Source organism: Ursus maritimus, unplaced genomic scaffold (genome assembly GCF_017311325.1).
Source record: "Ursus maritimus isolate PB19 unplaced genomic scaffold, ASM1731132v1 scaffold_1, whole genome shotgun sequence".
NCBI classification, from domain to species: Eukaryota; Metazoa; Chordata; class Mammalia; order Carnivora; family Ursidae; genus Ursus; species Ursus maritimus.
Genome location: NW_024423343.1, coordinates 98619020 through 98689825, shown reverse-complemented (window position 1 = coordinate 98689825; position 70806 = coordinate 98619020). Strand labels below are relative to the sequence as shown.

Genomic DNA, 70806 nt, shown 5'->3' with positions numbered 1-70806 from the left:
TACACAGCTGACCCTTGAACAACACGGGTTTGAACTGTGTGAGTCCACTTCTTTTTTTTTTTTAATAAAAATTTTATTTATTTGTTTGTTTGTTTATTTAGAGAGCATGAGAGCAGGGGGCAGGGCAGAGGGAGAGAAAGAAAGAGAATCCCAAGCCGACCCCACACTGAGTGCAGAGCCCAATGCAGGGCTCGATCCTAGGACTCTGAGATCATGACCTGAGCCAAAATCAAGACTTGGACACTTAACCGACTGAGCCACCCAGGTGCCCCTATGTGGGTCCAGTTCCACGTGAATTTTTTTTTTTTTTTTGATACAGTAAGAGTACTGTAAATGTATTTTCTCCTCCTTAGGAATTTCTTAATAACATTTTCTTTTCTCTGGCTTACCGTATTGTAAGAATGCGGTATAGAATACACAGAACATACAAAATATGTGTTAATCGACTGTTCATGTTACCGGTAAGGCTTCTGGCCTATAATAGGCTATTAGTAATTAAGTTTGGGAGGAGTTAAAAGTTATACAGGGATTTTGGACTGCATAAGGGGTTGGGGCCCCTAACCCCCACATTGTTCAAAGGTCAGCTACACTTCGCAGAACTTCAGCTACTCCCTGGCTCTGTGCAATGCTTTGTTCACTTGAGAACAGGCCTCAGGACATGGCAGTGGACTGTGGGAGGTGAGGTTTACCTGGATGGTTCCTCTGTACAAACAGGGAAGAGTGGGTGCATCTCAGGGGGACCATCTTGAGAACGAACCTGTGACCTCACAGAGACAAAAAGACTAGAGAAGTGTGGGATTTCATGTCTTAGATAATTAAACTAATACTGCAGCTCCCCATTGGGTAAGTCGGATTACCCTCAGATTTTGGACTCTTTCATCGTCTTTTCCCCTGGAAGAGAAAAGGTCCCTCTACCTCTGGTTCTGTCACTACCTCGGTGAGTGATGTTAAATAAGTCTTTTAACCTAACTAGGTACCAGTTTCCTTATCTATGAAATGAGGTGAAAAAATTAGATGATTTATTTTATTATCATTTTCTTAAGTAGACTCCAGACCCAGCGTGGAGCCCAACACAGGGCTCGAACTCATGACCCTGAGATTAAGACCTGAGCTGAGATCGAGAGTCAGAAGCTTAACCAACGAAGCCACCCAGGAGCCCCAAAAAGTTAGATGATTTTAATTAGGTCCTTTCTGGCTTCAAAATTCTGGGTTCCAGAATTATGACCATACCCAAACAATATAGGAATCTTTAAAACATTGCAACTGAATTCAGTTATTTGGGAAACAGGTGGTGGAATCCCATTACCCAGATTGTGCTTCCTATTTACATTGTTGTGTTCCTGACTCACACTTTTCTTTTCAAAACCTTTCTGTAAGTATGGAGATTTAGAGCATTTGACCTTGATGGCTCGAGCTTGCTTTCTTCCGGAATTGCCACCACTCTGTCACTTATTCCATGAGGATGTTGTCCAATTTAATGTGTTGTCATAATAATTATGTCTTCTATGCACATAAGCTTTCACCGTGCACTGCGAATGGTAATGTTGGAAAGCACATGGGTGTTTCTGGAAGAGACACCTGGGTTTGAATTCTGCTTGTGGCAGCCAGGGATTGGTTTGCAAATAGAAACTGTTTCTGCTTAACTTAAGCAGAAGAGAAATTTATTTGAGGAACATTGGTGAATTAATAGAATTACTGGGTGATGGGAGGCCCTGGCTGGGGCAGGACCCAAAGGAAGTGAGGCACAGTCGAGAGGCTGCCTGGGGAGACACCAGCCTGGTGAGGTGCGGGGAGCTCTTGTCACTGCACTTCAGGGCCACCTCAAATAATCCCAAACTGCCCTATGCCTTGGCTTGTCTTCCTCAAGAGTTAAGGTTTTGAGCAACTGGAGAATGGAAAAGAGGGAACACCTTCCCCTTTAGCTTGGTTTCCGTAGTGGCCAGCAGAACCCTCCTCCCACTTATCTTGACGTTCCTCCCAAATAAAAATGACTTCCTCAATTGGACGTCCATAAGCAAAAGAAAAGAACCTTGATTCTCACCTTTATGACATACAAAAATTAAGTCAAGTTGGACCATCGACCTAAATATAAGTTTCAAAATGACAAAACTTCTAGAAGAAAGCATAGAAGAAGGATATCCGGACGCTAAGCAGCCCAAATGACCAAGTTTCACCATTTGGCTCTACCACTTGCTACTACTCATTGATTGACCTGGGTGAAATGAGCAAGGGGACAGTGCCCACCTCTGGGGCAGCCATGTGGAGTCAATGGCAACTTGGCTCAGACCTCAGCACAGGGCCTGACGCTGTGCCCCCACCCCTCTGTGTAGTGGTGTTCTCCTGAGCCTACCCCGAAGCATGGGCATTCCTGGATTCCTGGGCATGTCTGGTGTGTTAGCTACACTGCCAGCCACCAGGTATCATTCTGACACGAAGAGGTTGCGAGGGGTCTAAGAGAGAACAAATCATTTTGACACCTCTTGGTTTTTGCAGCTTTGAGAGCCCTGAAATTCACCTTCCCTGGGGGTATGGGTCGGTGTAGGGAGGGCCTCTCGGGCACTTGAAAAGCTAATGTGGGATTCTCCTGAGACACCCCCAGGAGCTCCCAAAAATATCTCTGGTGAAACTTCTGTGGGGGAGTGCTGGATGCCCTGTGTCAGCAGGTGGGAGGCAGGAGCCGTGACATCTGTTCATGCAGATTCATCTGTCCTTCTGGCTCCTAGGGCCTGAGAGAATGTGGGATACACAAACACCCTCTCCTTGGAGTCTCATTACAACCTTTCGAGGTCATCAGAGCAAGTACTAGTAGGCTCAGTGTTTTCCCCGGAAGAATTCGAGGCTAACAAAGTAAAAGGTACTTGTTGAGGCCGCTCAGCTCGGGCCATGGGGCTTGTTTTCCTGATCCTGAGCTCAGCATCCTTTCTACCATTCGAAACTTTTTCCTGTGTTGGTACCTCCGTTATTAGAACACCTGGATATTCTTAGCTAACAATGGGTGACATAAATAAACGCTCGGCCATTTCCCCACATTTCCGCACAGATCCACGCAGATGGCAGAGCCCTTTCAATGAGCGCACTGCATGAAAAGGCATTTCACAGAGTCGAAAGAGAGCTACCGCATTAATCATCACGGAGCAGCGGAAACCGGCTTTGCGGGGGACGGAACGGACTTCAGGAAAGATGGGCATCCCGTGCTTGTGATGACAAGTCCGGGCTGCCATTTCAGGGCCTGGGTGGAGGGCTTCTGCGAGACCCGAGAACAGGCCTTTGCACTCAGTCCCCCAGGGAGAGCGCTGTCTGCTGCTGTCCCCTGCAGACCCTGGGCTGAAGCTCTGAGTGCTTCATTAGTAGACCAGGATCCTGCCCTGGCCCTGAGGCCAAGCACGGGGCTGGGGGGGTTAGGGGAGAGGCAGGAAAGGACTGCCTGGAATTCTCCATGCATTTACTGACCCAAGGAGGAGGATGAAAAATAAGACCCTGGAAGAAAGCAGAGGTCAGAGGCTGAGAGAGTCCCCTTTTTGTGTCGGGCTGGAAGGTTGTAGTAGAATTGGGGTACAGAGGGATGGTGTCAAGAGCCGCTAAAGCTGCAGATTAAAGTGAAGAGCCCCTCTTTCCTAGGACTCTTGTGTCTAGCACACACTGGATGATTGATGACTGTTGAAGTAATGACTTTCATGTTCAGCAACCAGAGTCTTTGGGGGTGAAGGCAGTTCCTAAAAGGGCTGCAGGAGACAGGATGGGGCAGGAATGTCTATGTGGCTGAGGCCCTTTGGGGCCCTTAAACTCCAGTGTGGAGGCCTCTCCGCCTCGCAGCCCCAGTGACCTCCCTGTCTACTGGTTTTCATTCTGCCGTAGGGGAAATCAGGCCTCCCCCATGCTGCATAACTGCGTGGATGAGGGGACCTGAGTAAGCCTTCGTTTGTCAGCCAAAAAGGGAAAGTAGGCCTTAATCCAATGCTGTGAAATTTTAACTCACAGCCTAGAAAGCATGTTTTAGATGGAGAGAGGAGAAAGACAGTTGCCTTTGCTCAATCGCTCAGGAAATTAGCAGCTTGACCTTAATTGATGTGTTTCGATATTAACCTTTAGAGAACAATCCGTACCCGCAGAAACGGTGTGTGCATGTAGTAACTCTGAACACGTGTTTGAGATCGTGGAAGTTGGTGGCTATTTTGGCAGAATAATGTGCGCTCAGTTTGAGGTCCAGGCGGCTCTGTTTATCTGGTGTGTGACCTTAGTCATCTGGTCCCTTTGCAGGTGTGTGTGTGTGTGTGTGTGTGTGTGTGTGTAATTCATCTGTCTGCAGACTGCAGGACCTGGCTGCTTGGCCCTCAGGCACCCATCTCAGACCCCTGATGGATACTGCGTGCTGATGGCTTTATTAGCCCTTAGGGACGCCCTCTTGGCTGACTGCGCCCAGTGTCCTTTAGCTCACGACTCCTGTTGTCCCCTTAATTCCACTGTCACACCAACCTTTGGAATCCTGTTGGCCAAGCCTCCTGGAAGACAGGTCCTCTGGCAGTTGACCCCAGCTTCCTTCTTTCCCTTCTTCCATGTAAAATGGCTTTAACCACCCCACGGGGCCAGGAAGGGGCCACTGAGATATCTGGGCAGGGCCCCTCTCGGAAGCCACTGAGGCAGGTGTGTGGTGCGGCCCCATGCTATGTCCATCCAGCTTTTCTCTAGAGTTGAGATGGCTTTCTGGATAAAGTCAGAACGCCAAATGAGCCAGCCAGGGAGCCATGGAAAAGAAAGGCAGGACAGAAGGCGAGTATTCAAGGACCAACTTGCCATCAGAAAGCATGCCCATCTGACTCGGGGCTGTTTGCAAAGCGGATTTGTCATCCTATTCTCTCAGGCTGACAAGTAACTCATTGTTCTCAGAAAACAGCAGCTGCTTCTGGGGAGCGCCCAGCATTTGGGTGTGACCACCTAGGGAGGCCAGCTTTCGGCATCGAGCTTCAGCCCTTCTTCTGACGAGGAAGGGGGAGCTCCTTCTTGGCAGGTTCTTTGTTTTCTGTTGCTGCTGTAACGAATCATTACAGATAGAGCAGCTTGAAACAATGCCATTTATTATCACCCAGTCCTGCAGGTCAAAAGTCCCACATGGGTCCCCCACACGGCTACAGGGTCATGTATCTCTCTGGAGACTCTGGGGGAGGAACCTTTTTCTTGTTCACATGGTTGGCAGAACTCCGTTCCGTGCAGCCTGGGACCAATGTCTCTATCTCCTTGCTGGCTGTTAGCTGAGGGGCTCTCTCTGGGCCGTGGACAGAGCCCCCCACATCTCTGAACCAGCAACAGGACTTCTCACGCTGCCATCTCTCTGACCTTTCTTCCACAGTCACATCGCTCCGTCTGACCACAGCCAGGAATGGTGGGTCCGTACTCATGTGGTTACCCAGATAACCCAGGATAATCTCCTCATCTCAGACTCCTTGACTTAATCCCATGGGCAAGGTCCCTTTTGCCATGTGAGGTCATATTCATAGACTCTGGGGATTAGGGTGTTGACATCTTTAGGGGCCATTATTCTGCCTCCCACGTTCCAGGTTAGGCTATGTGAGTTGCTGACCGTCAGCTCAGTGTCACACCGGGCCAACAGACCTTTATCATGTGACTCACACCTTTTATGCGTGTTGAGAGACAGAGTTGTGTGACCAGCAGCAAGGCAGTGCCAGCTGGGCACTGTGCAAAGTAAGACTTGAATGTATCCGTCCCAGGCACTTTGTGGTCAAGCCATCAGATTCACTCAGTAATTAACGTTCACAGGGCTTTGTGAAATGCAATTATATAGGCTGGCTCATAAAGTGTTTTTTTTACAAGATCTGACACAAATGCAGCCCACTCAGCCTGCTTTTCCTGTTCTTGCTTTGCAGTCATAGTCAGGACCCTTCTGGAACTTCTCCTGCCAACTCCCCATCCCCCTTCCACCAGCGTAGTTTGGTCCCTTTTAGCCTCTGACCTCCAGGCTGAAGCCACAAAGGCAGCGTTGACAGGACCCGAACTCCTCTGCGTTCACACTTGCTGCTCCCTTGCTTGCAAGGCCCAACCCTTCCCGTCTCCCCCAAGGGCCTTAGCAACTCCTCCTACGCGTCTTTTAGCCCCTCACTGTTCAAAGTGTATGTGAGGACATCATCTGAGAGCTGTGGGAAATGCAGAACCTCAGGCCCCACCCCAGACACGCGAAAGCCAAATCTGCTGTTTAATGCAATCCCAGGGGGTCGCGGGCGCTTTACAGTTTGAGCAGCACCGGCTGAGGGCAGGCTGGGCGGCTCCTCTTCCGTGCGGCCCTTTCGGACTGCCCCAGACCCTGCTAAGAAGGCTCTTGCCACAGCTCCCGTGGGGCCCCACTCGGACTTCTTTCATAAGAAAGGAGTGTGGATGGATGTTAAAAGGGACTTTTCCTATATCCAGAAATTTCAGCAGAGGCCTCAAAGGCAGGGAACAAAATAGTTGGTACCAAGAAACTCCCCATCTACACAAAGTACTGAGACCCCACATTGCACAAGCTCAGAGAATGTGAACCATCCGCTGTCAGCCTTATTAACGCTTCCCCATTTTCCGCCTATGAATGACAGGCAGGAGGGTTTCTATGGAGAAGGCTGACTGAGGGCTGTGTGTTCCCACCCCCCACCCAATGCCCTTCCGTGGGGCAGGGGAGACAGGCGCTGCCTTCTCACCTCAGGGTAAGTGAGAAGGGCATCAGGGGGAGCTTTCCTTATACTTTTAAGGGTTTGGGGGGTGAGGAAGACTGGTCCCAGAAGGCAGGATGGCACTGGACAGCGTTGCCCAGCTCCGGAGGGCAATGAGGCAAAGGTGCACAGTTGCCGTGGACTAGATGTGGCTCATGAAGTGGGGAGACTGCCTGGAACCTCCTTGGAAGGAACCTCACCCAGGGCACCTGGCTGGCTCAGTCGGTAGAGCATGTGACTCTTGAGCTCAGGGTTGTGAGTTTGAGCCCCACCTTGGGTGCAGAGATTATTTTTTAAAAATTTTTAAAAGATTTTATTTATTTATTTGAAAGAGAGAGAGAGAGCACAAGTAGGGAGCCGGGAAAGGGCAGAGGGAGAAGGAGAAGCAGACTCCCCACGGAGCAGGGAGCCCAACGCAGTGCTCGATCCCAGGACCCTGGGATCATGACCTGAGCTAAAGGCAGACACTTAACCTACTGAGCCACCCAGGTGGCCCTAAAAAAATTTTTTTTTAAATAAATGAAGCAGAAAGGGACCTCACCCAAGGGAGCTGCCTGGGGTGGGGGTGGGGACAAAAGGACCCAGCAGAGAGATAGACCACTGGAAAATCAGAGGCTGAAGGGTCACCACAATCTCTGTCCCCAACAGACACACACCCCAACCTCATAATGAAAGCTGTAGTTGGGATAGAGTTGCCAGATTTAACGAACGAAAATACAAGATGGCCATTTAAACTCAAATTTCAAATAAGCAAAGGATGAGTTTTTAGTATACCATGTGCAATATTGGATATATACTAAAAACTTACGTATTGTTTATCTGAGCTTCTAATTAGCTGGGCATTTTGTATTTTATCTGGCAACCCTAAGCTGGAAGCTTTGCTGCAGAAGTTCTTGTGGCTTCTCCAAGAAATCCACAGAAATGCCCTAAATAGATGTTAGTTATCAAACCCCTGACGTCAGGTCACTATTGACACCATCAAGTAAGAGCCTTTCTGCTCCTTTATCCTTGTTCCTTTCCCCTTCTCCCCCTCCCCCACCCCTCACCAATAACCCCGGTTAGTGAATGCGAGATAGAAGAAGGGAAGGGGCCTGGGGGAGGTGGCCACACTCACACCTTTCTTTCCACCACTGCCGGCTCCCCAGCTGGAAGAGAGAGACACTTGACGTTTGGGTGGAATTGAGCATTTTGGTTCTTACCTGAACCAGACTACTGAACAACTATCGTTCTTGTGACTTAAACGGACCTATGCACGATGCCTGCCTAAGACGTCATGCTGGGATGGAAGGAAGGAACCCGGGAGCCAGACTGAAAGACAGGGTGGAAATAGAGCTGCTTTACGACTGCACCCTGCTGAGTGTCCCTGGCTCACAAACTGACCTCTTGTTTGCGTATCCATCTCTCTCACTGGAGTCCGATTACTCATCATTATTCAGCACAGTGCCTGGTGTATGGAGTGGATGCTCAGTAAATGTCCGAGCGTTGAATGTCAAAAGCTGAGTGACCCTTTCGTACTCCTATAGAACCTTTGGAGACGTATTTCTGGCATTGTCCAGTCCTTCCCAGAGGCACTTTGGCTGTGGTAGGTCTTGTTACGAAACACGCCAGGTATGATGACCAAAGTAACGGAAACTGGATTTGGAATCTTCTCTACGTACTTGTGTGGGCCCTATGTTCACAGAGGGGCACAGCTAGGTTTTTGAGGACCTGAGACCTGGGACCCTTTCTAAGAAAAAGAAGGTCAAATGATGAAGATAAAATTAGGCATAAATGTGAATATTCAATTTAGGGGAAATCAAAACAAATTTTGAAAAGCTGACAAATACCACAAATACCATAAAATCCAGAAAAAATAGCATAATATTTGTAGTGGTTAACTATTGGACAAATCACTATAATACACTTTTCTACATTTTTTTTTGGCTGCATTTTTTCCTACATTTTTTATTCAGTGTCCTTGTAGTGGTGGCCTATTATGAGTCTCTGCTATCCTTGTTGATGTCAGTTTTTGTGGTCAAATCACTGAGAATGCCAATTTTTAAAATACATTCCTATGATTCACTCTTCTTCATTAAATTGGGTGATTCAAAGAATTTATGCTCAAAATGGATTTCTTGCTCTTAATGAAGTACTGCTTTTGGCATGTTCCAATTTTTTTTAAAGATTTTATTTATTTATTTATTTATTTATTTATTTATTTATTTATCTGGGGGGGACACGCACAAGAATGGGGGATGAGCAGAGGGAGAGGGAGGGGAAAGAATCTTCAGTAGACTCCCCGGTTGATCACAGAGCCAACCTGGGGCGCCATCTCACCTCCCTGAGATCATGACCTGAGCCAAAACCAAGAGTCCGAGGCTTAACTGACTGAGCCACCCAGGCACCCCCGGCATGTTATAATTCTTATCATCTTTCTCTCTTCTCTCATCATTTTCATTATTTGTTTTTATCTTGGTTGTGATTCTTTCATGTGATGCTTTTTCCCAACTTCATGCTTTTATCCGTCAGACTTTTTAGACTGCTATTAGGATAGAACAAGAGAGTGTTTGACATTTTGAAGTTTCTCTTGGTCTTTCATCTGTCAGTTTTTGTCTGAGGCTTCCACTGAGATGTTTCTTTCTTAATATGTTCGAATTTTGTATAATCTATAATTCTGAATAAAATATACAAAATTAATCAGAAATAAGATATTCTTAAGAACAATCATTCAAATGCACTTAGAAATCACCAGAATCCTGCACTGAGTTACATATTGCATAATCAAATTAACCCTCTGCCCTATAAACTGATCTATTGGTGAGTATGGATAGGGGGTTGGTAACTGTGGAATATTTTTCTCCTCTCTGTCTCTTTTTTAAAAAAGATTTTATTTTTAGGGCACCTGGGTGGCTCAGTCGGTTAAACGACTGCCTTTGGCTCAGGTCATGATCCCAGGGTCCTGGGATGGAGCCCCACATCGCATCGGGCTCTCCCGGCTCATCGGGGAGCCTGCTTCTCCCTCTCCCTCTGCCGCTCCCCCTGCTTGTACTCTCCTGCTCTCTCTCTGTCAAATAAATAAATAACATCCTAAAAAAAAAAAAAAAGACTTTATGTTTAAGTACTCTCTACACCCAACATGGGACTTGAACTCACAACCCCGCGATCAAGAGTCGTGTACTCACTCCACTGACTGAGCCAGCCAGGCGCCCCTCCCCACCTCTTTTTGTCCTGTATCTGTGGTAATTTGTGCAGTCTTACCTGGAACCAGCAGAGTTCATCATAATAGGAGGATAAGAGACTCTCAAAATGATCTGTTCATCTAGGACAGAAAACCTAGGAAAAATACCACATGAGAAGTAAGATCTCCTTTCTTTGCAGAGGAAAGTGGACAAGGGTAGACTCCAGACTGAGCCGTGGTGTGTATGGCTATAAACTTGTGGCAAAGTAGTATGTGCCGAAAGCCTTGAAAACATTTATATCCCCCTCAAACGTACACGTACACTTCTATACTTTGATGTAGTAATTTGACTTTTGGGCATTAATTTTAAGGAAATACTCCCCAAATGAAAAAATATATATATTATGTACAAAGATGTTAACGCTATATTCCTAGCAAAAGTGGCTCCTGGGTGGCACAGCGGTTAAGCGTCTGCCTTCGGCTCATGGCGTGATCCCGGCATTATGGGATTGAGCCCCACATCAGGCTCCTCCGCTATGAGCCTGTTTCTTCCTCTCCCACTCCCCCTGACTGTGTTCCCTCTCTCGCTGGCTGTCTCTATCTCTGTCAAATAAATAAATAAAATCTTTAAAAAAACCACTACATTCCTAGCAAAAAAACCCTTGGAATAACCTGTTCCAACAAAAATGATTGCTTATCTAAATCATGAAACATCAAGTTGATGGGTATTATTAGTACTGTAGTTTACAGAAGATTTATTGGGTGGTACAAAATAGTTCTTACATAATGTTAAGCAAAAAAGAAAAAAGCAAGATACAAAATTATACATATATATTTTTTGACTTCAACTAGATTGTAATAATCTCTATGCTCAGAAAAATCCTGGAATATACATGATTTTAAAATGTACACTTCCTCGGGGTGCCTGGGTGGCTCAGTCAGTTAAGCGTCTGCCTTCGGCTCAGGTCGTGATCCCAGTCCCATGTCCGGCTCCCTGCTCAGCATGAAGTCTGTTTCTCCCTTTCCCTCTGCCCCTCCCCCGCTTGTGCTCTCACATGATTTCCCTCTCTCTTTCAAATAAATAAATAAAATCTTGAAAAAATATATACTTTCTAAATATGTACACCATTCATAACACGAACAACCTCTCATCCCAACAAAGACAGATTTAAGATTTTGTTCTTAATTAGTTGCATGTTATTCCATTATATATATGAACCAAAATTTAACCAATTTCCTATTTTAAGATCTTTAGATTATTTCCTATTTTTTTCTGTTTTCAGGGTATTGCAATGAATAATCTTGCACACTAGCCGGTTCTCTAGTTATTTCCTCAGGACAAATTCCTAGAAGTGGAATTGCTGGGTCAAAGGCATCTTTAGGGCTTTTGAAACTTATTGCTAAATGACCTTCCAGAGAGACTATAAATTTACATTCCCACCAGCAGTGTATGAGTGTCTGACTTTTCCCTGGCGCCTTTGCAACACTGTCTCATTAATTTGCTTTAAAATTGAGAAAATAACTTGAGAAAATATGCCTGCAACAGATCTGAAACTTATTAACGTTTTTGTTACACCATCCCTGCTTGCTATACTCATGTTGATAGCAGCCAGCATTTCTTGTGCCCTTACTGGATGGCAGACACTGTTACATGCGTTAACTTTGACAATCCTTGGATAATTCTATGCAGTAGGTTCCATTATCAACCCATTTCACATGTGAAGACATTGAGGCACAGAGATGCTCAATAACACAGCCCCAGGTTATGAAAGGATGAGCCAAGATTTGATCCCAGGCCACGGCCTACACCACGATGCCCAGTTTCTCTCTTGAGGATCCCTGCTGAGATGTTCTTAACACCCAGGGGGACCACTGAGTTCGGGGTTCACCACGGCACTGGAAATTCCTCCAGTTCATATTTGAGGATGGGTTTCAGCTTAGACAGAGGTCTCAAAGAGAACTACTTAGGAGATGCCAGGAATCTACATCTTAGAGCCAGGTGGACCCTCTAAGCAGGACCTGCTAAGAAAGCATACAGCTGGTCTACCAGTTCTCTCCACTGTTCCAGGCTGAAGAGTCTCCAGAAAATTATTGCTTTGGAGGGAGCTAGGGAGTCCGATGTGCCTGGGTAAGGTGACCAACTCCTCCTGGTTTGCCTGGGGTTGCCCCAGTTTTAGCACTGAAAGCCCTGCATCCTGGAAAATCCCCCAGTTCCGGGCAAACTGGGACAGCTCCACTCTGGAGCCAGAGGCCTGGATAGAGGTAACTGTCGTGCGTCAGACACCCAGAGGACCCCATGCCAGGTCACGGGGCTCTGCTCTCCTTCATCCTCTCTCCCTATGAGTCTGACCTCAGACCTTCGAAGTCCAGCTAGTGAGCACAGGGGGCGTTGGAGCCAAGCTGGGAGAGAGAAGCACAGACCCCCACCCTTCCCCTCCACCGCTTCTAAGCCTGAAGTAGGCCTCAGCATGTGGGAGGAGGGAGCAGGAGCTTAAAATCTAACACAGTTTAGAGTTTGATTGTTACCCTGGCTTGGATATTTTAGTCACTGCAATGAGACTTGAAAGGGCCCAGAAGCATGATGGGAGGTTGGGGAGATGGTCCCCGGGGATGGGTAAAGATGATTGCAGCGGGCAGTCAGCTTCATGATTGCATGCTGCTGAGTCCGGCCCTTTCAATAACAGGGTTACATGGTGTAGCGCTGTGGGCCCCGCCCAGGGCCTCCCTCCAGTCCTCCAGGGGCAGAAGGAGAGCTGCTGCCACTTCTGCCTGAGGGCCAGGGGTGGGGGCCAAGAATCCAGGTCCCCTCACTCTCTCCTGTCCGTCAGGCCGGGCCAGGAGCCTTCCTCCTCCCCAGAGTCAGCCTTCCCAAACACAGCATCCCAGCTCTCTAAACTGCCAGAGCCCATCCTTCCACTCCCCGGAGCAGCAGCAGGAATAAGGGATAGCTTGTGACAGACGCAGGGCACTTTAACAGATCCTCCTAACGCATTGTCTTCTTTGGTCCTGATAACTTACCTGTGAGGTAGGGTAATCATCCTGACTTGTCAGAGGCTCTGAGAGGTTAAGGAACCAGCTCAGCTCCTCACTCGAAACTATTCCATCTGCATGCAAAGCCCATGGCCAGTTCAGGGTTCTGTTGGGACCCCCCCTAGCTCAGCCGGGAGGCCCAGCTTCCTGCTGGGGCTGTGGGGCACTAGCTGTTTCCACTCTCCCCTCCCGGAACTCGAAACATGCTCTTGCTGGGAAATGCTGGGATGAAGGGTTGCTCGACTCCGGTGTGGTTGCTTACTGGCTCAGTCGGCCTCTGTGACCTGGCCTGGGGTTCTACCCACACTTGATCATGTGACTTCCCGGGAAGAACACACATCCTGCGTTCTAAATAGCAAATCCCAAACACACTGTTAGAACGCAGCTTATCTGTGACTTAGGGAATGTCTGCCTCTAAACTATTTTGTTCAGGATGGCAAGATAAATAAGCCGGACTTTGGGTTTTACTATTTGGGTTGTTGGTCTAAAATAACACAGAAGCAGTGGGGCTTTTCCGCAGTTTGGCCTTCCTGCAAGGGCATTGTCTATCTGAATTATTGAATCTCTTACACGGCTTTGTGGAAGTGGTCTGGTGAAAAGGTCTATTGTGCAGTGAGCAAAGACTGAATTAGGATCCGGAGATGTGTGTCTGGTCCTGCCCTTGGCCCTCACCTAGTTGCGTGATCTTGGGGGAGTGAGTCCCTTTACCTCTCCAGGCCACTGCTTCCCAGTCTGTGAAACCTGGGGGTTTCCATTACAGTATTCCCGAGTTCCCTCTCTGCTCTCGGATTCCATGAGATACAGCCCCTCAGGTGCAGAATTACAAATGAGGGCTCTGCTCCCAAATCTTGTTTCTTTCTTTTATTTCCCTTTGTAATTTTTTTTAATCTCTTAGTGGTGGTGTTCTCCTCAAGCGACGGCAGAAGAGAAAAAGGGAAAGTCAGGTTCTTTTGTGTTAAATGGAGCATTTAATGATGGATAAGCAAAAAGATGCATGATGGGTCTTTTTCTCACGTTGGGTGTTTGGCTAAGAGATCAGAAGATCCTGGCATCCGAGTGACAACCTGCATTGAAAAGGGCAGAACTTGGCTCTCCTGCCCTTCCAGCTGTGAGAGCTTGAAAGGGAAGCTATAGGGGGAATGCCTTTCATTTCCCCCTGGAAGCTGAGAGACGCACAGCTTCGCATTGCCAACTGTGTAATGCGGGCTCGCCTCTAAATGAAGCCTTTTTCCTTGACCGTCTTTCGCGCCGTAGCATTCCCTTTGGCGCTCCCACCCCCTTGGAACAAAGCCTGGTATAAAGTCTGGGTGCTACTCAGACCAGCCTTGGACAGAATTCACTTAATAACAGCAGAAAGTCCTCGATGTCCTCAGTGGCTTTTTTTTCAAAGCTAGGATTTGGTCTGTCTGCTTGTTTGGTTTTGCCCTATCTCATGAGAATGGCTTAGGGCAAGGATGCTTACAACAAAATGCTTCTGGGAAAAGAAATAAAAACAGAGGGAAACATTCAAGCCCAAGGGAAATAGAAATAGAAACTCAAGATCAGGTCAAAGAGCTCAGATGTGTGGACTACGAGGGCCAACTAGTTGTTACAGCCGCAGTTCAAATTTAGCCAGCTGAAATTTCTTCCTGTCAAAGCAAGAATGGGCTCCACAGTTAGTTGCCAAATTCTTCATATTAGGGAAGAGAAGAAGGTTCCAGTTACTCAGAGGAATGTTCTTTTGTCCTTTCGTTTAGCAAACATCTATTAAATGCCTGCCTTGTGCCCGGCACTCTTCGAGGGAAGCAAAGATGGGAGGTTGCACTCAGCCCCCGGAGCCCAGTGGCTAAAACAGGCTGGAAGAAGGAAAGATATCCGTGCGCCTATAACAGGTCAGTTATTGCGCATGTAATTAGGCACGTACTACATGCCAGGTGCCATGCAATTAATTATGCACTACTCTGTGTTACACACTATGCATTTCTATTTAATGTAATGCTCATTTGCAAACACTCATTCAAGTAGATATTATGTTTCCTTTTTACAGATAAGAATACAGACTCTCAGGGCAGCTGAGTGGCTCAGTCAGTTAAGTGGTTAAGCTTCTGCCTTCGGCTCAGGTCAGGATCCCAGGGTCCTGGGATCGAGCCCCACATCCAGTTCCCCGCTCAGCGGGGAGCCTGCTTCTCCCTCTCCCATTCCCTCTGCTTGTGCTTGCTTGCTCTCTGTCAAAAAAATAAATAAAATCTTGAAAAGAAAGAAAGAAAGAAAGAAAGAAAAAAAGAAAGAAAGAAAGAAAGAAAGAAAGAAAGAAAGAAAGAAAAAAGAAAGAAAGAAAAAAGAAAGAAAGAAAGAAAGAAAGAAAGAAAAAAAAAAAAAAGAAAAAAGAAAAAAAGAAAGAAAGAAAGAAAGAAAGAAAGAAAAAAAGAAAGAAAGAAAGAAAAAAGAAAGAAAGAAAGAAAAAAAGAAAGAAAGAAAGAAAGAAAGACAGTCTCTCGAAGTCAGTTCCCAGAACTGGTAAAGATTGGAGTTGGGATTCAAACAAAGGTCATTCTCTTTTTTATATGGCACTATACTATTGGCGGTCTCCCTGACATCCATTATTCACTGCCTCCTCTCTTACCTAACAGAACCTCAACTTTGTTTAATTATCACTCCTGAAAAAATAGCTTATGTGGGCTAAGGGATGATGACCCCATTTCGATTCTTCTTTTTTCTTAAAGATTTTATTTTTACATAATCTCTACACCCAATGTGGGGCTTGAACCTACAATCCTGAAATCAAGAGTCACAGGCTCCACCAGCTGCGCCAGGCAGGTGTCCCACCCCATTTCTTTTTCTTTTCTTTTCTTTTCTTTTCTTTTCTTTTCTTTTCTTTTCTTTTTTCTTTTCTCTTCTCTTCTCTTCTTTTCCTTTTATTTCTTTCTTTCTTTCTTCTTTTTTTAGATTTTTATTTATTTATTTGAGGGAGAGGGTGAGAGAGCACACACAGGAGAATGGCAGAGGAAGAGGGAGAAGCAGACTCCCCACTGAGCAGGGAGCCCGATGTGGGGCTCAATTCCAGGACCCTGGTATCATGACCTGAGCCAAAGGCAAACACTTAACCGACTGAGCCACTCAGGTGCCCCACACACCATTTTCAATTCTTAGTGGCAGAGTGAGAAGATAGATTAATCTAAACCAATCCCAGCAAACCCCTATGCTTGCCAGTGATTGCTTTAAGAAGTTGGGCTTAGGGGCACCTGAGTGGCTCAGTTGGTTAACTGTGCGACTCAATTTAGGCTCAGGTCATGGTCTCGGGATCCTAGGATTGAGACCTGCCTTGGGCTCCATGATCAGCATGGGGTCTGCTTGAGATTCTCTCTCTCCCTCTGCCCTTTGTCCCCACTTTCGCTCTCTCTCAAAATAAATAAATAAAATCTTAAAAAAAAAAAAAAGAAGAAGAAGAAGTTGGACTTAGACCAATCCATCTGTGACATTTTCCTGGTGACTGTCTCCGGTCTAGTGTGATATAAGTGGGCACAGTAAGATTGAAGGAAAGATGATCTCTTCTATGTCTGGGGGATAAATTTTTCCCTCCTTGCTAGAAATAAACGAGTACGTATATTGCCATCGGCAGCTTGTTTGTGACTCTGCGGGGAGGCTGACTATCCTGATACTAAGTGCTCTGACGTCAGCTGGTGTACTGCAGTACAATCCCCCAGAGAGAAATATAAATCCCACCTGGAGTCAGTGTGGACCCCACAAGTTAAAAAGCACAGTTCCTGGCAAGACATTCCCCACTTCAGATGCCAGCTGCAACTGGGGTCCCAGCCACTTGCACCGCTGACCAATTGGCTATCAATCCGGGGGTTCCCATGACACCCCTCAGTTTTAATAATTTGCTAGAATGACTCAGAGAAGTTAGGAGAGCACTATCCTTATGATTACAGTTTTATTATATAAAGGATAAAAATCAGGAACATGGGGTAAGTTCTGGGAGGGTTCCGAATACAGAGGACCTGTTCCCCATCCCCCTGTGGAATCAGAGTGCATCACTCTCCCTGCATGTCAGTGTGTTCACCAACCGGGCAGTTCCACTGAACTTGAACTTCAGCATCTGGAGTTTTTACTGGAGTTTCATTCCATAGATAAGATTTATTAAACACTGGCCACATGCTTGAACTCAGTCTCCAACTCCCTTCCCCTCCTTGGAGGTGGGCTGATTCAAAACCCTAACTCTCTTATCACCAGGTGGTCTTCCTGGTGACCAGCCCCCATCTTGGGCCACCTTGTTAGCGTAAACCCAGGTGTGACCCCAGGGGCTTATGAAAGACACAGACAGTCCTATCACCCAAGAAATCACAAGAGTTTCAGAAGCTCTGGGCCAGGAACCTAGGACAAAGATCCGATACATTCTTCATTATATGATACTCACCTTCGGACAAACCTCTTGGAGGAGAGCATTGATAGGAGAACAGGAGAGACACAAAGCTGGAACTCTGGTTAAACTACATCTGGGGGTGGGGGGGGTGCCTGGGAGGCCCACTTGGTTAAGTGTCTGCCTTCGGCTCAGGTCATGATTCCAGGGTCCTGGGATTGAGCCCCACACCAGGCTCCCTGCTCAACGGGGATTCTACTTCTCCCCCTCCCTCCGCTCATGTTCTCTCTCTCACACACTCTCTCTTTTTCAAATAAATAAATAAAATCTTAAAAAAATAAAAAAATAAACGACATCTGGATTCCACCGTAATGTGGATTCTATGAAATATGAGACAGTGCCTTTCTCACTGTTTCAGGCAGGATCCGTTGTTTTTGTCACTTGCAGCTAATTGATCTTGTATTTGTCATTACACTCTGCGCTGCAGCAAACAGGAAACCCATCTAAAAATAACACCTGCAATACAACTTTTATTATTCCACGTAATGAAAAGTCTGCAGGTAAAACACTGTGAGAGTTTTCTTTTAAAGTTTATTTATTTATTTAAGTCATCTCTACACCCAACATGGGGCTCAAACTCACAACCCTGAGATCAAGAGTCCCGTGCTCTTCCAACTGAGCCAGCCAGAGGCCCTCAAGTTTTCATTTTAACTCTGGACTGCTATTAGGTGAGATGAGCAAGGTACTTGCCCTGGGTGTAAAATTTAAGGGGATGGGGAACATTCAGTAATAAAAATAAGTAGTATTTAATGCAATATTTTTAAAAATGAAAATTAACACACACATCCATGATGGACAAAATATCAAAACTTTTAAATAAAAGCAGGATCAGCATTACTGATTTTTCCTCTGCCTCAGGCTTCCCTGTTGCTTAGCATGGTATTGTTACTTTCCTGTCTGTTTCACATTTTGGTATTTTGTTCATTGTGAATTTTTTAAAAAGATTTTATTTATTTGAGAGAAAGAGACACAGAGAAAGACAGAGCACAAGCAGGAGAGAGGGGCAAGGGAGAAGCAGACTTCCTGCTGAGCTTGGAGCCCAACTCGGGACTGGATCCCAGGACCCGGAGACCATGACCTGAGCTGAAGGCAGATGCTTAACTGACTGAGCCATCCAGGTGCCCCCTCGTTGGGGATTTTTTGCATTAACTTTCATTTTCAAAATATTGCATTAAACATTGTTTATCTTGATTACTGAGATTTTTGACATCCCCTTAACTTTGCACCTCAGGTAAATGCTTCGCTCACCTCACCCTTGTCCCAGCCCTATTTTCACTATTTCAACCTTGAAAGTTGACTTTAGACCTCAGATATTCCCCTTCATTGTTATAAAGCCGCTGCTCCAATTCCAAGAACAGCAACATCAAACGGAAACAAAGGAATGTGTTTGTCTGTGCATCTTTTTCAGAAAAAAGATTTTCCCAGAAGCCCCCAGCAGTCTTTCCTTATTGACCAGGATGGTACCACATGTCCACGTCCAAACCAATCACTAACAGGGCTGTGGAAAGCCCGTGCCTGGCTTAGAGCAATGGCCGTCTGGGCCTGCGGGCAGAGCCATGGTCCCTGACCACACGGCCTTGTGGAGGTTGGATGCCTAATCAAGCTCAGAGCTTGACCTCAATGAATACATGCTGTGTCAGTTAGTCAGCTCGGGCTGCCAGAACAAAATCCCACAGACTGGCTGGCTTAAACAACAGAAGTTAATTTTCTCACAGTTCTGGAAACTGGAAGTCCAATATCAAGGTTCTGGCTGATTTGGTTTCTCGAGGAGACTCTGTAGCTTTCAGAAGGCCACCTTCTCTCTACAGCGTCACATGGTCTTTCCTAAGTATGCTGCTGGAGGGGGAGAGGGAAATCTCTCGAGTGTCTCCTTACAAGGACACTAATCCTATGGGACCAGAGCCCCACCCTTATGATGTCATCTAACCTTAATTACTTCCCTGGAGACTCCGTCTCCAAATACAGCCACACTGGGGGTTAGAGTTGCAACATACTAATTTGAGGGAGCCACGTTCCAGTCCATAACACATGCTATATAAAGTTCAAACACAAGCCTCACTAACCTATGGTGTTAGAAGTCAGGACGGGTGTCACCTTTGTTATTATCATGGGGGTGAGGACAGTATAGATCGGAAGGAGGCACAGGGCGGCTTCTGGGACACAAGTTACGTTCCATTTCTTAATCTGGGCTTTGGTTACACGGGCGTGCTCGCCATCAAGCTGTAGGCTGTGGTTTGTGCCTTTTTCTGCATGGAGATTACAGCCGTGCTGCTTGTGGTCCCCCGGCCAAGCAGCCTGCACATCACCTGGGAGCTCGTGAGAGCTACAGAATCTCAGGTTCCATTTATTGAATCAGAAACTGCATTTTAATATGACTGCTGGGTGATGCACTCTCATGCATTAAAGTTTGGGAGACATGATATTAAATGTCAGTTTTAAAAGTGTTTTACAGGGGCACCCGGATGGCTCAGTCGGTTGAGCATCTGACTCTTGGTTTCAGCTCAGGTCATGGTCTCGTGGGTTGTGGGATCAAGCCCCATGTCGTGCTCCTTGGTTAGTGGGGAGTCTGCATGAAAGATTCTCTCCCTCTGCCCGGCTCCCGCTCACTCTCTCTCTCTAAAAATGAATGCATAAATCCTAAAAAACAACACCACCACCAACAAAAAAAACAAAGCTGCTTTTACAGAAAATACCAGAGCTTTGCCAGCAGTGAAGGAGGTGGGGGAGAAAGGGTTTGGGGAGAAAACAAACAGCAACGGCTTTCTGTCTAATACACGTGCTGACTCTCTAAATGATACACTTTTTTTTCTTTTTCAAAGATTTTATTTATTTATTTGACAGAGAGAGAGGGAACACAAGCAGAGGGAATAGGAGAGGGAGAAGCAGGCTCCCGCTGAGCAGGGAGCCTGATGCAGGACTCGATTCCAGGTCTCTGGGATCATGACCTGAGCCGAAAGCAGACACTTAACCGACCGAGCCACTCAGGTGCCCCTAAATGATAAACTCTTTACAACAAAGAGCTGTTCCTGGTTCCTTTTAAACTCTCCGGGGGGCTCACAAAGTGGTACTTACCGGGTCCCTATTCAGTGGCAATCATTCCTACTATTTCTCTCCCTATCTGTATCTATTCTTCACTTCCCTTCTGTCTTAGTCCACTCAGGGCTGCTAAAATGAAAAGACCTCAGACGAGATAATGTAACAGCCAACATTTATTCCTCACGGTTCTGGAGGCTAGAAGTCCAAGATCAAGGGGCTGGCAGACGCGGTGTCTAATGAGCACCTGCTTCCTGATTCATAAAGGGCCGTTCTCCCCCTGTGTCCTCACGTGGTGGAAGGGGCAAGCTAGCTCTATGGGGTCCCTTTTATAAGGGCACTAATCCCATTCTTGAGGGCCCTGCCCTCATGACCTAATCACTGCCAAAGGCCCCCCACTCTTAATACCATCACACTGGGGATTAGGCTTCAATGTGTGGATTTTGCGTGGGGGGGGGGGACACAAACACTCAGTCTATAGTACCTTCCCCTTCCCTTCACAATCAGTTTTTCTGTACCCTTTTGGAGGCTCAGACAGCAACTGGAGACTCAAGACATCCTGGATGCTGACCTGTTCTTCTGGCAAAGACAGCGTGGGAGGGGGGAGTCAGAGGGCAATTCCTTTGAACCATGACCCCCATTTCCTTCAATAACAGCAAAGAATTCTCCAGAGACTTTGGGGGAACTGGTAAGAAAATCTTACCTCCGAGAGAAACATCGAAGCCGAAGGCCCCAGGTAACCTGTCCCGTTGGCTGTAACCAAGCCCTCGCCCAGCTCAGCTGAGGCCATCAGATTGAAAACAGAGCCCTGGCCCCTGGTGAAATTGCTCCGTTCAGGGCCAGTTGCGGGGGAGGGGATGTCTCTGGAGGTGGGTGTGTGGTGCCACACGTGGCTAAATCTTTCACCCCCATGAATGGGGGGTGGGTGGTAACAACTTAAAATCTACATCCCCCAAACTGGTTCCAGAAACGCTACTTTGTGAGGGATGTTGGTTCTGCAAAAATACATGTTTTGCCAGAAGGAACATCACCCGGGATTCTAAACTCCAGAAACATGGGCATTTTAAGAACTGTACCATTTATTCCTTTTGCTCTGATTTCCATTAAAAATTCTGCGTATGACTCCTGCCTACAATTTGAGCTCTCTGAGAACCATGTAGGACACTCCCCCCCTGCCCCCATGTTGGTGCTGAAAAGTCCCTAGCAACAAGAGAAGGAAAGACTCAGATGTAGGAGCACAGAGAGAGGCTTCTAGAAATAAGCATCAGGCACATCCTCCTTGTAAAGTCTTAGGTCAGGGGCAAAAGTCAGCAATGGGGCCACTTGGAGAGGCTCCAGACAAAAAGGAGTATGACCAGTCGGGGCCCGCGTAAAGGTTCCTGAGTAACTCAGGGCTCCTTCAGGGAGGTGACAGGGGCGCCCCACACCCCGATAATGATAAGCAGCAGTGTCTCCACGGGCATGGGACCTGTGTTGTCACACAGCACTCCAGGCTCAGAGGAGCCCTGTCACTGTCTCAAAACCCTTCATAAACTTGAACGAGGGGCCCCATGTTTTCCCCTCGCACTGGGCTGCACACATATGCAGCCAGTCCTGAATACGGCAGCGGCCAGGAAGGGGAGCCGTCTTATTAAGCCTCCTCACCCCGAAGTCCACGGCGTCCCGTAAAGAACCCAATTCAACTTGTCCTGTGTCTTCCTGTCCCCAGGACCAACTGCCTCCTTGTTGTCCAGCTGGCTGCTTCATGCCGTCTCCGGGTCTTGTTGCCAGTGTTCTGCTTCACATCCCTCCGTGTTCATTTCCTACTGGTGCTGTAACAAATTACCATACACCTGGCCGCGTAAACCATGCGGATTTATTACCTTTTAGTTCTGCGGTTAGAAATCCCCTATGGGTCTCCCTGGGTTAAAATCCAAGTGTTTTCTTGATCCTGTGAAAGGAGACTCCACCCATTTCTTGTCTTTTCCAATCAACTTCTTGAGGCCCCTTTTTTTCTGGCTGGTAGAGCCTCTCTCCATCTTCAAAGCCAGCACAGGTGACTGGAGTCCCTCTCTCATTGCAACACCCGGGCCTCCCTTCTCTGCTTTCAAGGACCCTTGGGATTCCAGTGGGCCCTCCTGCATTATCCCCCCATTTTAAGGTCAGCTGATGAGTGACCTTAGTTCCCCTTTGCCGTGCAAACTAATGCACTCACAGTTCTGGGTATTGGGATGTGGACATCTGGTCACTAGTCTGCCCACATCACTATTCTTATCCTTCTTTCTCCAACCCGGGGTCCCAGTTTATCTTGTCCCTTTGGCATGCTTTTTGCCCAGGGTGTTTTTTTTTTTTAAAGCTCCTTCGTGCTAGCCATAAAGAGATACAGATGCAATAAGGAAGGAGAGAGAAAGAAAGGGGGCACGGAGGGGAAGAATAACATTCTGGTAGCCCCTCAAATTGTGATTTTGTATTTTACAATCATTTCACCATCTCCGTTCTTTTTGTTTTTTTTTTTCTTTCCCAAGTGAGCTCCGTATCCAAGGTGGGGCTTGAACTCACAATCCTGAAAGTGAGAGTCACGAGCCCCACTGACTGAGCCAGCCAGGGACTCACACCACCTCCATTTTCTCAAGCAGTGCCATCCATGCCTGATATATTGGAAGATCAGCACAATTTACAGGTTTGAGGGAAAAATTACTTTGAGAAAGTGGTAGGAATTGTACCCATTGAGCTGGCACAGTTAAGCCCCTAAAAAGGCCTTTTATTTTATTTGTAGTTTTTTAGAAGATTTTATTTATGTATTTATTTATTTGAGAGAGAGCACGGGCAGGGTGAGGGGAAGAGGGAGAAGCAGACTTGATGTGGGACACGATCCCGGGACTCTGGGATCAGGACCCAGGTGCTGAAGGCAGATGTTCAACCGACTGAGCCACCCAGGCGTCCCTAAAAAAAAAGCTCTTTTAGACGGAAGCTGTAAGAGAGAACTTGGATTCACTGCATTGCCCTCTTCCTCTTCTGGGTGTGAAATCTATGCTCTGGACCAGATGAATGGCCCAAGACCCTCACATTTCCCTGGAAAATCTTTATCCCATCCCTCCTTTCAGGGTCAGGACCTCATTCCTTTGGGGGGCAGTGGGGGGGTTCCAGGGTAAGTGTGAATTGGCCCCTGTGCCTTCCTTACACGGCATCCTCCCCCAGCCGGGTTTCAAGCGTTGCAAACGAGAACTCTCGGGCAGATTGCAGAGAGAGGATCCTGGCTTGGAAAGTGTTGCCAGCTGGTCTCGTACCCACATCTTTTCAGTAAATTTCTCTCAAGCATATGTACACATACAAATACGCCTTCTGTTGAAGGCAATGAAATAATCTCTCACCATGGAGGCTGGAGAAAATATGCTGAACCATGAAATTGAAGCCGTGTTTTTGGTCTGGGCATGTTTTTTCATAGAGTAAAGACTGTTGCCACCGTCTCCAAGCAGTGCAAGACGTGGATATTGGGCAGGATGGCATGGTTCCTGGAAGCGTGATTCTGAGTGTGGATGTCCCCCTGGGCCGCGCTCATCTCCTTCCCTGCCCCCGCCCCTGCTTAAGAGGGCCCCACAGTCAGCCCTGGCACCATCCCCTTTCCCTACCTTCACAGNACAGACCACTCTTGGAAATCACCTTACAGTTGTGTTTATGTGTCTGTCTCCCCATAGGAATGCATGCGCCATGATCTGTTTTGTTCACAAATGAATCCCCAGCATGGAGACCTAGATGTTCAGTCCATACTGTCTTTGTCCTGCCCACAGGGAGAACGCCTGCTGGTCCACTTGGATCACCCTGGCCCTCCGGCCCTGGGCAGTGGCTTCTGACCTGCCAGCTTCTCTTGGGAATCTGACCTAAGACATAGGGAAGAGCTCTGCCAGTTAGAGGTCACCCCACAGGAGATCTGGGGTGAGCCTAAGTCCCAGGGGAACAGGCGAAGTTGGTGCTGCCAGGGGTGGGAGCCAGCAAGGAGGAAGCCGAGAGTCTGCCCCGAAGGCGTGTGCAGTCCAGACAGAGACAGCAAGCAACGAGCCTCCAAGAACTCTGTTCCAGCCGTGCTCTCGAAGGAGTCAGCTCTGGGCTGCAAGCAAACACAGAGGAGCAAACCAAACTGCTCTTCTTTCTGGGGCAGTCCAGGCAGGCTGCCGGAGGAGAGGCACTTGAGTAGAAACTTGAAGAATGAGTGGGAGTTTGCCCGGAGCAAGGGGATTTGTGTAAAGGGATCTGGGTTCAAATCCTGTCACTGACCCTGCATGAGACCCTCGCTCTTGGTTTCTTCCTCTATGGAAGGGTGATAACAGTCTCCATGCTGTAGGCTTGTAGAATTTACAACAGCGGAGGCAAAGGGCCTGTTCCGGGCATTCAGTTGCAGGTAGCTCTCATTGAAGTGTAAGAGGCACACACTTCTTATCTTCTCTCTGTCCTCATTCTCTCCCCATTGTCTTGTCTGGGTCCAAACCCTCCCCCTGCCCCACACTTGCACCTGTCCCAATGCCTGGGACCTCAGCCAGGGCCTTACCTGGACCCTCAACCAGCATGACCCTTGACCAGCAGCCTAGGCTTTCCTTTATCACCTAGACCTGGATCTTAAAACTTTTTTTTTTTGTAAGATTTTATTTATTTATTTGCCAGAGAGAGAGAGCACACGCACAAGCAGGGGTGAGCATTGGGCAGAGGGAGAAGCAGACTCCCCACTGAGCAAGGAGCCTGATGCAGGATTCGATCCCAGGACCCCAGGATCATGACCTGAGCCAAAGGCAGACGCTTAACTGACTGAGCCAGCCAGGTGCCCCGGACCTGGATCTTAGCTTGCAGTGACCCACCCGGCTGCTGGCATGATTTGTGCAGCTCTGCCTGTGTCCTGGCTGCCCCCTACGCCCACCCCTTTGCCGCTGTGCTTTCAAGTCCCTGAGCATCCCGGGTGTGAGGAACAGAGTGGAGAAGCAGACTGAAGAAGGGAACATTCGAGCGGCATCCCATGATAAAACCTTCAGCTGCCGGTTGTGCTACTTTGGGGAAGTCACCCACACTTCGTCCCCACCTTCCTTCTTCCCTCTATTTCTCTCAGGGCTCTGGAAGGAGGAGGATTCATGACCTCATGTCTCAGAAATGCTTTGAAGATGAGAAGCACTGAGCATTTTCCCAACAGCCCTCAATTTACTTTTTCAGCATTCTCTCTGGGTTGTCAAGCCTTTGTAGTTATTTTTATAAATAGCGATCGCTGGCTGCTTCCATTTTTACCCAGGAAACTCCACCTCCCGCTGGAACCGGCTACCATCTTACAGCGGACCAGCCATGGAGCTGGATTTGCCCCCATTTCTCCTGCCAACCCCTTCTTTCCACATCCCGTCCACTGCCTCAGACCCCCCCCTTCTCTGTCTCTTGTGTGCTTCCAACCTCACCTGTCTCCCTGTGGCTAAGCTACTGATCTATCCCAATTACTCCCCTCCCCACAAAGCTCAAGGTCTCCAGTACGGCACCGAACATCCTCCACGATCAACATCCTCCACGTGGCTCCCCTGCTCGGCCACACCTCTTGCCTTGTCCCCTACCTCGCCCTGGGCTCAAACATCCTGAGCTCCCCTGCTCTTCACGAAAGCTCCAGGCTCAGTCACGCCCTCGGTGAGGACAGAAGCCAGTTCACAGAGAAGAGAAAACAGTCTGGTGGCAGGCAGGCCTACCCCACCATGGAAGGACAGTGGGCTTCTTGATGGATCGATTGCGTTCTGTAATAAAATATTTAAACCCTACAAAAATATATGGACGATAAAAGAATGAGCCGCCTGGCTTATGAAATGAAATGCTCCCTTCGTGTCTAGCAACCTCTTTTTTTTATTCTTTCCAGCTCTCCCACCAGAGAAAACTTCTATCTTAAGCTTGGTGGCCGGTGTTTCTAGGAAAACCTTTATGCTTTGGTTATATATCTGTGTATAAACACACCTAAATAATATATAGTATTGTTTTGTTGCTTTCAGACTTTATATCAATGTTAACTTACCGTACGTACCCTTATGAGATTTACCTACCAACATTTTGGTCACATATCCCACAAACTAACCCTTGCTTTCTTGCTGATTCAAGTTCATCACCATCCTAACAAGAGTCATGTCAACCAGCAATGGACCAAGGAGGGGAGTGGTCAGAGCAGCCTCAGCCACAGAGGACGATTTTATCACTGACATTCCTCAGAATTGCCAGCATATGCTGGAAATAAAAAGCTCACTGACTTTTACTGGTGTCTTAGCTCAGCTCAGGCTGTGGCAACAAAATACCATAGACCGGGTGGCTTACGCAACAGAAATTTATTTCTCACAGTGCTGGAGGCTGGAAGTCCAAGATCAGGGTGCTGGCAGACGGAGTTCCTGGTGAGAGCCCTCCACTGTCTTGCAGATGCCCGTGCCCTCACATGGAAGACAGAGAGAGAGAGAGAAGGAGAGAGGGGACAGCTCTCCAATGTTTCTTCTTATAAGGGCACTAATCCCATCCTGGGGGGCCCATCAAAACCTAATTACGTCTGGGGTGTCTGGGTGGCTCAGTCGGTGAAGCGTCTGCCTTCGGCTCAGGTCATGGTCCCAGGGTCCTGGAATCAAGCCCTGCATCCGGCTCCCTGCTCAGCGGGGAGTCTGCTTCTCTCTCTCCCTCTGCTCCCCATGCTCTCTCTCTCTCTCTCAAATGAAGACATAAAATCTTTAAAACAAACAGACACACTGAACTACCTCCCAAAGACCCCACCTCCAAATCTCCAATACCAGCACCCTGGGAATTAGGACTTCAACATTGGAATCTGGGGAGGGGGACACAATTCAGTCCATAGCAAATGGTTGTATTGTTTGTTTCACAATTCTCTATAGACAACGTGCCCCTTCTTGTGTGCAGCAGGGCAGATCATTGCTTCTACCCCTGCCCTTTGGCACGCCACTGATACCAACACATGCCCATTTAAAAACCTGTAGAAAAGGGACACTTTCAAAGAACATGTTCAGAAAGCACACGACACCTCTGCTCTACCCCCATCATCCGCCCCCCCCCCCCCGTCAGATTTGCCCCTGCGTGGGCCTTTGCTTCCAAGGCTCTTTTGTCCTTGAGCACTGTCTGAGTTTCCTCCTCCTTCCTCAGGATCTGGGGAACACCTCTTGGTCTTTCAAAACCTAGCTCCAGCTTCCCCTTCTCTGCAATGTCTTTCCATGTGTCTCCAGCACAAAGGATCCCTGCCCTTGTTAGACCAGCTCCTGGGAGTGTGCCCCGGACTCCATCTCCAGGAGCACACATGTTTTGGAGTCAGACAAGCCTGGTTCCCAAACCCGGGTTGGCTGATGATGAGCAAATGACTTCTCTGATCCTCAGCTCCCTGACCTGTAAAATGAGGGAGGATGAGAGCCATCTCAGGAGAGTGGTGAGGATTTAATTAAATGAGATACCCTATTGTTTAGTGCTAAAATTGGGAGGCAGGTTGAGGGAAGCAGGAAGGCATGATAAGAACGTCAAAAGCCCTATTTGTAATCAGTCTGGGCCCCAATAATATGAAAGCTGGTAAAACTCAGATAGGAACCAGGTGAGGGATTTCCTTTGCAGATCGAAATGAAGTGGTCATGGGGTGTCAAGAGAGCAGTGGGGACACCAGCTTCTTGTAGGGTCTAGACCACACCTAGAGCACAGACACACGGTGACTGAACTTTATGACTGTCAGCCCATCATTTCTGTATGTATGTAACTCAAAAGTGAGACAGCTGTTTCTTTGAAAAATCATTGATAATCCAGATTGCTCACTGCCATCCTCCTCAGTGAACGCTCATTCCATAGCCACTGTTCAAAGAATGCCCCAGTTACCTCCGCAGTTTGACTGCATAAGGCTTGAGCTCCTCGCTGAAAAATAATATGAATGTCTTACCTTTGCACAGTCTTTTGATATATTACGTATGTTATTCTCACAGCAGATCCACTGGGGGTTTCTTTGTCATAGCTTCTTCATTAGACCTGGACGGTGTAGGACAGGGAGCGCGCACTTCTTTCTGATGGGCTTGCGGTTGGCTGTCAGGTGTCTGGACCAGGCAGACTCAGGTGTGCACTCAGGGCCTACGCTGCCACTTTGGTTGACGTCTGCTCCACATCTCTTGGCTCCTCCTTGGGCCCATGGGTATCCGGGGCCAGTTCTTCTCACGGTGAACATCAGGAGCACAAGAGCAATGGCAGAAGTGTGTGATGCCTCTTCAGGGCTTGGCCGGTGGCTGTCATTCTGTCGCTGCGATCTGCATTCCGTGGGACGAACAAGTCTAAGACTCTGTCCATCAGCTCGGGCCACCCTAACAAAACACCACACGTCGGTAGCTTAAACAACAGAAATTCATTTTCTCGCGGTTCTAGAGGCTGGACTCCCAAGATCAAAGCGTCGGCAGGGTTGGTTTCTCCTGAGGCCCCTCTCCGTGGCTTGCAGATGGCCTCCGTCTCTCTCTGTCCTCACGCGGTCTTTCCTCTCTGCAGCTTTTCAATTGGGGAAGGAGGCTGCCCTCAGGGGAAACAAAATGTCTAGCCATATTTCAGATCCCGGGGGACGAGAAAATCTGAGCCTTGGTCGGGAGCGTCAATATCCCCAGGATTACGTGTTTCTGCCCAGAGCTGCTGCTTGCTTTCTGAGAGCTGCTGTCCCTTTCCACATCTTACGGACTCCCCGTGCGGCGGGTGCTTTAGGAATATTAGCCCATCAACCATTTGCAACCACCTAGCACGAAGGACCATTACCCTCATCTTACGGAGGAGAAAACAGACTCAGATGAAGGAACCGACTTCACAGTTGCAACTCCATGGGGCACAAACATGAAATGGTTTTTTTTTTTCCCCTCCAAATCTTTTAAAGATGTCTATCAAATCTCCTTTCATAATCTTCAGTAAAATCTTGGGCTGATCCATACTCATAGCTTTCGGGTTGCTTTCAGGTGTTAAAAATATCCTCCTGTCCTGTCTCATTCCCTTTTAAAAATGTTAAATTGTGGATCTGATGTAATGCTCCCTGCCTGCCCCTTCTCCCAGCACTAGCCTGCCTGCAGCGGGGAGCCTGGGAGTGCAGGGGTGCGGGGTGGGGGGCTGCTCTTCATACCTCTGCTCACTCCACCCCCACCTTGGGGACTTGGAGAAGGGGTGGGGGCAAGGATAGGAGTCTTTTTGCTTAACTGGGCCTCAAGTGCAACCTCTTCTTCTGTGGATTTTGTGGTTTCTCTATTGCTGTTCTCAGGATGGCAGGTGTCCAAAAGCCATCTCCCAAGACGGGTAACTGTGGGCCCCTCCCTCTGCCTGTCCTCAGCTCTCTGACAGCTGGAGTCCCTTTGCCTGGGGTTGGCTTTCTTAGGGAAAGTGCTGGTAGGACAGCCCAAGGAATCCACCCCCCTCAGCGGAACTCATGGACCCTTCTTGGGTACATAGGCCACTGCACTGTGGCCTCTCCATCTTGCCCCCAAGCCTCTCTCCAACCCAGGAATATGCTTCCTGCAGGCACCCCAGATTTCAAAGGGCAATTCTCTCGCAGTGCCTCCCTTGACTGAGGAGCTGAGAGCAAAATATTCCCCAGCACAGAGCTGCCTGCAACTCAAATCTTGTCTTCACTTAAACAGTCTGAGGTTGTAGGTGACACTGGGTCCAGCCTAGGGCTGAGTTGTGACGTTTAATCCCATTAAGTGTTGTGTATTTATTTTTATTGTGGTGAAATTCACATAACATTGACCATTTTAAAAGTGAACAATTCAGTGGCATTTACTCCCCATTCCTCCCTCTCCCAGCCCCTGGCAACCACCAATTGGCCTTTGGTCACTATGGTTTTACAGGTACAGTGTAATTTTTTAAAAAGATTTTATTTATTTATTTTTGCGAGACACAGAGAGAGTGAGAGAGAGCATGAGTGGCGGGGAGAGGCAGAGGAAGAAAGAGACTCCCCGCTGAGCAGGGAGCCCGATGCAGGGCTCAATCCCAGGACCCTGGGACCATGACCCAAGCCAAAGGCAGACGCTTAACCGACTGAGACACCCAGGGGCCCAGGTATAGTGTATTTTGACATTTTCTTCTGGCGACTGCTTTCCCTAAGTTTAGCTGGCCGACTCTAGAGCCACCGCTAGGAGGCTCCTGGCACCCAGCGGATCAAAGACGCCCAGAACATTCAAAGGGATGGTGGTATGGGGTGCGATTTCTAGCCAATCGTTTCCTTTCAACAACCATCTCTAAGTGGTCACAGCTGCGCTCACCTCAACCTGTAGTTAAAAAGCAGATCCATAGCTGTAAAGACCTGTTAGACAACAGCCATTTGGCGAGCATTTCCTGTGTTTTACACATGGTGTTCGATGCCATCGGAAAATGGAAAGGCAGGGGTGTGTGGTCCAGTGGAAAACCCACAAGGGGATGCCTGTCTGTTGCCAACTTGCTGTATGTCCTCACATAAATTATTTAGCTTCCCCGAGCCTCAGTTTCCTCCCCTGTGAAATGGGTGGTGACACACTGATGACGCGAGTTGTAAAGCTATAAAAGAGGAAAGCCAAGGCTGGGAGGAGATGACCTTTAAGATCCCTATGTGGTTGAAAGTCATTAAGAGGTTTAGGTTTTGCCTCCATCTGGGTTTATACACTATTAGGGAAACCAAACAAACAAATGTAGAGGCCACTAAAACGAGTCAAGTGCCAGGCTGAGTCACAGGGACGCCGACTCTGGTGGGCCAGAGAAGGGAGGAGAGGGTCTGTCCCTGGGAGAGAGGGGGGTGGGCCGAAGCCGAAGAAGCAGTTTGTGTAGGGGGCTCTGTGAGAAGCAGGCACAAGCAGGGTGCGTCAGGGGCTCAGTGCGGCTGCGCTGGCCATCACGAGGGCGCGCGTGCGTGTGTGTGCGTGTGCGTGCGTGTGTGTGCGTGTGCGTGTGTGTGCGTAGGTGTGACACCTTGTCTGAGGACTGCTCAAGATTAAAAGACACTCGGGAAACATATCTACCAAATGCAATGCGGGGATCTTGCTTAAATCCTAATTCCAACAAACTAACTGTAAAAGAGACACCGTTGGAACAACTGGGAGAATTTGAATATGAATTGGGTGTTAGATGACCATAAGGAACTTTGGCTCAGTTTGTTAGGTATGCTAATGTGTGAACATAGGTGGGAACGATTTAAAGATGCTTGTTACGTCCTTAATTTTTTTGAGATACATACTGAGATCATTAGCAACATCAAGATGTCTGGGTTTACATAACCCACATAAAAATAGGTGACAGCAGTATGGCAGAATGGTAATCATTGTGAGATGTAAGTGATGGGTGTTTGGTGTTTACTGCACAGCTTCTCTAAGTTGGGATCTAACCAGGAGGCAACAGCACCTGAGCCTGTAACGCACAGGGACTTGAGGCAGACCATTGGTTACACGGGAGCTGGGAGACTGGGGAGCCCAGTTGAGAACCCAGAGGTTAGAGTCAGCCACTGCTAGCCCTGGGTTGGAGGGACAAGGCAAGAAGGTGCTCTCCCTGGAGCTGCTTAGCAAAGTGGGGTCACTTAGCTCAGCAGATGCTCCAGCAGGCCTTTTGTGGGGGAAGGGTACGGAACCCAGGGGGCAGCTACACCTGCTATGGGGACAGTCCCCAAGGCAGAAAGGGAGAGAAAAACCCTGCTTCCCTCTTCCACCTGCATTCCAGTCTCCTGGGGGGGCTCCCTCTCAGTCAAGCCCACTGTGCAATCAAAATAAAGCCCCTGGGGTCAGCCCCCTGCAACACAGGGAAGTGTAGGGTAAGGACAAGGGGCATGGATCTGAGGGCAGACAGGTTCAGGGCCTGTGCGTTATTCTCTCTCCATCTGTGCACATTTTTAAAAACAGAAGTAAAAGAGACCTCTAGCCAAAAACACTGTTTGCAGTGACGTGTCATCAAGGCTCGCAGTTGAACACATACCTTGACGCAAAGCAAAGAAATATGCTTTTACTCAACAAAAGTAAGTTGGTTACCAAGGCAGAGGCTAGTAGCATTATCTCTAGGAATTGCCTTAGGCACACAGCAGGTGCTCAAAAAATATATGCTGGTAAGTGCCATATAGTGTCACTTTATCAAAGGGGTCGCAGTCCATCACCTATGCCATATCCTGTTGATGTCAATAAATGGATGTGTCTATGTGGACAAGTGAGTGGCTGCCTGAGTAGTGATTCTAAAGAATGTAAAGGCTTCTAGAGGTCAAGCACCTCTTCCATCACCTCAAAGGAAGCCAGCAGCAAACATGCCAGGACACCTGATGTTACAACAATGATCTGGGGATAAGGAATTGCTTCCTGAATGTTCTAGAGGAAATGCAAATAGTGTGTATGTAAGGAAAATATATGTGCATTCATCGCCCAACAGATAACAGGACTCTGAGAGGATAGGTGTGGTACACATACCCTAACGTGACCTCCAACAAATCACACCCCATATAGTCCCCACCCTCTCCCAGTGAGTGTGGGGGAAGCTGGGACTTGCTTCTAAACAACAGGGATATGGCAAAGGCTGGGGACCGTCACTCCTTTGACAAAGTTGTATTATATGGCAAAGGTAAGCACACACACACACACACACACACACACACACACACGGCTCTGAGCACACTGGAGTGAGAGATTCTTCCATGCTGACTTTGAAGAAGGAGGAAGAGGGCCACTTGGCGAGGAACTGTGGACAGCCTCCAAGAGCTGAGAGGGGCTCTTCCCAACAGCCCTCCAGAAAACAAGGACCTAAATCTACGTCTAGGGAGATGAATTCTGCCAACAACCTGAATGAGCCTGTGAGATCTCCAGGTTGGGCGACCGTGCGTGCCCAGGCTCTGAGGCCAGCCCCAGTCAAGGCTCCAGATAAGAATGCAGCCCACCAGCACCTTGGGCGTAACCTGTGAGTCCCCGACCAGCAGACCCAGCTAGTCTGTGCCCAGATCCTCTGAGGTAATAAATGTGCACAGTTTTAGGCCACTAAGTTTTGGGGGATTTCTTACACAGAAATAAACAACTAACATGCTGGGATAGAGAATAAAGATCCTTCAGCGAAAGCGAGGAGACTGTGAAGAGTCTTCCCGGGACCCAGCTTGGGGAGGGTAGATCCCCGCAGAGGGCTCATTTGTTCGTTTACTGGTTTGTCGACCACTCATTAAGCGCCACTGCTGTGCTCCGGGCACTAGGTACGCAAGCTGTTGAGTCTCACGTCCCATTTCTTCCTCACCACACAGACACAGCGTAACTGCCCACTCTAGACATGGCGGAAGGGATAAAACGGGGACTCACATGTGTTCGGTTCCCATGACGACCTGGGCACAGGGCCAGACCCTTTACATATACTGACTCATCGGTCATCACAGCGGCTCTTAAGATAAGCATTAATATCATCATTTTACAGATGAAAAAACCTGAGGTCACACAGTGCTGCGCTGGGAGTCTAAGAACGTAGGTCGGCTCCTCCCACCCTAAATTGGCTTGGAATTTGCCGGAGGGAAAAATCAGGTCATCTGAGCGCCTGTGGCCTACTTTATCAAGCGGCCTCCTCCTCTTCCTCCTCCTCCAGCTCATCTTCTCAGAAGCACATTCTTAATGAGTTCGAGTATTCTGCATTAAAAAACTACAATCTGGGAGTTGCTTTCTGGAAATAAGCTTAAACGGAATAAATATCTAGTGGGCCCTCTTCACTTTTTCTTTGTCAGCATATTCCATAAAGACATTATTGGAACGTTCCTTCAAATGCTTTCTAAATTTGAATCTGGTGTCCACCCATCTCTCCACTGCATTCCACCGCATTGCTGTGAGTGCTCCGGGAAATAAAAGGGTAAAGCACGGGGCCTTTTTTTTTCTATACAGAGCTTTGTACTCTTCTCTTTTCACTTAAGGCGTGTATTAGTCAGGAAGGATGCTGGCAGGACACAGCATTCACGCTGATGGTTCAAATGAAAAGCCATTTAGGGAGGGATGATTTACAGAGACGCAGGTCAGTGTAAGGGAAGCGGCACAAGATGCAGAGACATCCAGGAGCCGGCCAGCGCAGGAAGCTCTTACAGAGCCCAAAGGGCGAGGGGAGAAACTGGTGGGAAGAGAGCCCACAGAGGGCTGCGGGCTTAGAGGGGACCGCCCAGCAGGAGCTGGGGCGCAGAGGCGAGGAGAACAGGAGAAGACACACGCCAGCCTGTCTCTCCCCCTGCCCTTCCATCTCCTGCTGGTGTCCTCCCATTGGCTGAACCCAACCTGCAGCCAGAGGGCAAGGGAATGGGGACAAAGCAGCGTACAGGGCTCTACTTCCTGGGGTGCAGAGCAGGGCAGAAAATGATTTTGGAAGGACAAATGGAGAAGAATTAGCATATTATATTATAAGCACTATCCCATGTCATTAAATATCCCTTGAAGACAGTGGGTTTTTTGTTTTGTTTTGCTTTTTTTAAGCAGGCTCCAGGCCCAGTGTGGAGCCCAACACGGGGCTCAAACTCATGACCCTGAGATCATGACCTGAGCTGAAATCAAGAGTCGGACCTGGTGCCCCTGGGTGGCTCAGTCAGTGAAGCGTCTGCCTTCAGCTCAGGTCATGATGATTCCAGGGTCCTCAGATCAGCCCCGTATCATTGCATCACTGGGCTCCCTGCTCAGTGGGGAGTCTGCTTCTCTCTCTGCCCCTCCCCCTGCTCATTCTCTCTCTCTCAAATAAATAAATAAAATCTTAAAAAAAAAAAAAAGAGTCCGTCGCTTAACCCACTGAGCCACCCAGGTGCCCCAAAAGACAGGTTTCTTAATGGTCACATGATATTTCATCATTTGGTGAGTCTGTAATTCATTAGTAGTAGTATTAATAGTAGTAGGGGCGCCTGGCTGGCTCTGTCTGTAGAGCTTGTGACTCTTGATCTCGGGGTCGTGAGTTCAAGCCCCGTGTTGGACATAGAGCCTACTTTAAAAAAATATTAGTAGTGGAAGTCATAGCAGTAGTAAATCAGAGGGTACGAAGATTGGTGTCTGTCCAATTACTGCAATGGTGTCTTTGCACATAATTAAGTCTCCATACCTGCCATTTTAAGTGACAGAATTCACGGAGGCGTCCCCACCGTTGCAAGGCTTGCAGAGTCCAGGTGAGAAACACCAGTCCAGCCTCCCTCCCCCAAAACCACCTTGGGCCAGCAGCTCTGACCTTTCTTTGCCCAGTTGTGTGCACGTCAGAAGGCTCCGGCGGCACCTGAAAGCACTGTTCTTCAAGGGAGAGCGGCTGGACGCCCAGGGGTGGGTCGGCCGCTCACAAAGGAGCCCACTCCCTAGAAGACAATTAAATGCCGAGACACTCTCAGCATTTGGGCTTCCACCCACCCTTCTCCTCCTGGGCTCCGGGGCCTTGGGCTGTGGCGAGCTTGCTCCCCCTGCTGGTCAGCCGGGGCCTCGACAAGAAACGGTGCCCGGCCGGGTTCCTGCAGGTTCTGTGCGTTAGCCGCCCGGGGCATAGTCACCAGTTTGTACCCAGGCTCTGGGACTAGCCCCCTGAAAAGTTCCCGTGGGGGTTTGAGCATCTGTGGGTGCTTGGACTCACCTTCCTGGAATAGAGAATTGTCTTGGCTACAACAGGATCTCTTGGATCCTGGTGGAAATTTAAATCAGCACACATACCGAGAAGCTTCAGTTTTTTGATTGAACCTCCCCTCCACCATGAAGCCTTCCATGACCACAGCCACCAGTCCCCCAGTGTAATCAATACGCCTCTTTTCCCCTCCTCCTGTAGCATTTCTGTTTGCATCTGACTCAGGTAAACAAGAAAAATAATTTTACTTTACTCTGATTTTTTACATTTCTCTTGAAGTCCGGCTCCTCCAAGAGATTGCAGTAACTTAATTTCAATCATTTCAGCGTGTTGAAAAGAAAACTACAGGCCCAAAATTGTGTCACCTGGGCTAGGCCGAGTCACCAAACCAGGATTCATACCAAACCCGATTGCAGTTTCGTCCTCCCCCGGAAACGAAGCCTGAGCCTTTCAAACAGGAATTTTCTAATGAGGTGATCCACACAGGACCACCCCCCGTCCTTCCCCCTAAGGGAAAATGACCTTGCCTGAAGAAATCCTTTCTTTTGCTAAGAACTTTCTGGCCCCACCCTCCTTCCTATAAAAACCCCCCATTTTGTATAGCTTCTGGGATGATGCCTGTTTATTTAACAAAGCCAATTAGAACTCCAAATTTACTTGATTGAGCTTTGGTTTTTTTTGCTTTTTAAAATTTTATTTATTTATTTATTTGTTTATTTGAGAGAGACAGAGACGGAGAGCACGAGTTGGGGGGGGCAGAGCGAGAAGCAGGCTCCCACTTGTCGCTTCTCAGGGGCACTGGATTTTCTGAAAGAACAGCTAAGGAAAAGATAAAGCTAAGCTCTTTTCAGTTTATCCCCTCCCCCACCTGGTGCCTCCCAGGGAAATGACGGCCAGGCCCCCCCTGCTCTCACATCCTGTCGCCCCACCTGGTCCTGCCACACCCCAGGGGCTCCGCTCAGGAAGCAGAGCTCCGCACGCCTACGTCTTACCTCCTCCCCTGCAACTCATCCCCTTGACCCCTCTGCCCAGCCCAGGGGATCTTAGCTGGGGCAGGAAACCTTGCTCTCTTTCCCGGTGGTTTACTCCCTGGTCTTTTGTCCGAGCCCGTAGTGACTCTCTGCCCTTAATGGTCTGGGAGGGCTTTTGAAAAACAAAAGCCAGGAAGTGACTGCTTTAATCGGCTCTCTGCTCTCACACATCTTCCTCTTCCCAGAGGCAGGGTGGGGGGGTAAAGTGGGGGGGGGGGGGTGAAAGGAAGATGGGAAAAGGGGCTGGGGAATGTTGGAGAAATCATCTAATGTTTCAAAAATGTCATGCCACCACGCCTTCTGGCACTCGATCTTGCCTCACCTGTCCTCACCCAGTCTATCCCCCAGGAGGGAGAAGTGGGGGGGGGGCAGTCAGGACCTGCCCTCTCAGGTAGAGGAGACCAGGAGCCCTTTTATCTCCAGCACAGGCCTGGCCTGCAGACCCTCCACTGATGCCCGTCATCAGTGAAGATCTTAAGGAGGCCAGAAACAGTGACGTAGGGAAGCTGAAGGGACTCCGCGTTAGAAACGCTCTGTCTCTGCTGCGTTTCTGCGGGGCCCCACTGACTCATGTTCCACAGTTTGCCTCTGAATAAGCCAAAGAGTTCTGTTCCCACTTCGACGTGCAAGCAAGAAAGTGAATCACTCTCTGAGTGTTGTCCTAGGCCTCAAACACCTGATAACACTCAGGAAGAACCAGATCCCAAACATGGCCCGGGACGTTAGCTTCAAACAAATCTCGGCTGATGCTGGCATCAACACCCCCACAAAACGGACTTCATGGAGGTAATTTTTTGTTGTTGTTTTTTTAAGGAGAGAGAGCTAGTGAGAGAGCCTGCATGTGCAAGCGGGGGGGGGGGCGGTGGAGGGGCAGAGGCAGAGGGAGAAAGAGAATCTCAAGCAGGCTCCAGGCCCAGTGTGGAACCCTAACGTGGGGCTCGATCTCATGACCCTGAGATCATAACCTGAGTCAAAATCAAGAGTCAGATAATTAATTTAACCCACTGAGCCACCCAGGCACCCCCCCCACCTTTGGTAATTTGTGGAGTAACACCTGACTCGCCTTTGACTGGACATAGCCTGGATTCCTAGAGGAACACGTACCCCAGACCTTTTCTCATACAAATCCCTAGCCCCACGCAGTGACAAGACTCATTCTTCCGTCCTTTCCAAGTCTCCCAGACACTCCGTCTGCTCTTCTCTACCTGTATTCAATAAACCCTGTTTTCTGCTTTGGTTTCTATTCTGCGTGAAGCCAGGGACCCTCCCCGGGGTTCTCGACCAAGCCTGACTGCATCGGTTTAAATGTCTGGGAAAGGCACACCTGGGTGGCTCAGTTGTTAAGCGTCTGCCTTCGGCTCAGGGCGTGATCCCAGGGTCCTGGGATCGAGCCCCACATCAGGCTCCTCTGCTGGGAGACTGCTTCTTCGTCTCCCACTCCCCCTGCCTGTGCTCCCTCTCTCGCTTGCTGTCTCTTGTCTCTCTCTGTCGAATAAATAAATAAAATCTTTTTAAAAAATAAAAAATAAATAAATGTCCGGGAAAGCCAGGGACAGGGTACCGGGAAGTCTCGGGCTCCCAACGCAAGTAAACTGAAGACTCCATGCTTCACACCTTGGAAGTCTGCAAACTCTCACCATGTCTAGCTCCCTCTTTTCCCGCCCTCCTCCCATGGCCAGATGATGGTGAGAGAAAAATGCTCTAAAGGCCTGATATACAAGGGAAGCCATCTTAGCTTTCTTTCTAAGTTCACATGACTGTACCTAAACTCTGTTCAAACTCAAAGCCTGATTTATGGCCCGCCCCGCACCCATCGTGCATCTGCTCTGGGAATGAGTAGCTTCAAGGACAACCATCTCGTCCTTGAGGTATCCACCAAGGCTCCTACCCCCTGCATTGCGTTGTGACCAAACCCGCGGTCCCTGCCTATCTGTGCCTCTGTACTCTCCTGCGCTTTTGCAAGATGGACGAGTATACACCCCTGTAATAACTGTTCATTCTCTGGGGGGCTTTCTTCCCTGGTGAAGAGCCTGTTTCCTGGGGCAGCTGTCCTAACTTGGGCTTCCATAAAACTCTCTTTCTTACTTTTAGAGATTCTAAAAGGTTTGTTCGTTTTGCATCTGCAATGCATATGGGCTTCCCGTCCCCATCTCCTGTTTCACTTCCACCCCTGGCTCCTCTCCACCCTGAAGTCCGGTTTCCCTTTGCTGTTTGAGCAGAATTTCCTGAGATCTTTGCACGTGGCGGCAATCACGCTGGGTGCTTGCAGACAGGGGAATGAGGTAGACAGGTCGGAAGGAGAAAGAAAGGAACCAGGAAATCACCTGACAGATGATTCAACAAAATGACAGAAGAAACGGGGGTGGGGAGGATGGGGATGGGGGATGGGGGAGCTGCAGGTGCATGGACAGGGGAGGGGAAAGGAGCCAGCGTGAGGAGTCAGGCTGGGTTTTCCAGGGTGGGTGGGGCCTGTAGGAGCCACACAGAGAGGGCTGCGGAGGGGAGAAAGAATAGACTCTAGTTCCAGATAGCTGGGTCCCTAAAGCGAGGCGTTTGGGGAGGCTGGGAGCCGAGGCAGAGGCACACCCTGATTCCTTAAAGGGCTTGGTTCTGTTTTGTGGTAGCACCATTCACAGGAAGGCTGGGTGTGACCTGCACGGCCCGAGGGGAAGATTCAGGGGAAGCCCGAGGTGCCCCGAACGGGCAGCAGCAACCTGTACAAGGTCCATATAGACCTGTGTCTGGCCACAGACAACCATGAGAAGGCTTCTCCAGGCCCGCTGCTGCCCCTGGGCAGAGGGCAAATGATGTCCACAGAGGAGTGAAGGCAAACAAAGGTTTCCAGTCAAAGGCAGGGGAAACCTCAGTCCTTCCTTCACAAGACCCCACACAATCTAACCCCTTCCCCCTCCTCTCTAATTTCTCTCCTGCTTCTCCCTCCTCCCTGCTCCTGCTCCCACCCCAAATGTGCAGGGCATGCCCCTGCCCCTGGGCCTTTGCCCTGGTCCTTCCTCCCCCGGGAATGATCAATCCCACATTTTTTTAAAATTTTTTAAAGATTTTATTTATTTATTTGACAGAGATAGAGACAGCCAGCGAGAGAGGGAACACAAGCAAGGGGAGTGGGAGAGGAAGAAGCAGGCTCATAGCGGAGGAGCCTGATGTGGGGCTCAATCCCACAACGCCGGGATCACGCCCTGAGCCGAAGGCAGACGCTTAACCGCTGTGCCACCCAGGCGCCCCCAATCCCACATTTCTACTCCCTCACTTTGTTCGGGCCTTTGCTCCAAGGTCACCTTGTCAGTGTAGGCCTTCCTGGACCATCCTATTTGGGAAAGTACCTGTTCCCCCCCAACCCAGCCTATCTGATCCCTGGACCCACAGCAGCCCTGGTCACCATCTTATATGCTCTATAATTACTTCTTTCTTGTTTCTTGTCCGTGCCCCTCAGTAGAACATAAAGGCAGGATTGTGTCCATTACTGTGTTTCCAGGGCCTAGAACAGAGCCTGGCACATCGTAGGTGCTCAATAAATGTGTGCTGATGAATAGTTGATGGTAACGGTATGCCCCTCCCCCACCTCCGTGGTCACCATGAGGTCAGTGACGATGCTGGCCATCTATGGTTTCCCCAGGTCCTGTCCTGTTGGGATAGGTAGTACTCTCCACACTGACCTCCACAGCTGTCTGCCCAGCCGCTCTTCCCAGGACTTGGTCCCTCTGGTTGCACGTAATCTCTGAGCACTCGCTTCTACTCACATGCTCTCGAACAGCTGGGGTTTCTGGACAACGCCTCATCCCCAGCCCCGCCCCGGCTGCCCCGCCCCGACTCTGGCATACATTCGCTCTACGCTTCCTTCACTGGGCCCTGTAGGATGCTCTGTGGCCACAGAAAGGGGGTGCTCCAGGCCTCCAGCTGCTCTCCCTGATCCCGCTCTGGCCTCCAGACCTGAGCCTGCCTCCAGCCTCAGGGCACCCGCACACCTCTTGTTCGCAACATGGAACAGTCCTAGGTTTCAGGCCCAGCCCCGGCCCTGCAGGAAGGCTGTGGCTGCAGAGCCGGTCCTTCCCTTTCATAAACCAGGACGCTGAAGCTTCCCAAGGTAGGTTGGGGGCAAAGCCAAGACTCCAAACAACATGCATGGCCCACGGTTTCTGCTTATTGTTATACCACCTGTAAACCCTGCAAACCCACTTTCTTCTCAAAGAAGACAGGATAACTTATGTCCAACTGACCTCACCACCACGCCGTGAAGTTCAAAAAAATAATGTATATGGAAGTTTGTAGACTGATTCATGTACCTTAGGAATCTAGACTTGTCCCCAGAGCCTTACCTGGTGACTGTGCATACAGTGGTGCTCACTAGATGCATTTAGACTGCGTAGCTGCTGTCAGGCTCACAGGGTCTCCCCTCCCGTTGTTTCCTCCCTGCCCACCCCCACCCTCCACCCCTAGAGGTGTTCGGTCAGGTGGCCAGGATGCAGGGTGGGAGGCACCGCCCCGCCCGCCAGGCATTCACAGCGCAGTTGGGCAAGCCTGACAAGGAAGCAGACGTGTCGCCCCGCGTGAACAGTGCGCGGCGGAGAGCGCCAGGCTGCCATGGGAACAGAGGGGGGCTTGTAAGCACAAGAATGAAAACAGCTCCTCGCATCTGTGCATTGCTTTCAGCTTTTCAAAGAGCTGGGTGTGAAGGGAAGGGGGGAATGAAGACAGGGAGCTCCCCCCCGCCCCGTCCTGCTTTGTTCGAGCCGCGGGGCTGTCACCTGGGTTGAGCTTCTGTGCTTTCGATGGGGAGAAAAAAGCAGACAGACACACAGACGCTGGCTCAACCCCATACACAAGGCAGCTCTGTGTTAGCAAGATCATTCCTTCTCTTTTTCACACGATCCTTTCTCAACGCTTGTTTCTCAGCAAGGCACCCCTGCATCAGCGGACACCAGGCTGGAAAGGCCTGAGCAGGAAGGATTTGCAGGACCGCTTCCAGCAAGCAGAATTCTCACCTCCTACTAATGAGCCACTCCACAACCGGCTTCTAGTTGAGGGCCCAAATGATGTGGCTTGTCTAAGCAGAGTGGTTAGTCGGTTCAGGGTAGTACAGCGGCAGGAAGGGGGTAAGTCGTGTGGTGGGAACAGATAACCCCAAATCTGTGCCTGAAACCCGCACAGGTTTGCTTTTTGCTCTCACCACATGTCCGTCCCGGGTTGGTGGGGTCTCTGTTCCATGCTGTCCTCACTTGGGGACCCAACATCTGGAGGCCCGTTGGGGGAAGGAAAGATGGAGACACCCTGGCTCTCCAATGCTTTCATGTGTGAGTGACCCCTATCGCCTATCGAATCCACTGGCCAGAGCGGGTCACGTGGCCAGGGAGACCTTCAACGTGGGAGTGGGGACAGAACCCGGTGGACCCGGCAGAGCCTAACCCGCTGACAGCGTGGAGTCCATCACTGCTAATCTCCTAGTGTCTCCATGCACCCCGGTTCACTCTCCGAGAGAGAATGTGATGGGGCCAGTGAATTGACATCACCTTTTTTTTTTTTAAAGATTTTATTTATTTATTTGACAGAGAGAGTGAGAGAGCACAAGCAAGGGGAGTGGGAGAGAGAGAAGCAGACTCCCCGCCAAGCACGGAGCCGGACGCGGGGCTCCATCCCAGGACCCTGGGATCATGACCTGAGCTGAAGGCAGACGCTTAACCATCTGAGCCACCCAGACGTCCCTGACATCACCTTTATTTGGGCTGGACTTTCAAATGTTTCCTGGGGCATGGTGTGTGTGTGTGTGTGTGTGTGTGTGTGTGGTGTGTTGGGGTGGGTATGGTATGTCTGTGTGTGATGTGTGTGTGGGTATGTGGTGTGTGATGGGTGAGGGTTTGGCGTGTGTGGTGTCGTGCGTGTGTCTGGGTATATGTGTGTGGTGTGTGAAGATTTGGGGGTGTGTGTGTCTGGGTGTAGGTGTGGTGGGTGAGGGTTTGGTGTGTATGGTGTGGTGTATTTGTCTGGGTGTGTATGTGTGTGGTGGGTTGAGGATTTGGGGTATGTGTGTGGTATGTGGTGAGGTGGGTATGGTAGGTGTCTGTGTGTGTGGTGTGTGTGTGTGTCCTCTGGGGCTCCAGCCACTGGAGCAGAGGTCAGGTGAGGGGGCACTTGGTTCCTGCAGGACCCCTTTGCTTCAGGTATGGCTGAGGCCTTTTTCCTCAGAAGGGGCTGCAAGCACTTGAGTCCACTTCTCAGGGATTTAAAGAACATTAACCTAAATATTGGCTTATCCAGAGCAGTCATCCTCACACTTCAGGGTACCCACCCCCCCGGGCCTGGGGAGCCGCAGGAGTGAGTGCCCAGGGCCTGAGAAGCTGCCTTTCTGAAAGCGGATTTAATTTCACTCTACTGGGAGGAAGTTTTACCAAGAGCCCACTTTTCAGAAGAGGCCTCGGGCCAGCATCAGATCCCCCCCCCAGGACAAAGCAGTGAGTCGTGGGGTCTCCCGGAGGCTTTGCCGCTTCACAAGCGGGTGCTGCTGTCCCCAACGCAGAAACCACCGGTGATCCCTGCTTCCCCAGTGAGGCTGCGGCCTTGGTAGAGGACCCTGCACAGGCTTTGCCTTCGCGCTCCAGGGGTCCCCTCCTGGCCCCACCAGCAACAGCTGTGTGTCCCTGGGCAAGTTTCACAACCTCTCTGAGCCGCCGCTTCCCAGCGGGGCCCGGGTACTCATACCTGCCTTTCTCTAAGGGGTTTTGTGGTGATTACATGAGATGATGTGAGGAAATGGCGTGGCACAGAGCCTCTCCGCACGTGGGAGCTCCACTACTCTTCCACCGAGGCGGTTCCATGCGGGGCTGGGCGGAACAAGCTGACGGGAAGGCTCCTTTTGCGGGCCTGGGGTCACCCTCTGCTGAGGCGGCCCAGGGTCGGGCCAGTCAGGGGGACGTGGGCCTCTCTCGTGAGGGGCCACAAGCCCATGGCTAGGATACCACAGTGGCTTCCTCCTGAGGCCCCAGGGCCTCCTGCCTGCTGGACCTCCTTGGCTGTCTCTAGCCTTCCCGCTCCCGCCCTTCCCCTGGGCTGTCAGTTCTGCCTTCCTCAGGTTAATGGAACCACTGAATAATTTCGTGAACCTTCCCTTGCTCAACTGAAGATCTCATCGTGAGGCAAAACAAAATTGACTTACATGTATGCAAGCATTTGCCCCGGCAGCTGCCGCTGGCTTAGGCAACAGATGGCTCCTGACATTCATTTGGCTGACAGGAGAGCCTTAGGTACGGGATCCAAAATGGGTCAGACGGGAGTTCGGAGGTGGAAGAAGCTGTGGGTCTGCAGTTAGAAGGAGGCCCCCATAGGCCAGGGCCAGGGAGGGGCAGCTGTGGCCCGACCCCCTGAGGGGCCTCCACGAGCCTGTGCTCGTCCGCAGCCTGGGACAGCCACTCAAGCTTCCTCTGTCAGCCCTCCAGGCTGGGACACCTTTCCTCACCAGGCTGGGTGGCACAGGATAGCCGGTGTGCCAGCCAGGCAGATCAGGATCTGGGGATGGAGGCCTGAGGGTAGCCCCAGCTGCTGCTGGGAGCCATGTCAGAAGGTGCCGGGGGCCCCTCTTGAGGTGACTTACCCAGGGGGCCAGGGGACAGGACTGGGGTGTAGAGGCCTTGCTGCCCCAGCCTCTCCACCATCAGCCCCTGAGAAGTTTGGGCTGAGCAGAGGTTCACAGGCCAGAGCCTCCGGGGCCTGCCCGCTCATCAGGCTCCTTCCTTCCCTTCACACCTCAGTCGTGTACCCGGCAAACCCTGCCTGAACACCGACTCTCAGATACCAGGAGTAAGGGGGTGGGGATGGCCCTGCCGTCACGCTTAGAGAGGTCCCAGGCTGATGGGGGCGTCAGACACATGAGTAAGACAGGGCCGGAGGTTGGGGGACGCTGTGGAGGGCGGTGCTGCCCACCCCGACCCAGGCACTGTGAAAAGTGCTTTATAAATATCCACTTAAGTTCTTAAGACAACCCTGGAAGGCAGACGTTGTCATATTTCCCATTTACAGAAGGGAGAAACTGAGGTACGGAGACGGTAAATGACGCGCCCAGGGCAGGAAGTTGTAGAGCAGGATTTTTTTTTTTTTTTTTTAGATTTTATTTATTTGAGAGTGAGAGAGAGAGAGCACAAGCCGGGGGAGAGGGAGAGTGAGAGGGAGGAGCAGGTTCCCAGCTGAGAGCCCGATGCAGGGCTAGATCGCAGGACCCCGGGATCATGACCTGAGCAGAAGGCAGATGCTTAACCGACAGAGCCACCCACATGCCCCAGAGCCAGAATTTTAACCCAGGTTCTGAAGCCAAAGGCTGCCTGGAGAGGTACCCACAGATTTGCCTCCTGGCCAAGAGCCTCCCACTGGACCCCGGTCTCCTGGGACCCTGATTCCAAGTCTTTCCTGCCAATCAACAAAGACATGCGTGCCTCAGGACTGCAGGGCTGCCCCCAACCAGTGGGGGCCAGAAGGAGCCTCGAAGTCAGCCGAGGTTAGCTCTGAAGGGGAGCAGCTCGTTGGACTGAAGCTCGGGGGCCCAGGGAAGTGGGGGAGACCCTCTGTGGTGAAGAGAGCTGGGACCTTGGTCTTTTCACGTGTGGATGACCTTAGGGAAAACTCAACCCTGACATTGATTTGAGGTCTTGGCAGCTGGAGCTGGTGAGCAGACAGCGCCCACCCGATTGTGTCAAGCACAGCTCCGGTCGAGCTGTGAACTGTTCATTCCTAACTAGCTGCTCAGCGTCCAGGTGTCAGACTCTGGCAGGACTTGTTTGACAACAACAGTAAAGTCTAGAAACAGAGAGCGTGTGCTTATAAAGCAATGAGGTGCTGTCATGTGGTGTGTGGATGCCCGTCCCCTCCCTCCTTCCACGTGGGCTCTGACTCCATAGTTTGTTCCTTTGGCCAGGGCCCCAGCTGATGGCCCTCTAGCCCCTGGCAAAGCCTGCAGGGCCCAGCAGTAGCAGCCTACTCTCTCAACCATCCCGTGCAGCAGGCAGGGGCAGGGGGGTAGAGGTGGGTGATGGCATGAGTTTGGATCTGTTGATACGATTTACCCTTGACTTGTAGCAGGGAGCAAGGCCCTCTAGGGAATGGAGGCTCCAGGGGCCTGGATTGGAAGAAGTCCAGAGCTGGGGGGCTCTGAGTCTAGGTGACTCCAGGCAGTGCAACAGCTAAGTGTGTGTTCCCCAAGCCCGCCAGAGCCAAGCGTGGCTGAGGGTGCAAGAAGGAGAGGGCGGAGGCATTGCCGAGGAAGGAGTGGGCAGCATCCCGCCTGCGGACACCAGCTACTTACCTCCGTTGGCCTTTGCACTGAACAATGCTTCAGAGAACATTGTTCGGGTCTCCTTACGCATGCTGCCTCAATCTGGGCACTCTCGAGCCTCCCGTGGGTTGAAAGGCTTCAATCACCACCACCACCAAAACTGTCTTTCCAGGGAGGCATAAGTCAGTAAGGGAGGAGGGACATCCCAGGAGACAGAAAGAGAATGGGACTTAGCATCTGCGAGCCCTGCAGCAGAGAGAGAAAAAGCAGAGGGTATACCGCAGACACCCAGCTGCCAAGCTGGAACCGGGGGACATTCCCCACCCTTGACCTCTGACGTTCCTCTCCTGTACCCCCAGACCCAGCCTGCCACCAAATCGCATCAATATTCCCTCCTAAAGGTAGCCTGAGTCCTGCTTCTTTCCATCCCCATGGCCACTGCCCAGTTCAGGCCACTACCATCTCTCCTCGTTACTAAATGGCCCCTCCGCTGCCAACTGCTCTCTCTGCCTCCTGTCTGGCCCCCTCAACCCACTGTCCCCACTGAAGTCACTTTCTAAGATCCAAGCATGATCACGTCCTCTTCTGCTGTAACATTATCAAAAGCTCCCCACTGCTGTTAGAATAAAGTATAAACACCTCCCATGACCCACAAGGCCCTGCGTACTCTGGTTCCCACCAGGCCCTTCAGCCTCCTCTCCCCCAACACCCTTGCTTGCACTCGGTGCCAGCCATGCTGGGTTTTGCTCTTTAACCATTGGATCAGTTATCTGTTTATTGACTCTAAGACACCCTTCCCTGCCTGCTTTGAGAAAATAGAGAGGGACCCTTTAAATACTTCTCCCCAGTGGGCCCCATCTTTGAGTCCTGCCAGCAGGGGGCGCTGGAGGGTCACCAGAGTTGGAGAGCAGGAAGGGATTCTTCTCTGCCAGCTCTGCAGTGCCAGGGGGGTTTCCCTAACGGCGGGCTCCTCCAGAGCACAGCCTCCCCAGGGTCCAGCTCCCGCAGCGAGCCCCGCCTTGGCCGCTGACAGCCCTTCACCAGCTCTGCGGCGGACAGCAGTGATTAAGGTCACAGAGATCACTAGGTAAAGGGAGACCAGTGATGAGGTCTGTGTAACTTTCTTGGGATAAAGTGAGGCGATGGGAAGAAGGAATTAGGTTACTTACCAGCGTGTGTGTGCACGCATGTTCGTGCAGCACGCACGTCCATGTAATCCACTCCTTTTGCTTTGAAACTCACGAGATTAAAATAGGGAAGAAGTCCTTTATGTTGCAATGATAGATTTTTTTTTAATATTTAGGTAATCAAAAATTCTCTAGGCTTTCCATCTTTTTTTTTAAAGTTTGTGTATTTATTTGTTCATTTATGTATTTTAAGTAATCTCTACACCCAACATGGGGCCTGAACTCATGACCCTGAGATCAATAGACTCATACTCTTCAACAGAGCCAGCCAGGTGTCCCCGGGCCCTCCATCCTCGTTTACGTTTGAGATATTATGTGCCGTATTTGCTTTGAAATCTCTGATTATCAGAAATTTGGCTAACAGGGGCGCCTGGGTAGCACAGCGGTTAAGCGTCTGCCTTCGGCTCAGGGCGTGATCCCAGCATTCTGGGATCAAGCCCCACATCGGGTTCCTCTGCTATGAGCCTGCTTCTTCCTCTCCCACTCCCCCTGCTTGTGTTCCCTCTCTCGCTGGCTGTCTCTATCTCTGTCAAATAAATAAATAAATAATCTTAAAAAAAAAAAGGAATTTGGCTAACATTCGGAAGGAAACGTCCATTTTCTTCTGCTCTCTAGATGTCTTCCTCTCAGTTCCTAAGACAGAGTTGACAGCATAGCTGTCTAAATGCTGCAAATTTGCAGCCATTACCACTTCAAAGAGGTTCGAATGAGGGATTTTTTTTCCATGTTCAGATAGTTCCTGCTTCTGTAGAAACTTCATTTTTAGATTAAACTCTGAGGGATAAGCTATCATAATTCAAGTTAACAGTTCTTTGTTCTATCAACTGCCCATTGCCAGGCAATAATAGTAGAGGCATTCAAGATGCAGCAAGCTCGTGAAGTGCTATTTTCTAAAAGAAACAGGAGGCGTTTTCATCTTTATGATTGTACTTTAAAAAAAAAGATTTTATTTATTTATTTGACACACAGAGAGAGCACAAGCAGGGGGAGTGGCAGGCAGAGGGAGAAGCAGGCTCCCCGCTGAGCAAGGAGCCCGATGCGGGACTTGATTCCAGGACCCTGAGATCATAACCTGAGCTGAAGGCAGACACTTAACGAACGGAGCCACCCAGGCAACCCTATTATTGTACTTTCGATTATGAAGTTTGATGATATAAGAGTTTCTGTCCCCTGTAAATCAAGTCAGAAATCATTTTTGATTTGTTGATTAAGTGAAATAGCCTCTAGTAGGGTAGAGTACTGGGTACAAAGTAAGATAAAAGACTAAAATAAAATGCTGGCTCTTAACAGAAAAGTGGTTAGGGACGCCTGGGTGGCTCAGTCAGTTAAGCGTCTGCCTTCGGCTCAGGTCAGGAACTCAGGGTCCTGGGATCGAACCCTGCATCAGGCTCCTTTCTCGGTGGGGAGCCTGTTTCTCCCTCTGCCTTCTGCTCCCCCTGCTTGTGCTCTTGCTCTCTCTTTCTCTCTGACGGATAAATAAATAAAATCTTAAAAAAAAAAAAAAGAAAGAAAACTGGTTTATGTGCTAAACATTTTATGCCTCGGTCTGACATTAACATGATGTGTCTGTAAAATGACAAAAAGAACCCGGGTGGAACTGCATCACATTTTTCCATCATTTTCCGTTACGTCAGATTGCTAATTGTGTTCTAAGATGTCTGATTGAATGACTGTCTACATTTACTGCCACAGGTGACAGTTTGTCATTGTTAGAGATTTCAGTAATTAAAATAGGAAACAGAAGCTTACATTTGTTTTTTGTTTCTTTTAAGTAGGCTCCAGCGAGGGGCTTGAACTCACGACCCTGAGGTCAAGATCTGAGCTGAGATCAAGAGTCTGACGCTTAACGGACTGAGCCACCCAGGCGCCCCAAGTCATTTTCTTTATAAAAATTATGTTCCTTGGAACCACATTGTGACAGTTTTGGGGCCCTTTATACACTGGCGGTCTTAACCTGAGTGTGATTCAGGGGGCCCTTTCTAATTACAGGAAGATACTTCTTTCCTCAACGCTGTGACCTGACCTGGAACAAGTCTGTAGAACACGCTACGTGAGTCACGAACAAGTGAACTGCAAGCCACCTGAATCTACGGATCTTACGCTGGTGCTGAGATCGCTTCTGAAGAGTCATCATGACTTCAAAGTGTGTTTTGAAATCTGCGAGCATTGAGTGTCAATCAGAACCGAAGATGAAACATTAATGAATGTGGAATTCTCATGCTTTATGCCTACTTCCTTTTTAGATTTTTTGATTCTCTGCTATTTTTACCATACTGTTGCATTTAAATTTCCTACATAGTAACTTGGCACAATTAAAATAAAATTGCGCTGCCCATATGAAAAACTGAGGGGTCAACAAGCGGGTCCTCAGGCCTTCGCTGCATGGATCTCCCCATGACTTGTCCTACAGTCTCTTCTGCAGGACTGCAAGCTCCCCAGGACCTCACAGTGCACCTGACCAAGCGAGGACTAACCTTGGTAGTTCAGGTCCTCTGGGAAATAGACACGGAGACAGGATTGCGTGTGTCCAGGGAAACGCCTGTGAAGGACAAAGGGGTTGGGCATAGAAGCTGGGGAGAGGCTTCGGATCACTTCATGGGTCAATACCTGGAAAGGAGTGGGGAATGGAGGAGGACTGGCAAGGCAGGGTGTCAGACTTCAGAGCAGCTCTGAGAAAGACCTGCCCAGGCCACGGGGTAGTCCTGGAGCCACAGTCACCTACTGGAGGAGTCCCCCCAGTCCTTGGGCTGGGCCTGCCTTAGTACTGCCACCAGACCAGGCACTGGCTGAAAGCAGCCCGCGAGAAGCATGGCCTCAGTGAGAACGGGGTGGTGGATCTGGAGAAACAACAGCTGCGGCCGTCAGTCAGTTCTGCTCCCCGCAGATCTGAGCGGCACATTTTCATGACGGCCCCGGCAACTGACAGACAGAAGGTTGGCCACACCACAAGCATACAGAGCCAAAAGCAGTGATGCCAGGATCTGTCACCTTGATGCAGGGAGAGGGAGCGGGCCTGTGGGCCCCTCTGAGTAAGCCTTCATACATATGTATAAATACATTCAGCAGTCAGTCCTTACATATACCGAATGCATAGTCTTTCAAAATTCCACCAGAACAGATTAACTTTCTTTTTTATTTATTTCATTTTATTTTAAAAAATTTTTTTAAAGATTTTATTTATTTATTTGACAGGATAGAGACAGCCAGCGAGAGAGGGAACACAAGCAGGGGGAGTGGGAGAGGAAGAAGCAGACTCCCAGCGGAGAAGCCTGATGTGGGGCTCAATCCCAGAACGCCGGGATCACGCCCTGAGCCGAAGGCAGATGCTTAACAACTGAGCCACCCAGGTGCCCCTATTTTATTTTATTTTTTTGAAGATTTTATTTGTTTGAGATATTGAGAGAGACAGAGAGAGAGAGAGAGCGCACAAGCAGGGGTGAGGGGCAGAGGCAGAGGGAGAAGCAGACTCCTTGCTAAGCAGGGACCCTGACGTGGGACTCGATCCCAGGACCCTGGGATCATGACCTGAGCCAAAGGCAGATGCTTAACTGACTGAGCCACCCAGATTTACTTTCAAGTGTGTGAATTTCCTTACAGGTCTTACCATGGCAGTCTTGCAATCACCATGCACGTCATACTTCATATTTTCTAAAGATTTGATATGTATAACTAATATTTCTACATTTCTCTCTGAATTACACTTTTTGGTGACCAAACAATATTCAGCAGATGAATGTACCACAATTTCCTAAGTCATTGCTGTTCAACATTTCCCTTCTTTTGATTTTTTTAAAAAAATTACCACAGTGAATGCTCTTACGTCTTTGGGCGTATACTATTTGGTTTCTGTTGGGTTATAGCTCTAGGATACGTTTCTAGGTTTCAAGTTACTGGACCAAAAGATAAAGTTTTGTGCTTAGATCAAGTATTGCCAAATTGCTTTCTAAAAACATTATGTCAGGGGTGCCTGGGTGGCTCAGTTGTTAAGCGTCTGCCTTCGGCTCAGGGCGTGATCCCGGCGTTATGGGATCGAGCCCCACATCAGGCTCCTCCGCTGGGAGTCTGCTTCTTCCTCTCCCACTCCCCCTGCTTGTGTTCCCTCTCTCGCTGGTTGTCTCTCTGTGTCAAATAAATAAATAAAATCTTTAAAATAAATAAATAAAAATAAAAACATTATGTCAATTAATCATGTACATTAGTTATCTATTGCTGCAGAAAGAATGACCATAAAACTGTGTGATTAACACAACCCACATTTATTGTCTCACTGCTTCTGTGTGGGTCACGATCCAAGAACAGCTTAGCTGTGTCCTTTGTTTCAGCGTCTGTCACAGGTTACAGTGAAGGCGCTGGCTCTGAGGTTGTGGTCTCTTCTGAAAGCTTGACCGGGGATGGATCATCTTCCAAGCTCACTCGGTTGTTGTCAGGATTCAGTTCCTCATGTGCTGTTGGACTGAGGGCCTCAGTTCTTAGCCAGCTGTTGGTCAGGCTGCCCTTCGTTCCTTGCTATGTGGGCCTCTCCAACATGGCAACTTGCTTTATCAAAGCATGCATCTGAGAAAACAAGAGTCTGCTAGCGAGACGGAAGTTTGTAACTTAATCACAGAAGTGATACCCCCTTAACGTTGCTGTATTCTATTGTTTTGAACCAGGGGAGCAAGGGGAGAGGCTGACATAAGGCCAAGAGCACCAGGAGTGGGGATCGTCGGGGGCCATCTTGGAGGCTGTCCACTACAAATGTCAGCAAGCGCATATGCTTGTACCAATTTTACCACAACCACCGTAACACTGACGGTCTTAATATTTTAAAATTACCAGTAGGTAGGTATAAACGACTATCTCCCATTTTCATGCGCTCTTCTCTGGCCTGGTATCTACCCCTAGGCTCACTTGGGTGCTCTGCTCTCAGGTGCTGCCAAGGAATTTCCCAAAAGTTGTCAACTGATAGCAACTAAGACAGCTAAGGACCTGCCCTAATTGGGACTTTGAAAAGCTATGAACACAGACCTGTATTAGGCAGCAGTGAGTTCCCTGGGAGGTTTGCAGTCTCAAGAAATTGCTGGTATTTGGGCAGCAGCTCCAAGACCTTGAACACCCTGGTACCTGTCCCATTTAAAAGCACAGAAATTTAGGAAACCAAGCTTGTTTTAAAGCTTACTGTATTGGGGCACCTGGGTGCCTCAGTTGGTTGGCTGTCCAACTCTTGAGTTTGGCTGGGGTCATGACCTCAGCATTGTGGGATCTGTGGGATTGGGCCCCCCTTGGGCTCTGCACAAGCCTGCTTGTCCCTCTCCCTCCACCTCTGCAACTCCCCTGGCTCATACTCTGGCTCTCAGATAAACAAACAAACAAACAAACAAACAAATAAATAAATAAATAAAATCTTTATTTAAAAAAATGCTTACTATATAGGCTGGGCTCCAGCTTCCCATCGGTGGAGAGCAAGGCAGTGTGGACAGCAGCCCCGGCACACTGTGCCCTAACCACCCGCCTGCCATGGCCCGATGAGTGGGCCCCATGCGGGTCATCATGTGTGTGGTGGTGGGAGACCGAGCTGTAGGTAAAACTTGCCTACTGATCAGTTTCATAACCAATGCATTTCCTGGGGAATACATCCCCACTGTCTTTGACAACTACTCTGCCAATGTTATAGTAGATGGAAAACCGGTGAATCTGGGCTTATGGGATAGAGCTGGACAAGATTGTGACAGATGAAGTCCCTTACCCTATCTGCAAACAGATGTATTCTTCATTTGCTTTTCTCTTGGGAATCCTGCATCATTCAAAAAATGTTTGAGCACAGTGGTGCCCTTTAGTGTGACACCACTGTCCCAACACCCACATCATCTTAGTGGGGACTAAACTTGATCTCGGGGCGGACAAAGACACGATTGAGAATCTGCAGAAGAAGCCGACTCCTATCACCTACCGCGGGGTTTGGCCATGGCTAAGGAGATCGGTGCTGTAAAACACCAGGAGGGCCCCCAGCGCGAGGTCTCAGACAGTGTTTGATAAAGCTATGCGAGTGGTTCTCTACCCCACTCCTGTCAAGAAGAGAAAGAGAAAATGCCTGCTGCTGTAAATATCTGGGCCCCTCTCCCGCCCTGTCGCCGTTGGGACCTTTCTTTGTAGGCTTTGCTCAAAAATGGTGGAGCCTTTGCCCTCAGCGGCATGTTTTGATTACAGATTTTGTTACTTTTTCCATAAAACCATTTTGAACCAATCAGTAATTTGGGGGTTTTATTTGTTTAAATTGTAAGACTTCAAACTTTCACATTATATTAAAATTTAGCCCCAAAACACTAAGTTTTCTTAAAGCCTTATTTTTCAAAAGCCCCTATTCTTGCCCAGATTAACAGCTGCTAAAATACCTCGTGAACTAAGATTGCATTGTTGTGCTGAGAATACTACATGCTAAACTGTTCAAGACCTTTGTCTTCAAGAAGAGATTACAGTAGAGGCGCCTGGGCGGCTCAGTCGGTTAAGCCTCTCCCTTCGGCTCAGGTCATGATCCCAGGGTCCTGGGATTGAGCCCCGCATTAGGCTCCCTGCTCAGCGGGGAGTCTGCTTCTCCCTCTCCCTCTGCTGCCGCTACACCTGCTTCTGCGCTCTGACAAATCTTTTTTTCTTTAAAGAATTTATTTATTTGCCAGAGATAGAGAGAGAACCCAACCAGGGGGAGTGGCAGGCACAGGGAGAAGCAGGCTCCCCGCTGAGCAAGAAGCCTGATGTGGGGCTCGATCCCACAACCCTGGGACCATGACCTGAGCCGAAGGCGGACACAATCGACTGAACCACCCAGGTGTCCCAAATAAATAAAATCTTTAAAAAAATAGTTAGTATATTCCTTTTTGCTGGGATTTTGAACAGACGTCCTACTCCCGGGTCCCACTGCTGGAATATCTTCTCTAGGTGTGCGTGCACGGGAGGGGGTGTGTGCAGCACATGACATGATCAAAGAACGAAGACAGTATTTTGACAAAATATGGAGGTTAATTTACACTACACGGTACATGTCACAATTGAACTAAGTATAAGTGTCACAGGTAAAATTTTAAAAGGTTAATTTCTGTCAAACGCAGTAAATGATAAAGAAAGGTCAGTATTACCAAAAATAAAGTAAAATAAAGCTTACTATATACTCTTGTGCTTCTCATTTTGCAAACTTTATTTTGCTTTATGAAAACAATTCTGTAAGCTACATGTTCATATCCCCATTTAATAGAAAACTTGAGGGCAGAAATGTGAAATCACTTGTTCAAGGTCACTCTGCTAAAGTGGTAGGGCCAGCATTTGACCCCACAGCTGGCCGCCCAGTCTGTGACCTCTCTTTGGTTCCTAAGATAACTTTGTCCTCAGTTGGGGCCTGAGGGCTCTGTAACACTTGGCCCTTCCATCCCATTCCCACCTCAGCACCGAATCTGGTAAGACTCTTCAGTTAGCTGAAGGCGTTTCCCCTGGACGTTCCAGAAAGATCTGCTCAGTGACCATTTTTTCCTAATGAGAGGTGAGGCCGGAAAGTCACCTCTAACCAGCCGGGGAGAAAGGCCGTAGAGGCCACAGTACACGTTTCCGCGACGAAACCCTCGGGATTAACAGGACAGTGTAAATGAAAGCCTCACAAAGGCGATCTGGAACCAGGGTGCTGGCTTCAAATCCTTGTTCTGTCACTTTCAAAGCTTTCTGGTTTGGGGCCCGTTTCTTCACCTTTCTGTGCTATTTCCTTGCCTGTAAAATTGAAATAACCAACAACCTGTTCCAATTTGGGGGGAAGTGAATAAAGAGTCTAGGAACCTAGCAGTGTCTGGTGCACGATAAAGGCCCTCTGGACATTACTGTAGGGCTGCGGTGGGCAGGAGGCCTCACTGGGTGAGGACCCACACGTTTCAGCCCTGGCCTGGGATATATGCCCGCCTGGGGACGCGGGTTCCATGTGTACGCGCCAGCTACAGGCACGGCCGCAGGGGGCACAGCGCTGTGGCTCCCGCATGAGGCAGTGGGGCCTGCTAGGCTCAGCAATGGGCAGAGCCAACGATGGCATGACGACTTGGGGAGCCCCTTTCCTGTATTCTGGCTGTGTTTGTGTGTGCGTGTGCGTGCACGGGGAAGGGGCAGGGAAGGGATCTGTATGTGATGACATAGCCCTCGGTCCGTTAGCCTAGTTTGGAGCCCGTGCAGGATTGTTCTGGGGTGAGAGAACCATGAACATGGTGGGAAGGGGGTGCACACGACACTGAACGTTCTCCTGGGACACAGGGCAGAGTGCTGACCACTGAGGCACGCAGCACGCATCGGAGGAAAGACACAGCGCATACAGGCTGCCTGCCCCCTGGCCCGTCCTTGAAGTCCCTGGAGTGCGTTTTTGAATCTTTCTGGGATCAACCCCCAAATCCACGTGTGGGGGCACCATGTATCCTAGAACTTGGGGGGGCCCTGGTGGCCTGAACAGTAATTTGTGCTCTGCAGGAAGTGACCAGAAATGTCCAGTTTCCCCCACGGGAACAGAAATCCCAGATCCGGGCCAGGCCCTGCCCTTGCAAAGTCCTAAGTTGGGAAGACAGGCCAGGGTCACATAGGATTTGGACAGCCTCACCCACGTGCGCAGCCAGCGGGGCTGTCATGGCTCAGACTCTAGGGAGCCGGGCCTGCGGCTGTAGCTTCGGGCGGAGCCTTGTTTGTTTCTTCAAAAACGGGATGGAAAGCCTCAGTCCACGGCACCATGCCCTTGCAGCCAGTACGTTCCAGCAGAGGGGAGGCTAAGCACTAACTGCCTGGTAACCTACTTACTTAGCACTGAGGGCTGGGGAGAGGTACAGGGTGCGAGACAGGTGTGACTGGGGAACGTTCGGGACTCAGGTCTCTGGGTGCTCCTGCAGGAGCTCTAATACCTGAGATGAGGGCAGGGAGGGAGAGACCACCCCAGACGGAGGTACTGTGTGGGGAAGGAGGGGGACAGCAGTGAAGGAACCGAAGTGCTCCTGAGGTTAGGAACCATACAGCTGGGGGGGCGCCAGACGGCTGGAGAGGCCGTTAGGCGGAGGCTCAGAGGGGCGGCTCTAGCCGCAAAGCTAGGGGATGACCGCAAAGGGTTTTAAGCAGGACGGAACCCAGTCAGACCTGCACTTCCAAGAGCTGGGAGAGGTGGGGACAGTGGCCAGGAGGACCCACTTGGGGATGGCAAGGCCCGAACTGAGGGTTGCCTGGGCCTGGGGGATGTGCACAATGCAGCAGAGAGAAGGGGAGCGGCAGCTCTGAGCCAAGGTTTGGAGGTGGAGCCCCTGCCATTGCAGGCGTGGGGACTGGGAGCGGCTCAGGGGTACAGTCTGTGGCATGGAGGAGAGGCAGCCAACCACTGGGGCTCCCATTCCTTACCTTCAGGGCAGGTCAGCGGGAATGCCAGAAGCCACTGCCTTGCTCCTGTCGTACTGAAAGTAGTTGGGGTGGGGAGTGGTGAGCAAGTGGGGCTCACCGAATCCAGACCCCAAACTACGCTTCTCCAGCCCACAGCAGACCCCCACACCTGGCAGCAGCACTTAAGATGTCCAGCCGAGGGGCCCCCTGAAGTGGTACTTCCTGGAGTGGAGACGTATTCACCCACTAACTCCTCCAGCCACCCCTGCATTCCTCAAGCATGTGCCCACTGCCATCCGGGACCCGAAAGGTGGGGTGTCTGCCCAGGCCTGCCGCTGGGACCCACGGGTTGGTGGAATGGCGCCAGAGCACTGATCTCCAGCCATGGGCCCAGCAGGAAGACGTGCCACCCCACCCTGCCCTCTCCCCATCGGTCTCCTGCAGGAACCGTCCGCCGCCGCTGCCGAGTGGGCTTCCTGGCACGGCTTTGTGCCCTCCCCTGGGTGTGGCCCCGTCTCTTTGCCCTGAAATATGCTGGCGCCAGGCCTGAATTCTTCCATTCTTCCTCCTCAAGCTCCCATTTCCCAGCCTTTCAGGGTCAGACCATCAGGTGAACTACAGGGTCGTTCTTCACTGCAGGGACGGGTTCGTGTCCTGTAAGCCCCTCTGGTGGGGAGATGTGGCCTGACTCCCCCAGCCTGCTGGAATTCAAAGACCAAGGAGGGACATCCCATTTATTTACAGCGTGTCCTCTTGGCCAGACCCTTTTGTTCACAGCTCACCCCCCCCCCCAAATCCTGCCAGGTAATTTACAACACCATTCTACAGCTGAGGAACCCAAGACTCAGATTCAAAAGGGAACTGCCCAAGGTCACTGGGATCATAGACTGCGGTAGAATCTAGGCTGTTTCATTCCAGAGTCTATGATTCATCGGACATTGGGCCGTGGGTCCAGAGGCACCGAGAGTCCCCAGAGTCAACGGCAGGGTAGTGCCTGCGTGAGCCGCGTCTGTCCTTGCGACGAGTCCCTCAGGAGCGGCTCGGGAGGAGTGCCGCCCGCCACACCTGCAGCACAGAGTCCCGGCGGGTCGTGTAGGGCAAATGTTTGATGCGGAACAAGTGTCTGGGGACGATGTTCCCGCTGGGCGTATACAGCTTCTCTCCGTGACTGCCCAAGAGACTGCGCAGGGCTACGTTGCCCGACAAAATCTTCTCATAGAACTCCACTCCCCCACGGGCATAGGCTGTAGACAGGGCAGCTGTGCGGCGGTCCAGCCAGGCTTCCAGGGCATGAGAGAGAGAGTCCGTGGACAAGGCGTAGGCCACAAAGCCCGCCACTGCTGCCACCAGGTTGAAGACAGCCCGTAAATTCATGGGGCCTCCGTAGAGCCCCAGTGTGTGCTTGGCACCCACGCCCAGAGCCCAGGTTCCCACGAGGCAAGCTGGGGCCAGCATGGCCTGGAGGGCAGCTGCACTGCTCTCCAGGTACACCACTTCCTTGGCCAAGGCAAACTTCTGGGCATCACGGGACAGGGTCAGGGCATCTCTCAGTCGGGTGCCTGCTGGGCTCTGCCAGTTCACTCTTTGCCCATGTACAACCACGGCGTGATCGGTGTTGCTCAGTGTGCCACCCAGGAAGGTGGCTGGGATGCCTACCACGGCCCCCGCGGGGAGTCGTGGGAAGCCAGCACTCACGGGTTGGAAGGTGAACGTGGTGAAAGCCTCGTAGCTGTGGCCTGAGGGGACACCAATGTCCTGTAGCACCTCTTCGAAGAGCTCCTGCAGCTCTGCGGGGAGAGGGGCTGGCTGGCCCTGAGGCCAGTACTGGTAAAGCCATGGGATCACGGGATCTGGGAAGAGGTGGTATGAGATCTGGGCCCCAATCAGGCCTGCACAGGAACCCACCAACAGGCCTTTCCTGTGTCTCTGCACAAAGGCTGCGGCCCACGACAGGGGACCGGCCATGAGTGCTGCCACCGCTGTAAACCTGGGCCAAGAAAGAGAGAATCAGCCAACAGTTCCCGGGGTCGGCCTGCAGACTGAACATACCCCAGAGCCACATCTTTTTGAACGGAGGCAATACAGCGTGTGGTTAAGAGCATGAGCTCTAGAGCCAGAGTTCAAATGCAACCTCCGTCTCTGTGCTTCACCTTCCCCGTCTGCCAAACAGGCGTCTGACAGTGGCATCTCTAGGGTGGCTGTGATGGGTATATGAATGAACACACACAAAACAAGTCTGGCACAGCAGCAGACACCCTTGTGATAACGCTGTGATCATTACTTTTATTCCCATGGCTAGGCACAACGGAGTACCCAGCGGCCTCACTCCACTCTTCATCCCACAGGAAGCCTTATGATCATGAATTTATAGTTCGACTTATTACTTCCTATACGCTAGACACAATTCTGAGAGCTTTATATATATTGTCCAATGACTGAATCCTCACAACTCCATGACCTAATTACTACCATTGCTCCTATTTTAGAACATTGGAAACTGAGGCAGAGTAATTGGTCAAAACCCAAAACTAGCAAAGGGGCAGTGTTACAGGTTGAGTTGTGTGTCCCCTCCAAATTCATACGCTGAAGTCTTAACCCCCAGGCTCTTGGAACGGAACTGTATGTAGACATGGGGTCTTTAAAGTGAGGTCATTAGGGTAGGTCCTAATCTCATCTGACTGGTGTCCTTAAGAGAACAGATCAGGACACAGACACTTAAAGAGGAAAGACTATGCGAGGACACAAGCCAGAAAGCGATCATGTTCAAGCCAGTGACAGTGGTCTCAGAAGAAGCGTCATGCTGACACAGTAATCTTGGACTTGGAGCCTCATGACCCTGAGAAAATAAATTTCTGCCACCCAGTACTTGTCCCGGCAGCCCTAGCTAACACAGGCACAGTATTTGAACACAGGCTATCAGGCCACAGCAAGCTTTTCATTTCAGAAAAAATGTTAATGCTAAATTACAAATATCTACAAAAGTAGACAAAATAGCACATTAGCCAATTTCAACCAACTCATGGCCAATCTTGTTTCCTCTCTTCTCCCACCCACATTCCTCCTTCAACTGGCTTATTTTGAAACACATCCCGGGCGTCCTATTTCATCCGTAAATATTTCAGCAAGAATTCATAATTATTTTACTTTGGTTGAAGCTTACTGTCTTCCTGCCTGCCTGTGATAGCTGTTTAATTAGCAAGTACTTTGCTGCAAACAAGAACGTGGGGTACCGCCTGGCGTATTTTAACGAAAATTCCTAAAGGCGCACCAACGAAGGGGCTAAGGCTGGGAAAGGAAGGGTCCTGGACAAAGTCCCAAGGCCCCCAGGCCCACCAGCGCCAAGGCCGCGCGCTCCGGATGGGCGAGAAGGGGCTGCGGAACCCCCGCAGAGGTCTCCCCGCTGGGCGTCCATTCCGGGGGAGGGGGGGTGGCCCTAAGCTGCGCCCTGCGGCTCAACCACGAAAGTGGAGGGGATCCTGGGAAGGGGGCCCGTCCCGGCTCGGCTAACCGCCCGCCCACCGGGGGCTCACCTACTCCGCCGCAGCGCGCGCTTCCGCGACACTTGCGCGGGGCGGGCCTGGCGCAGAGCACGCCGGCCCGCGCTCTGGGGGCGGGGACTACAGGGGGCGGACCGGGCGCGGAGCACGCCGGCCCGCGCTCTGGGGGCGGGGACCACAGGGGGCGGGGACCACAGGGGGCGGGGACAGGGGGCGGAGCTCCGGGGGGCGCGGCTCCGGGGGGCGCGGCTCCGGGGGGCGGGACTCCGGGGGGCGCGGCTCCGGGGGGCGGGACTCCGGGGGGCGGGACCGGGGCGCGGGACTCGGGCCGGAGCGCCTTGGGGTGGGGCTGCGACCTGCGACGTCCTCGCCTCCGCACAAGCAAAGCGGGCTGAGCAACCCGGACTAGCGCTTCCTTCTCTGCACTCGAAAGGCCGCCTTGGTCGCCCGTTGAGCCCTCTAGGGAACAGCGGCCCTGCATGGGTCAGGAGGTGGCTGGCCATCGGAGTTGGTGCCCACCTGGCTGCCGGGTCCGTGGCCTTTCCTGTCTGGAAGCGTTCACCGCCAGTGAGCTGCGCTGGGCTTTATTTTATTACCGTAGCAGCGGCCCCTCCAATGCCTCTCCAATGATCCACACTGTACAGCCCACACAGCAGCGTCGCACCTGTCATCTCATCTTCCCAGAAGCGCTACAAGTAGGTCAGGGATCATCAGCTTGCGGGTGGACCAAGTCCAGTTTGCTACCTGTTTTTGTAAATAAAAGTTTTATTAGAAGACAGCCATGCCCGTTTCTTTGAAGTTGCCTATGGCTGCTTTCTCCTGGAAGGGAAGAGCTGATCCAGGACAGAGACAGTGTGACCCAGAAAGCCTAAAATTTTGACTATCTGGCCCTTACAGAAAAATTCTGTGGACACATGAAGTACATTATTCCCATTTTACAGATGAAGAAGCGGAGGCATCCAGCTTGAGCAGGGTGCCCAGCTCATATGCATCTAGCATGCACCGGAATAGCACAGGACTCCTGTCCCTGAACATTTCCCATTCCATCTCCTGCCTCCATACAAATTCAACCTAGTGCGCCTTGCCAGTTCTCCCAGGTGGGGCTGTCCTCTGTGTCTGACTCTCTCTTCCGTCCAAGCCCTGGAATAAGGGGAGAGGAGAACCTACCTCCCGGGTGGAAAGGTGAGGCCGCAAAGGAAGGTGAGGGGTAAGGAGACCCAGAAGCTTGTGGGCATTGGGTTGGGGCTTCGGCCGGTTAGCAGGCTGTGGACCCTTGTGTCTCCAGACAAGCCACCAGCTCAGCCCTCTCTGCAGGGCTCTTGACCGCAAAAGGACCGCTGCAATGGTCAGTCAGACCATACCTAATACCTAGCTAACCTAGAAAGGTCAAGACTATGACTGTAGGAGTCAACGGCTATGGTGCGGTGGCAGAGATTACTGAGAACTGAGGAAGTGTATGAGTCATGTTTTTAAAATTTTCCATATTTTATGATGTGTTACAATTTTGGAGCCTTGCTAATCCTGGAAAGACTGCCCCTCCTGGGACTAGCTAATTCCTAGAGATAACAAATGACTCCCCCCACTTTCACCACAAACAGACCTTTCATAGGACAAACCAACCAATCCAGAGCCCTTACCCCTGACAACCTCCTTCAACTCTCACACACCAACCCAATATTTCCCCTGTTCTAAATGATCCCAGGGTCAGGTGCTGGACAACTGGAGGCCACACCTATAAGCCCAGAGCCTGCCAAAATTATTGAAACTATCCAATCCTAAACTTTGTCAAACTTCCCCCCGCCTCACCGTTCCTTCCCATGGAAACCTCAATAGAGAGGCTCTGGGCCATGCATTCTACTGGCTCCTTCTGCTTTCCGACTGACCCCGGGACCTCCCATGCGGCCCCACATGACATGATGTGCTCTCCTCTCAGGAAACGTAAATAATAAGTACTTCTCTCAGTGGCATTGACCTTCCTGTGTTGTCCCTCGGTCACCTCCAGAAATTATATCTCAGGTACCATCAAACCCGGAGGCTCAGTTACAAGAGGCCAAGCGGTTGGGTGGATTGTCTCTGCCAATATGGAAGTCGGCAAGCTCGGTGGAAGGGGGAGTGGTAAAGAATGCAAAGGCCCAGGTGCTGAAGTAATTCAGAAAGGAGAGAGAGTGACCGGGGTGGGCGGGTCACAGAAGCAAGGCTGGTAGTGTACTGGAATGGTCTGATGGCGCGCATTTCACAGGAGCTGGGGTTTGTGAAGGTCGTGGCCATGGGGGCAAAACACCGATTTTATTCTGATTTCCTGAGACCATGGGGAAGAAGAAAGGAAAGAAGAAGAAAGAAAGGAAAGAAAGAAGAGAAGAAGAAAATGACTTTACTTGAGGGAGTTTTGGCGTCCTCGCAGAAGAGAGCCAGGCTTTGGTGAAAGCGAGCAAGAGAAGCAAACGTTGACAAAGAGGTGAACGTATGTGGAATTCGTTGACGGTGGACCGAGCATCCTAAAGGTTACGGTGAAGTTTGGGAGGCCCACAAGGGGTGCGCGATTGGGACTCCATTAGGGTATACACAGGAAATAAATATAGGGATGAGGACCCAGGGAATGACGGATTACGGGGCATGTGGTGGTTGGTTTTTTTCCCATTGTGGTAAAACACATATTTCTCATCCTATTTTTAAGTGTAGAGCTGAGTGGTCTTTGTACAATACATTCGTAATGTCATACAACCATCGCTACCATACATCTCTCTCATTCTTTTCAAATTGCAAAACCGAGGCTCTCTACCTCGCAACTCCCCACGTCCCCTGCCCCCTGGCGCATGACAGCCACCACTGTATTTTCTGTCTCTATAACTTTGACTACTTTAAGTATCTCAGATAAGTGGAAACACACAGCTTTTGTCTCTTTGTGAAGGGGTAATTTAACTTAGCATAATGTCCTCAAGTTTTGCCCATGTTAAAGCAGGGACACCATGATCACTAGGGATCTCCTTTCTTTTTAAGGCTGAAAAATATTCCATTGAATGTATGTACTACATTTTGTTTATCCATTCATCAGTTAATAGACATTGAGTTACTTCCACCTTTTGGCTATTGTGAATAGTGCTGTTAGGAGTACGGGCGTACAGATACCTCTTCAAGACCCCCGCTTTCGAGTCTTTTATATAGACCCGGAAGTGAATAGCTGGATGAATGGCAGTTCTTTTTTTTTTTAAGGAACAGCCATACTGTTTCCCACAAAGGCTATACAATCTACATTCCCATCGACAATGTGCCAGAGCTCCGATGTCTCCACATCCTCACCAACACCTGCTGCTCCCTGGGAATTTTGATAGCAGCCATCCTAATGGGTGTGAGATAGTATCTCATAGTTTCGATTTGCACTTTCCTAATGCTTAGTGATATCGAGCATCTTTTCACGTGCTTATTGGTCATTTGCAAATATTTTCTCTCATTCTATTGGTTACCTTTTTACTCTGCGGACATTGTCATTTGATGTTCTTTGTGAAGTTTTAAAATTTTCACGAAGTCCAATTTGTCTCTTTTCTCTTGTTGCCTATGCCTTTGTTGTCATAGCCAAAAAATCATTGCCAAATCCAGCATCGTGAAGCCCTATCACCATACGGCAACTCTGTTTTCTTCCAAGAGTTTTATCGTTTTAGGTCTTGCATTTAGGTCTTTGATCCATGTTGAGTTAATTTTTTTGTATACAGTGTTAGGTAAGGGCCCGATTTCATTCTTTTGCGTGTGGATATCCAGTTTGCCCAGCACCAGTTGTTGAAAAGACTGTCCTGTCCTCATGGAACGGTCTTGGCACCCGTGTCAAACATCACTTGACTGTATATACGAAGCTTTACTTCTGCATCTGTATTGCGTTCTGTTCGTCTGTCATTACGTTAGTACCATACTGTTTTGGTACATGTAGCTTTGCAGTAAGTTTTGAAATCAGGTTGTGTGAGTCCTTCAACGTTTTCTTCTTTTGCAAGATTGTTTTGGCTAACCAGGGTCTCTTGAGATTCCCTATGAATTTTAGAATGGGTTTTTCTATTTCTGCAAAAAAATGTCATTGGAATTTTGATAGGGATTGCATGTAATCTGTAGATTGCTTTAGATAGTACTGACATCTTAATGCGAAATCTTTCAGTTCATGAACATGGGATGTGTTCCCATTTATTTATGTCTCCTTGAATTTCTTTCAGCAGTGTTTTGTAGTTTTCATTATATTTCACCTTTTTAGTTAATTCCTAAGTATTTTGTTCTTTTTGTTGCTATTGTAAATGGAAGTATTTTCATAATTTCCTTTTCAGATAGCGTATAGCAACTGACTTTTGTGTGTTGACTTTGTTTCCTGCTACTTTGCTAAATTCCTTGATTAACTCTGACAGTTTTTTGGTGTGGAATCTTTAGGGCTTTCTACATATAAGATCATATCATCTATGAGCAGAGAGAATTTTACTTCTTCCTTCCCAATCAGATGCCTTTCCTTTCTTTTCCTTGCCTAACTGAATTGCTCTGGCCAGAACTCCTAGTACTATGTTAAATAGAACCGGTGAAAGCAGGCATTCTTGTCTTTTTCTGGATCTTAGAGGAAAAGCTTTCAGTCTCTCACCATTGAGTATGATGGTTGTGGTGGGTTTTTCATATGGCTTTTTATTCTGTGAAGGCAGTTTACTTCTATTCCTAGTTCATCGAGTGTAGGAGTGCTGGCAATACTGACTCCATCTTTGGCCCTCGTCTTGGCACAGATGATAACTAGTAGAAAGCCAGTCAGGCACACAGGCGGCACCATTTCAGATAACTACCCTGGGGCCTCCCCACCATGCCCCTCACCTAATAAAAGCTGTGGGTTGCAGTCAGAGCCTAGCAGAGAATGGGTGGAGAATAAAAGCTTAGTACCACCTGGATTGGTCTTGCGGCCAGCCCTCCAGATTGCCCCTGTCAGGAGATTACTGGCAGGGTAAGTGGTATGGAGTGACTTACTTTGTGTTTCTGTATTAAAGTGCCTTTTCAGTCTGGAGGATACATTACTGACTCTCCTCCACCTTCTAATAATTGAGTGGTTTTTTTTCACGTAAGGGTGTTGAATCTTGTCAAATTTCGCATCGGTTGAGATGATCAATTGGCTTTTTTGCTTTATTTTGCTAATGTGGTGTAGTATGTCGATCTATTTTCCTATGTCGAGCCGTCCTTGCACTGCAGGAATAGATCCCACTCACTCGTGGTGTAGAATCCTTTTAATGCACTGCTGAATTCAGTTTACTGGTATTTTGTTGAGGGCTTTTGCATCAGTGTTCATAAGGGACATTTGCTGAATTTTCCTTGTAGTATCTTTGGCTGGCTTTGGTGTCAAGGTAAGACTGACCCACAGAATGAGTTAGGAAGTAATGTTCCTCCTTTTCAATTTTTTGGCTAAAGTTTGAGAAAGATTGGTATTATCTCTTCTTTAAATATTTGGTAGGATTCACCCATGAAACCGTCAGCTCTGGAACTTTTCCTTGTGGGGAGATGTTAAATCACTGATTCAATGTCCTTACTTGGTACTGGTCTACTCAGCTTCTCTATTTCTTCATGAAAAAAATTTCGGAGGGAACTTTTGGGCATGATAGGAATACTTAAAAGTGACTTGTGTTTCAATTATTATTTAGTTGGTTAAAATGGCAAGCTTAAATATCCCATGTCTCCTAAGCCTAGAACTTCAATTTACAAATATTATCTTATTAATGAACCCAGTACTTTTTTTAATATAAAATTAGACTTTTTTCTACTTGTTCTTTGATTAACTTTGAATTAACCATGGGCTCTGCAGATTAAATCTTCCTTAATTATACCGCACCACTCCTGCACTTAATCAAATTCCCTTAGACATTTCAAACCGCAGTTTCAAATTTAATTTAGCTGATTCTTTTCAATGTACTACACCCAAAATGTAACCTTTCAAATCTAATAAGCAAAATCTTTCTAAACCCTTAAGCAACTCTTGTGAATCTAATAAAACAGTCACATAAATGTAACAGATTCTCTGATGTGTTTTAAACCTCTTAAGTTGAAGTACGAATGAAACTGTGGAATGAAACTTGTTATTACAGATAACCTAACCAGCACCAAAGTATCAGTTCGGGTAGAATCTTTTATTCATCCTGACATGACAAATGTAGTCTCCCAACCCAGGGGCGTAGAACAATCCTGTCGAGGCATTCCACACTGCCACGTTCTGGGTTGAACTCTGAGTGGTATATTCTTGCCAAGGTTGGGGGTCCAGAATGATTTCCAGAATGATCCATCATGAGTTTGTGTTTAGTAGGTGGAGTCTATGTGGGGATAATAGGACTTTCCAAATCTATGTGTGTGTGTTCCTTTTTAAAGATTTATTTATTTGGGGGCACCTGGGTGGCTTAGTAAGTTAAGAGCCTGCCTTCTGCTCAGGTCATGATCCCAGGGTCCTGGGTCAAGTCTTGAGGCATCGGGCTCCCTGCTCAGTGGGGAGTCTGCTTCTCCCTCTCCCTCTGCCCCTCACCTCCCACTCGTGCCCTTTCTCTCTCTCTCTCAAATAAGTAAATAAATAAAATCTTTAAAAAAGATTTATGTATTTGAGAGAGAGGAGGGGCAGAGGGAGAGAGAGAGAGAATCTCAAGCAGACTCTGTGCTGAGCTGGGAGCCCAGCATGGGGCCTGATCCCACGACCCTGAGATCGTGACGCGAGCTGACTGAGCTCAACCAACTGAGCCACCCAGGTGCCCCTGTGGTTTGGTTTTGTTTTTAAATCATAAATCTTCCATAATTTTTCATTGCTTGAGTAGAATTGGTGAGATTCTGTACCCGCTGCCAAGACTGCAATGAATCTTTCAGCTGTGTGATTTGCAATGATGAAATTTTGACGTTGACCAAAACTTGGATATAGTATACACATAGTCTGGCTTTGTCCACATACTGTAAACAGCATTAAAAAGTTGTACATGCCTTTTTTTCTTTTCCTTTTTTTTTTAGTACGCTTCATAGGGCTGTGCAGAGAACTACTGCTTTCTTTCTAATGACGTAATTGTCACAATTTGCTCAGTGGGAGCCCTTTTAACTGGTTCCTTTATCCCTTAATTGTCCTGGATCATTTTGGAGCCACACTTTCGGGCAACAAAGTGATGTTCCAGACCCATCTGAATTATCCTTGCTCCGGGATATAGAATCAGACACTTTCCAGGCCTCCTCGGCACTTGCTGGGGAATTGTATTTGAAACCAAAAGTAGGTGCCTTGGGCACATGCTCCTCTTCCCTCCTTGATACTGGGGGCGGCTACAGCACCACAGACTACTTTAGAGGCAGACCCAGAAAAAATACCAGGGAATCATATTATTTTCAACTTTACTCCAACCTGAATATTTAAATATTGGTTTTTTTTAAAGATTTTTTGTTTATTCATTAGAGTGAGAGAGAGCACATTAGAGTGAGAGAGGGGCAGTGGGAGAGGGAGAAGCAGGCTCCCTGCCTAACAAGGAGCCCAATGTGGGGCTCGATCTCAGGACCCTGGGGCCATGACCCGAGCAGAAGGCAGATGCCCGAACGACTGAGCCACCCAGATGCTCCTTAAATACTGTTTTAATATAAAATATTTTCTTTTCAGAGGTACCAGCTCCCCTTACTGCCACACCACCACCCCGAATCAAGCTAGGTTCGCAGAGAGGCTAACAGAAGGGCCACAGGAACTTGGTGACGACCAGCATCAGCTGTCCACGTTACCACCCACAAGCAGGAGGACCACTAGTGAGCAGACATGTAAGCAAACACCTTTGCTTCTCTTTCCATCCTTCCTATGGAAAGAGTAAGCCCAAGGAAAAGAGCTATGGGAGAAACACCCATCTCCACTCCCAGGCTCTACCTCTCGCAAGTATCTCGTTGTGCAGATACTGGCAGCCGGACCTGGGGCAGGGTATGTGTGCGAATGTAAGGACTTGCACTGTTGGTTACTGGGGGAGTAAGCATCATCTGACAGCCTTCTGTAGACGTCACAAGGTCTTTGTTTTGCATTGCTTCCTCCAAAGTCTTCCCATAATGCCTTTGACACACTTCCTGCAAACAGAGTATCTGAAATTTCCTTTGTTTTTGAAGACCACGCTGTTGGAGAATGTGACACCAGACCTCTGTGTCCGTGCCTTGGCCATGTCTTGAGATCTCATTAGACTCTTTGGTGTTAGGGAACAGTCTCTCTTCTTAAGTCAAACAAGGGCTGTTGCAGGGCGGGGCCCCACTACTGGGGCTGCCTGGCATCGGGCAGCTCAGGGAGAGGCATGCTTGGGTTCCAGCCTGATTTGCCTCTTGTCTCTGCTTTATTTCTTCTCTTTTCTAAATACCATAAACCCACGTCTTCCCTGCTTCCTAAGTTCAGTTGCTCAGGGCCTATCTCTGCTGCCACCTGCCCCATTCTCTGTTTTATAACTATCCAGCTTCTGTCCCTGTCACTAAGTTGTTCAATCTGTTTTTAACTTCCTGGTTCAGATTCCTGAGAAAAGTGATCAGATTAGCTCGTTGTGTGTGTGTGTGTGTGTGTGTGTGTGTGTGTGTGTTTTTAAGTAGGTTGCATGCCCAGCATGGAGCCCGATGCAGGGCTTGAACTCACGACCCCGAGGTCAAGACCTGAGCTGAGATCAAGAGTTGGACACTTAACTGACTGAGCCACCCAGGCACCCTAAATATCATTATGTGACACTTAGAAACCCAAATCTGAACATTTAAATAAAAAGTAAAGAAATATAAAACTGTAACATTTCCATTGCCATTGATTTTCATGTGGTAGAGAGAAGAGTGGATTCAGAATTGGGCAGCCTGGGTTCTGCCCAAACCTGGCTCTTCTGTTAATTGGGCAAGTCCATGAACCTCTCTGGGCCTGTTTCCCCATATATGTTACGATAATAACAGCCAGTCTGTGTGTCTCAGCACATCGTGAGGATCATTGAGAAAATACTTCACAAACTTAACGTCCTAAAGAAGGAAGCAATTAGAATTACTTGTAAAACGAAGCAATGGTAGTAAAGTGTCCTGAGGTTCTGTGGTTTTATATTTCTCTGGCTTTAGAGAGAGCGAGCTGAGATAATCCAAGTAAACACAAGAGAGAAGGAGCTGGCAGGTGTTGAGAGACCACTGTTAAACCCTGAGCTCCTCATTGAGGCAGCCAACCCTTGACTATATCCACAATCCCTAAAGAACCGGGCTAACCGATCCCATCAGGAAGCCCCCAAACTTCACGTGGTCAGTGATTCCACTGAAGAAACTTTTTCTTTCTTTTTTTTTAATTTTATTTTATTTTATTTTTTTTTATTAATAATGATTTTTTATTATATTATGTTAGTCACCATACAGTACATCCCCGGTTTTCGATGTAAGGCTCGATGATTCATTAGTTGTGTATAACACCCAGTGCACCATGCAATATGTGCCCTCCTTACTACCCATCACCGGTCTATCCCATTCCCCCACCCCCCTCCCCTCTGTAGCCCTCAGTTTGTTTCTCATAGTCCATAGTCTCTCATGTTTCATTCCCCCTTCTGATTACCCCCCCTTTCTTTATCCCTTTCTTCCCCTACTGATCATTCTAGTTCTTATGTTCCATAGATGAGAGAAATCATATGATAGTTGTCTTTCTCTGCTTGACTTATTTCACTAAGCATTATCTCCTCCAGTGCCGTCCATGTTGTAGCAAATGTTGAGAACTCATTCTTTCTGATTGCTGAGTAATATTCCATTGTATATATGGACCACAACTTCTTAATCCAGTCATCTGTTGCAGGGCATCTCGGCTCTGAAGAAACTTTTTCTATGGGATTGATCATGGAAGACAATACACAGACGGTTTCCTTGCCTTTTCCCCTCTAAAGGTGGTCTGAAAAAAGGAAGAAAAGCACAGACAGCATTCAGCCTTTGAAGCTGGTTTGTTTCCTCGTGGAAATCCTAGGCTACCGTGTATTTGAGAGACAGATGCGGCCTTTCTTGTGGTATCCACCAGGTGGCGCCAGATCCCCAACCCTGTCGCACAATCCCTCCGAGGCCTGTAAAATGACCCTTGGGAGGCAAGGAGAGCAATAAAAGAAATTGGCCCTTGTGTGTAGGTGGGGAAACGGAGACGGAGGTAGATAGATGCACTGACGGGAGCCCAGGGTCAAAGCCGTGTAACAAGCCCTGAGCAGCAGGAAAGTTCGCACTAATAACGCAGTGCTGGGCGCCCAGGAAGGAAGTGGGAAGGAGTAGGTGGAGTTAGCCGGGGGCTCACTAGTGGCAGGCTGGACTGCTCAACAAAGCCAAGTCGACAAAGTGGTGTTGAATCTGGGTGTTGAGGGCAGCAATCCCCTGGGGCAGCAAGGCCGGGCCCCTCCCTCCTCCGTAGTGTCAGGGACTAGGTGCCAGGATGAAAGACTTAGAGGGGTGCAGCGCGGGAGAACCAGAACCGCAGGCCTGGGGGCCAGGGGAAGTCTGAACTGGGAACGGAGGCCCAGAAGGGGGGAACAGCACCTTAAAAAACAGCAAGGGCCAAGGCGCAGGGTGTGCGTGAGCGGGCTGTGTTCGGGGAAACTTCTGAGGCTGAGTGTGGAGGAGGAATGCAGAGCGGAGAGTGGGGTTCTCAGTCCTAGAGAGATTTATGAAAATTACCCATTCAGAGGATAAACCAGAAACTGAA

At 49.4% G+C, this 70806-nt stretch overlaps 1 protein-coding gene, 2 long non-coding RNA genes and 1 pseudogene across 3 annotated transcripts; 2 read left to right on the top strand and 2 right to left on the bottom strand.

Annotated features, from left to right (window-relative positions):
- Window positions 1–8938: 8938 nt before the first annotated feature.
- Window positions 8939–13646, bottom strand: LOC103658590. The gene is made up of 3 exons (XR_567214.2): window positions 12871–13646; window positions 9933–10007; window positions 8939–9348 (listed from the first exon to the last, which is right to left on the bottom strand). It is a non-coding gene; the product is annotated as an uncharacterized LOC103658590 (long non-coding RNA).
- Window positions 13647–37090: 23444 nt separating this feature from the next.
- Window positions 37091–49644, top strand: LOC121106424. Its single transcript, XR_005839050.1, has 2 exons — window positions 37091–37635; window positions 49080–49644. It is a non-coding gene; the product is annotated as an uncharacterized LOC121106424 (long non-coding RNA).
- A 2894-nt stretch (window positions 49645–52538) lies between these two features.
- Window positions 52539–53833, top strand: LOC103658591 (annotated as a pseudogene).
- A 3545-nt stretch (window positions 53834–57378) lies between these two features.
- On the bottom strand, window positions 57379–60258 carry TMEM177 (transmembrane protein 177). Its single transcript, XM_040645879.1, has 2 exons — window positions 60189–60258; window positions 57379–58645 (listed from the first exon to the last, which is right to left on the bottom strand). Exon 2 carries the CDS (start codon window positions 58621–58623, stop codon window positions 57688–57690), a length of 936 nt encoding a protein of 311 aa, XP_040501813.1. The 5' UTR covers window positions 58624–58645; window positions 60189–60258; the 3' UTR covers window positions 57379–57687.
- Between the last annotated feature and the right edge of the window lie 10548 nt (window positions 60259–70806).

Coding starts and splice junctions, on each gene's coding strand:
- TMEM177 (XM_040645879.1), bottom strand. CDS start 58,623: ATGGCCGGTCCCCTGTCGTGGGCCGCAGCCTTTGTGCAGAGACACAGG.